Source organism: Acinonyx jubatus, chromosome B1 (genome assembly GCF_027475565.1).
Source record: "Acinonyx jubatus isolate Ajub_Pintada_27869175 chromosome B1, VMU_Ajub_asm_v1.0, whole genome shotgun sequence".
Lineage (NCBI taxonomy): Eukaryota > Metazoa > Chordata > Mammalia > Carnivora > Felidae > Acinonyx > Acinonyx jubatus.
Window position 1 is genome coordinate 103,466,905 of NC_069382.1, and position 72,089 is coordinate 103,538,993.

The window sequence follows — 72,089 nt, forward strand, 5'->3', positions numbered from 1 at the left end:
TTTCTACACTTCAGTGAGATTTGAGTTATCAGAGATGTTTGAGAAAAGAGGAATCTCTGAGGAAAAACACAATGGGAAAATTCAAAACAATAGTTTTGAATATTTTGCAATAGTATTTAGTTATGTAAACCAGGGCCAAAGAGAGAATAACTATATTCCTTTTAGAGAAGGTTTAAAAAGTTCTGATTTTTCATTCACATAAGGATAAGGTTTAAAACAAGCCACCCTGTGAGTTAATCCCAGAATGAAAGCTTTGAGAACACGTAACAATTTATAGTAAGTCAAGCGAACTTTAGGAAACCCTCAATTTCACATACCATTATTTACTAAAAGTTGTGAATGCTTTTGAAAATAAATGTTAGGCTTATAATTGGAAGAATATTTTATAATGAAAATTCCCAGTTTTTTAAATTGTGAATGGGAAGGGAAGTACTGTAAACTTTTCCAAAGACTGTGTGCGTGTGTCTCAGTGACAGCAAAAAATGGGTAGTTTGGACTGAATCAAGAAAGCAAAAACCGGGCAGTAGGAGTTTGACTTTTAGAATCTGTATTGCTGTTGTTAGTGTAGCCACTGTGTACCATCTGCTTTCCCTTCTATCTAGGCAGGCCTCTCACTGATTTGGCTAATTCCATGAAGCAGTCTTTTCTCTTCACTTCCTCTACCACGCCTGACATTTTCTCCCTTCTGCATAAGCCACTTGCCCAGCTCAGTCATATACACGTACACACTTGCTTGGGACACTGCTTGCTTTAATTTTGAGCCATTAAGCTTTACCATTTTCATTTATTTTCTAAATCTTTTGGATTCATTATATTTGTTTGCTTATAATACACAGTTCAATTTATTTAAAGCACATTCTTTATTATATCACAGTTAACATAACTAATGTGTTGTAGCTTGGACACAGTCCAGGCCTGGACCTCAAAGGGTGACTGTCAGATGGAAAGGATAAAGTCAGTGAGACAAAACGCTGCACTGAGTCCCAGGAGGCTCTTGTGTTTCAAACGTGTTAATGGAACTGTCCAGGTGGAAACCAGAGGCGTCATATCTGGGTCTCCTCCCTAGGGTTCCATAAATTCTCTTTTCTAGGATTCTGAATTGCTTTTTGAAGTTGTATTAAAAAATTGAGTGTATTTAAAGTGTCTTGCTGTAAGGTTCTCTTTATAGTAGTAAACTGTTTTTATTCTTCTGGACCACATCTAAAATTATTTTAAATAATCAATTACTTATGGTAATATTTTCCGTTACTCTACTTGGACGTTACATAAAAGTAATTTAATACAGAAGCAGTTATGTAGATCGTAAAACGTCCATTTTGTGTCAAATTTCTGATACAATATTTTTCCAGTAATCAAGGTAGTTACATCAGACAGAAAGACTATTTTTGTGGATTATAAAATGAACTATTTCTGAACCAAAGAGAACCCTTTGACTCTCCTTACATTTTAGTAAAAATTGAAGGCAGCATGTTTTGGGTAGGTTTTTGGTTATCTCTTCCTGGAGGGACTAAAAATGACACATTTAAGTCTGCAAATGAGTATAGGTTGTACAAAATCTCAAATGTTTTATTTGCATCTAGACAGCTGCAAGGCTGAAGAGAATTATTTTTATATCCACTAGTTAAGATCGCAGTAATATATAGTCATCTCACATAGTGGCAGAAGTGTCCTTAAATTGTAGATAATTGTCTTTAACTTACATTTATGCAAGTCAAATGGGTCAATAGTTTGGTTAAAAAAAATAAGTATAAACAAAGTGAACAGAGTCAGCAAGAGGAACTCTTTGTATTGTTAGGTGACATACATATATATATATATATATATATATAGACTATTTTTCCATTGTTGAACCTACAATATAATTGAAGCCATGGCTATCTATCACAATATTTTAAATTTGGTGACAGGAGTATGATCAGATATTTCAAACCAGAAATGCCTTTAGTGAAAGGTTTGTTGTTGTTGGTTTTTTAAAATATATTTTCTTTTTTTTTTTAATTTTTTAAATGTTTATTTATTTTTGAGACAGAGAGAGACAGAGCATGAATGGGGGAGGGTGAGAGAGAGAGGGAGACACAGAATCCGAAGCAGACTCCAGGCTCTGAGCTGTCAGCACAGAGCCCGACGCGGGGCTCGAACTCACGGACCGCGAAATCATGACCTGAGCCGACGTCGGATGCTCAACCGACTGAGCCACCCAGGTGCCCCTAAAATATATTTTCAAGATGCCACAGGCTCTCTCAAATTTTCAATAAGATACCCATTTATACCTTATTATTAATACCACTTTACAGCTCATACTCTTAAGGCATTAATAAGTTGCCCAGTTAGTAAATAATTAAGCATAGACAAATCTATGCTGTATAATGAATGAACTAGCATTCCTAATGGCCACACAACATTTCTTTAAGCTTCTCAACAATATAGACTATTTTAATTTATTTTCAGTGAGGAAACATGCTCAGAAAGATTGAGATTTGTACATCAAAAAGCTATGAAACCGAAATGGGGTTTGGATTAGTTCTACCTGAATCTAGAGTTTGCCCCCATAACTCCTATTAGTCGCTCTGTATCTTCATTCCATACCTCTCTATTTCTTATATAAGCAAGAAAATCGAGTATAGCAAAATAATAATTATAGTTGTCTCCGATCTGGCTAGATCAATTAAAAGAATATTTTCACCTTAAGCATTTAAAGCCTTTGTTACAAATATTTTTATTGAAACAAAAATACTAACTCTGAATGAATGTTCTATATTGACAGATTATTTGGATTGCTCTAGGAAAATAAATTATTGACCACTGTGCATATAATATCTATAACTCTTTTAGTGATAATTAATAATGATGATCAAATAGCACATTGTTATTTTATTTAATAGTGACAGGACATGGTTCCAGCCCAAATATATTTGATTCCAGCTGTGTAGCAATATAGCCAAATTATCAGAGTAAAACTGGTCATTCTTGCATTAGGATAAATGGGTTTTTAGAAGCATGAAATAAGTAAATGGGAAAATAATTAGTTATTAACAAAACAAGTAGTGGAGTAGAAAGTTTGAAAAACTAACAGGTATGCTAGATATTATAAGAAATATATTGAAAGAAGAAATTGTATGTCTTATTTGAATCCTGATTTGAACAAGCTAATTATTAAAACAATTATGAGACAATTGGGGAAATTTGAAACTTATTAGATATGTATTAGATGATAAGAAATTATTTTTATTTTTATTTTTATGTGTGATAATATTTTGGGGGTACTTAGAGTGGAATGTTATAGTGTCTGGGATTTACTTTAAAATAAATCAGTGGAGAGAGGGAAAGAGGTTGGTGATGGTTGCATATACATATCTCTCTGTTTTTATGTGCTTTGTTTGGTGATTCTAATAAAAAAGTTAAGAGAAAAAGGACAAAGACAAAGATAGTGACTTAACTGATAGTGAACTTGTATGATGGTGAAGACTTTACATTCATAGTAAGAACATAGATATACTAAAGATTTGTCCTGGATTGTTTGGGTGAATCTTTACTGCTAAGTAACTACTCCTTAGTACACAGTACATTTGAAAGTATTAAATGAGATAATTGCATTGAAGAACATAGAGCAATCCCTGCATATAAAACAAATTCCAGACTTAATAGCTATTCATTTTATTTTCATAAAGTTTGGGCTAAAATCAATACTGCCTATAACCGTGTCTGTATATTAAAGAAATTTTAGTAGTTTGGTGAAAATTCTTATTTTACCTATAAGTTTAGTTAGGTTGAAAGAATTTGAATTGAACTCTTACTACATTTTACTAAGCTACAGGAAAACTAAGGACAATAAGACACACTACCAGTGTCCCTATAATGATGAACTTATGCAAAGGCAGGGAGCTATGAAGAAAAACACATGACAAGCAAATAAGGAAACAAAGACACAAAGTTTAAGTGACTCTCCTAAATTATAACTGCTGAATAGTTTCAGGGATGAGTCCTAATTTCCTAAATCCAAGTTTCCCAGATTTTAAGCCTATGCCCTTCTCATAGATTACATCTTTGTTTCAGAAGAACAGGTTAGAATAGACAAAGAAAGTATAGACTACTTGCAGACACTTATGTATATTCAACAAGCTGACTCAGATCTGTGGCTCTAGTTGTATTTTCTCATTTACTTTTGGGGTCTTCAGGCTAGCACTGGACCTGACTTTAGCTAAATGTGCAACAAATATTTGTTAAATAGACATGCATCTGTATTTGATTACCTTTTATGTAGGTGATTTATTATTCTTAAAACAAGTCCTCTGTGCTTTTATAATTTTAGTTTGCAAGGCAAAAAGAACAAGCACTTAAAGGTAAACAGCAATAGAAAACAACAAAAAAAGAGTAGTAATTTCTTTTCTTCCTTCCTTCCTTCCTTCCTTCCTTCCTTCCTTCCTTCCTTCCTTCCATCTTTTCTTTCTTTCTTTCTTTCTTTCTTTCTTTCTTTCTTTCTTTTTCTTTCTTTCTTTCTTTCTCCTTCCTTCCTTCCTTCCTTCCTCCTTCCTTCCTTTCTTTCTTTCTTTCTTTCTTTCTTTCTTTCTTTCTTTCTTTCTTTCTCTTTCTTTTCTTTCTTTCTTTCTTTCTTTCTTTCTTTCTTTCTTTCTTTCTTTCTTTCTTGTAAGCTCTACACCCAGTGTGGGGCTTGAACTCACAACTCTGAGATCAAGAGTTGCATGCTCTACTGACTGAGCCAGTCGGGCATCCCAGTAACTGATAAGTTTCTAATATTTTTTCTGTGAACAACTGAACTAGTCAAGTCCAAGGAGAGGATCCGAAAACCACCTAGTTTGAAATCAAAATTACATGTAAGTTTTAAATCATGTGCACAAATGAGACTATTTTGTGTTTATATTATCAAATATTTGTATTCCTGTCTCAGAGAATGAGGGAAATAATTATAATAGTTGTTATTTAAGAATTCAATGCAATGATTTTTTTGTTTCTGTTAATTCCAAAGCTGGGGTGCCAATTCTTTATAATTATTGAAACCCTTACACAAATATTTTTTTTTAATTTTTGATTTTGATTTAAAATTAAATGTGATTAGTGTGTTTTCTTGCATTAGATGGGAGATTATGGGTGTATAGAGTTCTGAAATGGTGGTGTATTGACTTAGATCAGAAATTACAGTGTTAACAAGATCTATGCATGACTTTTGAAAGATTTTTAGATTTTACTACTGTATTATTCCTTTTAACTCACACAAATATTGAACCTTTCTTATACTCATGTATTTTTTATGTTTTTCTCTGAGTCTAGCTTCTAATTGAGCTCCCTGTGAAGGACTATGTCAAACCAATATGATTCTTGCTCACATATATGCACAGAGATTTCTTAGAAAACAAGACTGTAGAACGATAAAGCTTGACATGTGCTTACTGTGAGAAGTGAGAAAGTGACAGATGTGGGCAACATTTCTGAGGAGTCCAACTAGTCCACAAGTGAGCACAACCGTATCTGATTAGGCCGACGGCTCTGACTGTCCATTTGTACAAGAGCCTGCAGGTCTCATTGTTTTTCAGCTCACTTAGCAATTAATGGTGCCATTGTTTTGGGGGCAGCCCATTTGCAGATAGAATCTGGCAGAATCGAAGCTTAAGAGGATATAATGAGAGTAATCAAAGTGACTCATATAAAACCCACAGCAATGATTGTGAGCATCAAAATTCAGGAGACCACGATTCTTCCACAAATAAGTACCACTTATATTTTTTCAAAGGGCTGTCAAGAAAACGTGAACTGTACTTAGAATGACCTTTTTGAAAAGTTATTTTTCTTCCATTATAATTATTAAATGTTTGTCTTTTTGTATTCTACTTATTAAAAGTGTATTCTGAGAATTATTAGTTTTGAAACCTTTCGCTTATTCCTTTACCCATCAAAATAATAATATTTTAAAACTTTTCATTTAAACTTATTAAAGCCACATTTTTGCCACTTCATTTAATGTTATAATACTGAGCCACTGAGAATGCGGATAACTCCCCACCCTTAACCCCCTCCATAACTTTGCTCATTCATTGAAAATGTGCTTCAGGCTAGATTTTGATTTGAAACAACCAAGTCAGGTTCTAAATTAAGTAGAAAAATTCAATGTCCCTGGCCACTCTTAGGTTTTATTAATGCAAGACATGATTTTTTAAAAAAATCTATGGATGAGGGTAGAAGGCTTATAACCAGAAAAAATAATATTAAAACCAATGGTTTGTTAAAATATACAGGCCTTAGAAAACTTGAAATCCCAAAGAAAGGGAAAAAAGTACCTTATATACTAGTATTATTATGCCATAATAGTATTTAAGGTTATAATAATGATCAAGAAGAGGAATATTAAAAAATTACCTTGTTATGGAATAATAGTTAACTTGTTTCTGCCAGTTTTGGCAAATCCATCGTGTGATTTTTAGATAGATCTGGACTGAGTACATGGAAGTGATTCAGCTATGATTCTACCATAAAACAACACCCATAGCATCTTCGTCATCTGATGTAGACATCAGATTAATCCAGAGTTAAGCCAGTTAACTCTATTTCATAATTGATTGCAAAGCTAGATTATTAGTAGAGCTGTTGACAATCATCAATGCAGTTATCTTCTATCTTTCTGTTCTTTTTATACAGCTTATCTTCACTTCTGATATTCATGTTCTCCAAATAAGTTGGCCATTGATAGTTTGATACAGAAAAAGCAATAAGCTGTGGAGCCAGATGGACCAAGTCTTGAAAATTTTCCAATGTTATCATGCTATTTCTCTAAATACATAGTATATGTTGATGTGCATATTTTGCTGTAAATTTGGTTCAGAGATGTTTACTAAGCAGTAATGTGCTAGAATTTATTTTTAGCAGTTGTAATAAATAGCATTATTATGAAATAGATGTTTTTTAAACTGGTATTTAACCACTTTTAAACTTTGATGGTTAACTGAATTAGGGTAGTAGTATCTTAAAGTTACAATATATTCAGTAGAAGCACATTAGGTATCAGCGACTCTTATCTGAAAACACTATGTTGAAGTATGGCTCCTTTTCCTTTTTTAGTATTTCCATGAGAATTATCCTCAGTTTGCCATTTTATTTCTATTCTTTCCTTATAAATCACCAGTGGCTTCATCATCTATTAATTCATGGATGATTTTTAAATATACATCCCTATTTTCAACCTCTGTTTTGAGCCTTACCATGAACCCCCCCCCAATTTCCTATCGACATTTTCACTTAATATGTCCTCATACTTCATAATTGACATGCAACAACTTCCAGTATATTAATTGCCAGATTTGATTTGGGTGTTTTGCCTGACCAACCCAGTGTGCCATTTTCTGACCGATACATATGCATTCCTTCCTAGGTTACATGCAAAACCATATATAAGAATAAAATGTATTACAGCTGATTTAATTGGCAAAGGATAACAAGCTTGTTATGCTTCTCTGTTATTTCCTTCTAAAACACTAAACGTTTTTTCTTTTGTAACATCACTAAAATTTTTCAAACTTATTTCCCTGGTATACTTTTGTGTCCATGGTCACGGTCAGTGTCCATGTTCACGCTCAGTGTCTATGTGACTTGCTGTTGGGCACAGAACACAGCTGCTTGCAACTCACAGGTGCTTAATACAATGCTTGGTGATTAATAAAACAATCTGAAAATGCTGTTTAGTAACACTTAAAACAGAATGTTTCTTGGAAATTTTTACCTCCCTCTACCAGCATGAGTGACTAATGACCATTCTAAAAATGCAACATTAGCTATATAGCTAAAACTTAAGCTCCTTGTCTACTGTGCTAATTGATAATTCCAATGTTTTTGCTTTTGAATGAACCAATGATATTTATATAGCATCTTAAATTTTCTATTTTTTGCCAAGGCAGTTGTACACTTAAAAAATATTACCAATTAATTCCATACAGAATCATGTGATATCTTCCTTGTATTTGCTAGTATTTTGAGTTTGGGCCTTGTCATTGGCTGCTAGGTAATGACTGAGCTTTGGATCCCAGAAGTGAGGTACGTGTGTCCAGAACTAGATCATCAAGGAGCAAATGTCCTTCTGCCATATTTTTATTTTGGCCCAAGTTCTCAAACTCACAGTTCTCTTTGGAACTTACTTTCAACAAATACCAGTGGACGTTCAGAAAAAGCTGACCTTCTGAGAGAAATGTGACATGAAATATACAGCAGTGTGCCACATGTTCAATTTAAGGCAATGCAGGTTAGTAGCTAATAGGAAATCGTGTGACAGTAACAAGATGGTCCAATTTTTCACTTGGATGATTTCTCTACGAAAGTCTAAATAGCAAACACCACAGAATGTTTGCTTCACACGATAGATTTTTAAATTTTTCAACTTCAACATATCTAAATAGCATATAAAGTCTGGCATTTGTAAGAAAAGGTGACTGTAATTTATCAATTTTTATCCTTACTTGTCTGTTTGTTAACTTGGTGAATCTATTGAGACTGTCTGCATAAATTTCCTTGTTGATGTTGGCAAAGAGTAATCTGGCAAAATGCAGTGAAACATGTGGTTCCAACTCGCTAGAAGCCTTACCCTGTATGCCTCAGTGAGTTATAGAATAATAGGGGGATGAATATTAGTAACAGGCCACCAGGAAAACTCAGAAACTTTCAGGTTTCTAAAGACCATTTATAGCAAAATACAAAAGTACTTTATACTGGTTTCTGTCCTTTAAAGTGTTATATGAAATACTTAAAATTCTTAGAATTATGTGTGAATATTTTATTGAAATACTAAATACATAGGAACTTTGAAAAATATATATATTTAGATTATATTACCATTTCTGCCTTTTAGCAAAACTCAATCACTTTTATCATCAACTTAAGCCCTTGATTTGATGTTTAATAGTTTTGGGTTGAATTATGTAGCTATGGCATAATGGTTATAGAAGTATATGTAAGATTCCATTGTGTATATAAACCACAATTTCTTTATCCATTCATCAGTTGATGGACATTTAGGCTCTTTCCATAATTTGGCTATTGTTGAAAGTGCTGCTATAAACATTGGGGTACAAGTGCCCCTATGCATCAGCACTCCTGTATCCCTTGGGTAAATTCCTAGCTGTGCTATTGCTGGGTCATAGGGTAGATCTATTTTTAATTTTTTGAGGACCCTCCACACTGTTTTCCAGAGCAGCTGCACCAGTTTGCATTCCCACCAACAGTGCAAGAGGGTTCCCATTTCTCCACATCCTCAAATACTATGTGGCAATGAGAAAGAATGAAATATGGCCCTTTGTAGCAATGTGGATGGAACTGAAGAGTGTTATGCTAAGTGAAATAAGCCATACAGAGAAAGACAGATACCATATGTTTTCTCTCTTATGTGGATCCTGAGAAACTTACCAGAAGACCATGGGGGAGGGGAAGGAAAAAAAAAAGAAGTTAGAGAGGGAGGGAGCCAAAACATAAGAGATTCTTAAAAACTGAGAACAAACGGAGGGTTGATGGGAGGTGGGAGGGAGGGGGGGTGGGTGATGGGTATTGAGGAGGGCATCTGTTGGGATGAGCACTGGGTGTTGTATGGAAAACAATTTGACGATAAATTTCATATTAAAAAAAAAGAAGTATATGTAAGAACCTAAGTACACGGATACTGATAATGTCAACATTTTATTTGCCTATAGCTGAAAAAAAAACCCTGAAAAAACCTCAGGTTTTATAACTAATAAATTTATTAGAACCTCAAAAATTAGTCTTCACTGTGTGGAATTTGAATATTTTCTCAAGCATAATAGATACACCCAGAAAAAGCAAGATTTTGGTAGACCCAGATTAATGCATTATTATTTCTATTACCCTAAAGCTTTAAACACCTACATGCCTGAGGGGCATAACTTTGAACATTTTCAAATCAAATACTATAGAAAAATATTTATAAAATGGAGTTAGCTGCAAAAATTTCAAATAATGATCAAGAATATATCAAGTATAAAGTGTGTGCCGTGGAGGCTACAAAGATCCATATGATCTTTGTTAAATGTCTCACTCTGGTTAAGTGACAAACCTGAAGTATTCAGAGACAAAAACTACATGCCAGTGTGTATGAACTTTATTTTAAATACAATAGAAATGAAAATTCTATGTATTTTGTGCAAAATGGATTTTATGTATTATTTTATTAATTTTAATCTTGATAATAATCTTGTAGGATAAGAAGATAGTGAGTCTCAGAAGCCTTAAAAAGATTGCCTGTAGCCACAGAAGTAGTGATTGACAGTATTAAAATTTTACATGTGTCTACTCTTCTCTGAAGCTAACGCTATTTCCACTGTGTGTGTGTGTGTGTGTGTGTGTGTGTGTGTGTGTGTGGCAGGGGGTTGTGTGTAATTATTCATTTATTAGTAAGAGCTGAGAGAAGAAAAATAATGTGGGATATGATAAGTAGCTTAAATTTAATGGACTAAGTGAGCTTTAAGCCTCTTTCTAGAATTGGAATAATTTTGATAGGAGAAGGGCTCTCCAGATTGAGGTAATGGCATAAACTGCAAGATAGGCATGTAAGGCCTTTCTTCTAAATAATGGCTCTTTAGGTAACTTTTGTTCTAGTCCTACACTCGGCGCTCTATTGCACAGCCTCATCATTTTGTTTGGAATGATTGCCAGAGGCCTCAAACTAAATCAGAATCTCTCATAGTGTCTTCTTCATCTAATGTAGACATCACATTAATCCTTATAAAATGTGCATTCATTCATTCCTTCCTTTTCCATTTATTTCATGTCTACCTACTATGTGTCAGGCACTATGCTAAGTGTTAGAGATACTATGACAAGTCGAAATGTCATCTCTGCCTTTTTGGATGTCTTAGTAGCCATTGAGGAAGTAATTTGATAAATGATTTTAAAGCTTAGATAGGAAGTCTAGGTTACCAATAAAAATTTAAGGATCATCTTCAAAGTGATGATAATAGAAATTGTAGATTCTTAGGAGACAGAGGAAAAAATAAAAGAAATCTGGAGGAAGGGCAAAATTTTTTAAGGGTGATGAATTTAAGAGAGAGAGCAGGGGATAGAGGGGAAAGTATCCAGGAAGCTAAAGAGAACAGACTAGTCAATGGAGGGAATGTTATTCTGTTGTCAGCTGGATTTTGCCTTCCCAGCTACACCAAGCAGCATGATGTAATATCCATGATACATTCTGGGGTGGAGAGTTATCAGTCAGCCAACAAAACTGATACACCATGTCATGCTATACTTCTTTCTTTCCCTTAGGAAATTGACAAAGTGTTTTATTTGTGTTAACTTACAATGCATTTAAGACTAAACAAAGGGAAAACTGGAATTTAACATTGACATTTCATTCCTGTACCTTAAATAATTTGATTAGAATAATCAGTGACTCATTATAATTGATGCATTAGTAAACACATTTTGGTATTTAAGAAATGAAGTGATATACATATTACTAAATGCGATAATGCTAGTAATTTTCTCACTCAATTTGTGTTTAAGGATATGTCACCAACAGTGCTATTCAACTTCATCTGAAATTCAAAACATTGAAGTTAATTTTTAAATATTTTTATTGAGTTGAAGCTAGAGAGTTAAAGAACAGTTAAATTACTAGAAGATCGACTATATACACATGCAATGGATGCATTTTAACTAATGCAATCTTAGTGTTTAGCTCACTATAACCTAACCTGAAATTTTAAGTGTTGGTCTAGTTATTTTGAACTTATAACTTTAAAAATGCATGAACTCATTTAACATAAAATGTATAATTTCAAAATTAGATTAATTTCCCATTGCACTGGACTCTTTTCCGTCACCTCTTCCCTGATTACAGTTACTTGTATATTTCTTGACCTTTGACAAATTGAATAGATCATATATATGTATCAGTCTATGTATATATGTACACATGTACAATAATACTGAACATTTAAATTTCTAAAACATTATCAGATGTATTGCATAGTGAGATTCAAATTTCCATATCTTTATTTTATTTCTATTTTATTTTTATTTTACAGATGTAGAAATGGAGGCCCAAAGAAATTAACTAAGTTGTTGGTTATATAATTATTTAATGGGACTCTAGATCTTGATGTCAGGTCTTCTGATTGTTAAAGTCACTTTATTCCCAGGTAAGCCATGCTCACATGTTTACCTTCTTTTCCTTTTTTTCTCATATGCCGTAGAATAAGGATGTTGATTTACAATCTTTTACATTTTAATAAATATTTAAGATGTACATGTATTCATACTCTAGCTATGCAATACATCAAATATATAAAGTACCCATTTAAAATGGCATGTAAGACGACTTACATGCCATTAAACAAACTAAATATTTTGACTCCCAGGTAGAAGCTAGTCTAGTTAAACTATTAAGATTCTGTAAGAATATATCCACATGAAACTTTTGCAAATGTGTCTGTGTACAGTTATATACAATATATTTTAACATTCAACTCAAATAATTATATTGAAACATCTTATTTCCTAAAAGGATGAAACGATGTACAGAATGACCCAAAATGTCATAGCGAGGCATCATTTCCTGTACATTTTTAAGGATAGGAAAAGTAAATTAAAAGTAGAAGTGTAAAAAATAGATTATGTGGTGGCCTTCGGAAAGAAATGATTATAATGTAAACTAAAATGAAACTCCTATCTGGGAAAAAACGTAATCGAGCTTCATGAACAGCTGCACCTCAGAGGGTCAGGCATATGAGCAATTAAAATTAAACAAGTTGATTTTAATATGCCTTAGTAACTGTGATTGATCTTACCGAGCTGTTGTTGACTATACATCAAGAAACAATTTAGGATCCAGTTTAAAACAAAGTTTATAATCCTTGCTTAATGGATTTTGGTACCTCAGGCAATACCTTGCTGTAAAAATGATTACAATGTGCCCTGTCTCTGTGTAATCAATAAAACCTCTCTCTAAAATTAGTTAGGTTCCAGAGACTCCTCAGCAGGCTTGGCAGTGTCACGTCTGTAGAATTCCAAATAAGCCATCTATCATTATTTCCATACACGAGGTTCATTAGACACCTTATTCTTTATCTTATTAGCACTAAAGTCAGCTAAACAATCAAACCAAAAGGTCACCTTTAACAATACTTATTTAAACCAAAACATACATCAGAACATTATTAATACAATACATCAAAATGCAGTGGTAAGAATTCCTAGAAGGCGAACAAAGAGTTATTATTAAAGTAACTGAAAATATACACATTTGGAAGTTTAAGAAAAAACTTCTAAAGTGACATCTTAAAAAGAGAGATTTATTCTATTATTGAAATCCACAAACACAAAAACTCCTTTAGGTTGTACTATTTTGAAACATTTTTCTTTTGTATATCATGAAATTGAATTTGTAGATTTATGAAATGAAGGGACAAAATCAATAACTTTAGAGTTATTTTAAATTCTTTTTAAGATTATGCATTGCCCATAAGCACATGTTTCCTGATTGTATTTGGTTTTTTAAATTACATTTTTGTCACTAATATTTTATGACAGAGTTCTTTGTTTTAAAGAAGTTGGTGCATTTCAGTTCTACAACTTATATAGCTAAAGAAATTTGAAGTTTCACTTCCATATACATTAAAGGTCTATTCACCTAGTAGTGAATGTTCTGCCTTTAAGTGAACCTAATATCAGAAATACATATAAGTTCTGGAAATGCGCTCGATATGTCACCCGGTGTATCATGTGAATAAAATGATAAATTAACTTAATACCTCTTTATATATTCATTAATTATAATTTACTTAACTCTCATTTTGTTTTACTTTTATATACTCAGATAAACTTAGTGATCAATAGAATTAATTTCTACATCCATAGTTAGGATGTATGTGGGTAGGTTGCGTGCTTACCTTAATCTAACGTCCTTTAGTTCCTTTATCCAATTGCAAAATGAATGAATACATATTTGTGTTTCTGTTGGATCAGTTGGGCCCCTAAGAATATATTTTGATAATTATTAGTGAGGAATGAAGACAAATATCTCTTGTTGAATATTTGTAGTAACTCCACTGAATGCTTTGTCATTGCTATGTGTATGATGAGTGTGAAATACTTTTTAATGGCACTATGTGCCAGACTCTATTCTGTGAACGTTTCAACTCTTGTAATCCCTCCCAAGTCAGCACTGTAGTTTAATTGCCATCATTATGTTTATTTCAGCTTGGTACTTTCAGATCCAAATGTGTCTCCCTGCCCTCTCCAAATACCCTGTTCTCACTGCCACTGGGATATATCACTTAATTAAGAAACGTAAATCATAACAATGTTAAGAAAGCCTTTGTTTTTCATTCTCTTTTATCACTCTAAGACAACACAGTGGAAGATGAGGGAGGGGGAATGTGACTTGCTATGCTGGTATAAAGGAGGTTTTAAAAGAGCTTAGAGAATGGTCAGAAAAGATGCCGAAGGAGAGGAGAGGCAAAAGGAATTTAAAGAGAAGATATTGACTTGAAAAGTAATGAAGAGCTTAGGTGGAGGATGACAGGCTTAGCGTTTTTAAAATTGATTCAGAACATTTTAGAGAATCTTAGAAGAAAAGCATTATAGACGTCAATAAGCGTGATAGCCATATTAATTTAAATCAGCTAAAAATATGAAAAGACAGATGATATAGTTCTTTTGGCTTTTGTTGTTTTGTTTCTTTTTTAGGATTTAAGATTTGCTTTAAAGAACAGACTACTCCATGTTAAGATTATAATCATATGGTACCAGGACTAATAAACTACTGGAAGATACCAGATATTTCTAGTTAGGTATTTTAGTTGTTCAAGTGTGTTAAGTGAAAGAATTTTTGAACTTAGTGCTAACCTTAATGATCAATAAATAATTATAACTGATAACACAAAAGGTATTAATTAATAAATGGATGGTTGGGGCACCTGGGTGGCTTAGTCGGTTGAGCGTCCGACTTCAGTCAGGTCACGATCTCACGGTTCGTGAGTTCGAGCCCCGCGTCAGGCTCTGGGCTGATGGCTCGGAGCCTGGAGCCTGCTTCCGATTCTGTGTCTCCCTCTCTCTCTGCCCCTCCCCCATTCATGCTCTGTCTCTCTCTGTCTCAAAAACAAATAAACATTAAAAAAAATTAAAAAAAAATAAATGGATGGTATTATTGGCAATAAATCTGAGAGGTAACTGAATATTGTAGAGAACAGCATTGGACTTCCTTCAGTTGTTTGCATGGATTTTTTTTTTTCTTTTAAGGGACATAATCACAGTGCTGGGTTCCAAGGCCTATAGCGCCACCCAGCCCCAACTTTAGAACAACTCCAGTGGTGTAGAAATATTTAACTATAAATCCATGTCCCTCCATCAGTTTGAATGTCTTAGGATCAAAAGGATGCCACAGTGCTATGTTATTTGGTCAAAGCAGTGCCTCTTTTCCGTGATTACTTTTTGTGCCTCCAGCTGCATGTTTAAGTGAATGTATTTTGATGTCAGATAGACCTATTTTGAATGCTATGTGACTGCTTCCTCATCTGTAAAAGGTAATAATGCTTATCTCAAAAAACTGCTAGTGGGTTAAGTGTAAACTGCCTAGCAAAATATCTGGCACATATTAAGTGCTCAATAAATGTTAATTATTACTATTATGGCTAGCTCTCAAATTGCTCTCTCATGGAGTTTATAGCACTTCAGGATGTTTATTACCTTTTGAATGATGCCTCAAGTTCTGTTTGCTTCACAAACAGTTTTATTGATAGGCAGTAGTATTCAACTTCATTTCAAAGTAAACAACCTTCCTTTTCAAGTTAGGTGGAAAAAGAGTAGGAGGTAAGGAATGTCATGAAAGGAAACTGACAATGACAGAAGACCAGCCGCACCCAGCATAGACTAAAAGGGAGATTTCAGAAGCAAATGTGCCCCCCTTTCTGTTTCCACCTTTTTTATATGAGTCCTGCTGACACAGACCTGCCCTGAATGGCAAAATAAGAGAGGAACAGGGGTCAAGGATGGGTCCCAGGCATGCTGTGTTCTGTAGCTATCCAAGGGCCGTAGCAAACCCTCACCCTGTAGATGTTTCTATGAGTCATTTAATTAAGGTATCTACTTCAGCCATTCATTTACTTATGTATTTAAAATATTAAATACCTTGTGGATGGTGTAGATAATGAAAAAAAAAAAAGAGATTACTTGTCTTCATGCAATTCACAATCTAACACTACAGACAGCCAACTAAAAGAAGGCCAGAGAGTGATGAAATCATGTGAGGCCATGATGGAGACAGGGTGGGGAAGATAGACTTATGCTGGAAGGACTTAAGTTACTGACACTTTCCACTTGAGAAATGCATGCAAAGTCATAAAATATATGATGGTGTAAGCTACAAAGGAATTTTCTCTTCAATCCAGTAGAATCACAATTTGTGTCAGATGAAGCAAGACAGGTGAAAGCTTAAATATTGAAGAACATATTTAAGGATTGAGAGAAAATGAAGGAAATCTGAGGGTATTCATATAGCATGATGTCAGTACAGACAAAACATTTGAACATCCCTTTCTTGGGTCATGGAACTGAAAGGAAAATAAACTCCAATTCTGAAAATTTTAGAGGATTTTCTCTTTCAGATAGTAAATTTCAAGATATGTTTCCATTTTCTCAGTGTTTAAAGTCTTTATATTTACAAAATTAAACCAAAGCTACAGGTTTTGCTTAAATTGGGGGTGAAGGTCTATTTTTTTTTCCTTTTTGACAGATGACTTTGCCCAATGTTTGGTGTTGAGTTTCCATCAAGAGAATAAAACTCAGTAAGTCCATCTACCCGTGCTTTTAAAATCAGATGCCTTTTACAAAGAAGTAAGGTTAGTGAATTTTTTAAAAAGGGAACTGCACGACAATGTTTTTAATGCTTGGGCAATAGCAGGCTAATAGAAAGCACATTCTCAGGGTCAGCAAATGCTGTCATTCTTAAGGGTGGAAATGCTCAGTCTCATGTTCTTGAGGGAGTAATACCTGGTGGTCTCTAGAGATTCTCCTGAGTGAAAAAATGGTAAAACCTGCTTTCCAGTTGAGTGATTCTCTGTCACCCTACAATGAAAACAGTTAAAATCTGGTTAGGTATCAAAGTATGCATCTTCCAGTACTTTCTTTTCCAGTTGAAATGTTAAGGAAGAAACAATGGATAACCCATCATGATTCTTCTGCTTGAAACTGCAGATCTGATCTTACATAAATTCAAGGAAAATTCCAGAGTGAACAAAACTGTTGTATATGATTTTTTTAACTTCCACATTTTTAAAAATTTTGGCATGACTAATGTTAAAAATATTTAATGAAACAAGAATAGTATGGACATAGAGATTTTAAAATAATCCAGATTTTGCCACTCTTGCTTTATCTAGTTGCTATTGTTTCCTTATTTTTTTAAGGTATTTTATCTGATTCATTAATTTTTTAAAGTAAAGTTTATTTATTTATTTTGAGAGAGAGAGAGGGAGAGCATGAGCAGGGGAGGGGCAGAAAGAGAGGGGGAAAGAGAGAATCCCAAGCAGGCTCTGCACTAACAGTGTGGGGATCGAACTCACAAACCATGAAATCACAACCTGAGCTGGAAGTCAGATGCTTAACCAACTGAGCCACCCAGGCACCCCTGTTAAGGTATTTTAAAGGTCATTGATTTTGTTCAATTAAACTATCTAGGTGACAAATACATATCAGTTTATAGAAATATTTTTCATCCTTTTTCTGCTGCAGAGTACTCTTTCATATAGATATACTATAATTTATTCATCTTCTGTGGTTGGGCAGTTTGCTTGTTTATAAATTTTGCTATCAGTAATTAAATTTATACACTTGAAGTATTGTATTTTAGAAGACACATACACACTTTAGGGGAATTTTTAGGTTCCTAGAAAGTTCCTAGAAGGATTGTGGAATTTGGATATGTGGTTCAAATGCAAATGTCATTTATTGAGTATTGTCAAATTCCTCTGAGTGTTTGAGAAGACTGCCTTGCCAACATGAGTTGCCATTCTGATAGGCAATCAATGACGCTGCCAGCGATTTTCATTCACATTTCTCTTGTTATGAGTGAAGCATTGTGTATTTCATATGTTTAAGGATTTTGTACATATTTTTTCCCCTGAGGGTTGGCTACTCATGTGTTTTTGCTATTTTTATCTGAATTTTAAGAACAATTTGTCTTAGATATAAATTACAAATATTGTCTTCTAGTTTGTCATTTGTATTTTGACTTTACTTCTGATGTTTCTTGCTGTAACTTTTAAAAATATCATCACATTTATCTTGTTTCTTATCGCTTTTGGATTTGACACCACAAATTATTTATCTATGCTTTGTTGTTAATGTTTGTATAGATATTTCTTTTTCATCTCATCTCTGATTCATTTGGAATTTATTTTGGTCACAATATGAGTTATAAGTCCATTTTTTAAACAAATGTGACATATAGGTTTTGCTGATGCCTTTTATCAGATTGAGAAATTTCCCTTGTATTTTTAGTTTGCTGAGAGTTATCATGAAATGGGTGTGAATTTTATATAATGTTTTTCATCATTTAATATGATCATGGGATTGATCTTATTTATGTTGAGAATATAGTAGACTATATGAGTTGATTTTTTAGTATATCATCAGTCTTGACTTCCCAGGAGAAAACCCACTTTATTGGTAGATTTTTACCTGGTTTTATATTTTTGAATTAATGTCTACGTTCATGAGGAATATTGTTGTGTAGTGTTTTTTTTCTTTTTTTTGCTTTGCTTTTTTTCTTCTTTATGTACTGTCTTTTGTCTATTTGGGTACCAGGGAAATATTCCTCTCATAAAATAAATTGGAAAGTGTTCCTCTGTCTTTTCTTTTTAGGAAGAGATAGTTTAGAGTTGGTCATAGCTCCTCTTTCATGTTTGGTGAAATTTTCCATTGAAGTATCATAGCCTGAAGGTATCTTTTTGCCAAGGTCGGTCGGGGGGGGGGGGAGGTTTTTAATGATTCCTTACTAGTTTTAGTGCTGTTCAGGTTATGTATTTCATCTTGCTGAGACTGGACAGATGATGATTTTCAAGGAATTTCTTCAATACATTTAAGTTGTCAAATTTATGTGTGTAGAACTTCTTCAACCATTTTTGAAAACCAGGAAGCATTATATTTAATAGTTTCCTAACTTTGGTAGCTAAGCAATAACTACCCTCATGATTTTGATTGCACTAGTGTAGCTAGGCATTATAATAAGGCAAGAAAAAAAACCTAGTTGAAATGATGACATTGTTTAGCTCATCTCAGTGCTAGCATCAATATATAAAACAATCTAATTCTAAATTCTAGAGTAAGTGGAAATTGAAAGAAAAAAACTTACAATAGCATCAGAAGTGTGAAATAGTTTGGCAACAGATATGCCGGTCTTAGATATCTAAAACTGTAAAAAGATAAACTTAAGAGCTAAATAAGGAAGATAAACTAAATAAGGAAGATAAACTTAAGAGCTAAATAAAGGAAGAAATATACCATGTTTATGGACCAGAAGAAACAATAACATTAATTTGTTTTTGCAAATTTATCTGTAGAATTACAGCAACCCTAGTCAAAATCCCAGCAGACTTTTTGTTGGGAATGATCGTCTGATTTTATCTTTTATTTCATTTTATTATTTACTTAGAAGACTCCCCCCCCCCTTTTAACCTGCTGTGTTTCATGCCACCAGATTCTCAGCCCATATAACATCATTTAGGTGCACTTCTTTAGGAAAGGGAAGGACACTGAGAGAATCCAGGATGCTTTCAAACAAATTTTCTGTCATCTGTCATCTGGCTTGATGAGTAGCACTTCTAATGTGAGATGTCAGAGTGATGTTCTTCAACTTCAGCAGAAGATGATCTCTGGGCCATAGGTATGGAAATGATCATAGACCTAAAACTAAAATGTAGAACTCTAAATTTCCAGAAGAAAACAGAAGGAATTCCTTGAGTTAGACAAAGTTATCTTAGGACACAAAAAGAATGAATCATAAAACAATGAATTTTGCTGCATCAGGATTAAAAAGCTCTCTTCAAAAGACATTTAACAAATGAAACGACTACCTAGAGGCTGGAATAAAATAATTGTAAACATATTCCTGTTAAGGATTTTACTTTGGTATATAACAAGAACTCCCCAAATTCAAAAATTAGAAAGCAATCCATTACAGAGTGCTAAAGGACTTGTACAGACATTAAACCCATAGAAGAAAAATGACTGGCAAATAAGCACGGGAAAAGATGCTCAGTAAGGAAGTACACATTAAACTCCAATAAGATACTGCTCCCTACCCATTAGAATAGCTAAAACAAGCGAGCAATAACAGAAAACCCAAACAACAACAACTGAGAATACCAATTGCTGAAAAGTCACAGGACCATTGGATCTTTCATGCTGCCTGTGAAAATGCAGCATTATACAACCATATATATAAACCATACAATCCAAAGATCTCACTCCTAGACTAGAGAAATGAATAAAATGTCCACACAAAGACTATGTTTTATAGTGTTATTCATAATCTACAAAATTTAGTTAATTGTCTAGTGAATTACAGCATTATTCATAATCAGCAAAATTTAGTGAATTATCTATTATGAATTACCTTAAACATCTGATTTAGAACAAAAAATGTTAACCATCTCACTTTTTTGTTGATCAGGAATTCAGGAGTAGCTTGCCCAAGCCATTCTAGTTTAGGATCTTAAGTGTGGTTTCAACTAGGATATTAGTCAGGATGTAGTCACTTATTTGAGGAGGGTGGGCATACCTCCACTGTGGTTTTCTCACATAACTGTTTCACTGATATTGACTGTTGGCAAAAGGCCTCAGTCGTTTACCATGAGACATTCTTTTTTTTTTTTTTAATATATGAAGTTTATTGTCAATTTGGTTTCCATACAACACCCAGTGCTCATTCCAAAAGGTGCCTTCCTCAATACCCATCACCCACCCTCTCCTCCCTCCCACCCCCTCCTCCCTCCCACCCCCCATCAACTCTCAGTTTGTTCTCAGTTTTTAGGAGTCTCTTATGCTTTGGCTCTCTTCCACTCTAACCTCTTTTTTTTTTTTTCCTTCCCGTCCCCCATGGGTTTCTGTTAAGTTTCTCAGGATCCACATAAGAGTGAAACCATATGGTATCTGTCTTTCTCTGTATGGCTTATTTCACTTAGCATAACACTCACCATGAGACATTCTTTAGAGGGCTACTTGAACATCCTCATGGTGTGTCACCTGGGGAAGATGGACTACAGTGTGATTAGAAGAAAAAAAAAGAGAGAGAGAGAGAGAAACTATCTTCCCTGCATCTTAACTCCTCTATTACCATGTTAATCTTTGATTTAGAAACATGCATCTGGCACCTACCATGTATCACAATCTGCACTAGGTAGTAGAAAGGGCAAAATAAGTGAGGCAAAGCTCCTGCCTTTAAGCACTTTCTAGTGTGTTCATACAAATGGACAAAAGTAGAGTTCTTGAAATATAGCTTTGTAAATTATTAAATATGTCTGTTTCTGTAAAATTATTTTTCACTGAAATAAGCATATAATGTAGTTCTTTTCTTAAAAATATACATAAAAATATCATTAAAATACCATAAAAAGTTTTAGTTTTTCTATAGATATTTCAAACTCATTTCAAGTACATTTACATTTTTAGAGTAAAACTTTAGAATCCAATATGGAATAAAGATCCATGTTTTGGGGCTCCTGGGTGGCTCAGTTGGTTAAACATTTGACTTCAGCCCAGGTCATGGTCTCACAGTTTGTGAGTTCGAGCCCTGCATCGAGCTCTTTGCTGACAGCTCAGAGCCTTGAGTCTGCTTTGAATTCTGTGTCTCCCCTCTTTCTCTGCCCCTTCCCAGCTGTGCACTCTCTCTCTCTCTCAAAAATAAATAAACATTAAAAAAAATCCATGTTTTTAGTATTGGAAATTCCCAATACAATAAAGTTGTTTATCCATTTCTATGAAAAATAGGACTATCTTCAGTCACCATCTCTAAACATAAGGAAAGATAATCTGTGAAATTTTGATAGATCCTTTTTATATCTCTGTAATTAAAAAAAACTTTTATTTAACTATAATATGCACATTGGAAAGAGCATTTATTGTAAGGGTGCTGTCCAAGGAATGTTCTCAAACTGAATAACCTGTGTCACTAGCAACAGAATAAGAAATAGAATATTATAAATATCCAATAACCCCTTGATCCATTTTTGATTACTTCATCTCCCCAACAGTAACTGTTCTCCTGAAATCTGTTGACATAGTTTTGCTTGTTTTTGATCTTTATGGAAGTTGAGTTATACTGTGTGTACTCTCATTTCTAGTCACTGTCATTTAATGTTATGTCTGTGAAATTCATTCTGTGCTGCATATGATTTTGGATCATTGATTCTCACTGTTGTGTATTGCTGTGAATAACCATAATTTATCAGTTCTACTCTTACAGGCATTTTAAGTAGTTTCAAGTTTAGAGATCTAGCAAAGAGTATTGCTATAAACATTTGATTGTGTAGTTTCATATATATATATATATATATATATATATATATATATATTTCTGCTAGGCATATACCCAAGAGTGGAATAGCTGGGTTGAGGATAGGCATATGCTTAGATTTATAAAATCCTGCTAAAGAGTTTTGAAAGTGGGTATATATAGTTTGTCTTAAAATTTTCTCTTGCTTGCTTCTCATACCTTTCCAGTAAAATGCCAGTCATGGCATGGTAGAACAAATATAGGCATTGCCCAAAGTAATCCAGAAGAATAGAATTCCTTTGAAATCCTGAAAATTTACGTCAGCTTTATTTTTTATTTTCTCTCTTGTCTGAGTTTAACCAAGGTACAGTTATTGATCACTTAAATTATGTAATATCCACCTAAATTGTGAGTAAAATTGAAGCACCCAGAGCATCACTGTCAACTCTACATCATCTAGTGTACCACTTCCTACCCGTAGAGATAACCCAGTTTGAGAAGTAGACTAATACTAGGCTATAACAAGGGCAGAATGGACCTAATGTCTATTGAGTGTCTATTATATGACAGTCATTGTCTGGGACTAGCATGTGCATAATAATCTCATTATCCCTCATCATACAAATCCTCATGAGGGGGATATTGTTATCCTTATTTGTATAAATTAAAAAAAAAGAAGTAGAGGATATGTAGGATGTATCTGGTCTATTTCACTGAGTTTGTGTGGTTTGTGAAGTTTTAGAAAGGGAACTTTTTACTATATTTTGTCAGTTTGTATGGGAAAGATGGTGAGTGGGGTAGAGGACAGAAGATATGTTTGAAAATGCTGTGAACTAGATTTAAAAGACCAGGGTTTAGATCATGTTCTGCTCCTGGCTATGTTACATAAGGCGAGATTTTTAATTCTTCTGAGTTCAGTTATCACTACATGTAAATATGAGATAATATTCTCTTCCTACTTGCATGGGTTTCTGTAAGAACTACACATAGTAAAAAAAAAAAAAAGAAATAACAAAAGGTAATGTCAGAATGTTACACAAATTAAAGTACTTAGTCTACTCATCATTTCTGTGCACATTTTTTTCTGTAATATTTCCCCCCAGTTGTATGATTGCCCATAACACAGTGCTTATTTTTTTTGGAAGTCAAGTTTATTGAGGAATAATTTGCACACCGTAAAATTCTGCCTTTTTAAGAAGGCTTGCATTCTAGGGCAAAGCTATAAGACTTGGGGAAGTTGTCTTCTTTTGGTCTCAGTTTCCGGATCTTTATTTTTTTTTTAAGTTTATTTATTTATTTTGAAAGAGAGGGAGAGAGTGAGTGAGCATGCCAGGGCAGGGGAGGGGCAGAGAGAAGAGAAGGAGAGAGAGGGAGGAATCCCAAGCAAGTGGTCAGCACAGAGCCTGAGGCGAGGCTCAATCTCAAGGACCATGAGATCATTACCATGAGATCAAGAGCTGGATTCCTAACCAACTGAGCCACCCAGGCATCCCACCAGATCTTTAAAGAAAGGGAAGGTAGCTAGAAAATTACAAAGTTCTGTATTTTCCTTTTTTTAATGTTTATTTATTTTTGAGAGAGAGAGAGAGAGAGAGAGAGAGAGAGAGAGAGAGAATGAATCCCAAGCAGGCTCCAGGTTCTGAGCTGTCAGCACAGAGCCCCACATGGGGCTTAAACTCATGAACTGCGAGATCATGACCTGAACAGAAGTTGGATGCTCAACTGACTGAGTCACCCAGGCACCCCCTCTATTTTCCTTTGATGCAATTTAGATTTCTGGTCATCATGTTTAGGAAGGGGCAGGTGAAGTGGGAATGACTTTGGGAGTGCTAACTATTCTAATTTTAAAGATAAGTGCATACATTTACATGTCAGTTTACATTGCAGATGTAATAATTGAGAAACACAGGAAGAGGCAGAATTAGCAGTTTTTTTTAAAGAGGAATAATTGATTCGCTTATAAAAAGAAATACCTTAAATTGATAACTTACTTGTGTACATAGGTAAGAGTTTCCTCAAGCCTAGAAATCTCCAGAATATAAAATTCTTTCTAAAAATATTCAACGCAATTCCAGTTTCTTTCTATAATGTTCTAGCAATTTTGCAGAGCATGTAAGGCTCTTGGTCAGTTTTCCATCCATGGTTTCCAGAGTTCTCTTCTAAAGCTCACCCAAGTCCTTCTTCATGACATCTCTGAAACAGCTGTGAGATTTTGCCTCGGGAGTCATGTTTTGGTGCATCCTTTGCCTTGAAGCACTTACTTCTCAAAAGCTCACTTTAGACCATCTCTCCTCTGGGAAGGCATTCTTATTATTTCCAGCTATAGATTGTGAGCACTGAGGTTTGCTCCATTAACTTTGACTCACCGGTGCATCATATAGTGCTTGGGCACATAGTTGACATATGTAGTATATCCTTCATGAATAAATGAATATCTTCATTAAATAACATTTGCATATTTTAGGCAATTCTTTAAATAATTTCACATTACTTTGTGAATTTCCTAGAAGTGACATTGCTTCATCGCCAGTTATGTGCTATATCCATTTATATTTAAGTTTCACCTTGTTAAAGAATAATATGTAGTATAAATACTAAATTTCAGTAATTTTTACATTAGGTGAACATACTTTTACAAATACCAGTGTTAAAACAAAAGAAATACAATCCTTTATTATGTACCAAATGGTTGTGAATGAAGTTTTATTTTTGGTATGACTGAATGAAAACACTAGATTTGCTAAGATTTGCCAGTTATTATCAATTTCTTCCTCAGCTATTTGATTGTTTTACTTTAACAATTAACAGAAGCTAATGTGGATTTCTAAATTGAAGACATTCAGTTTGATCATGAACATCTGGAAGCATAATATACAATTTTTGTTATGTGCTTTAGGAAAGAGAAAAAAGGGAGTGATTATGAAAAAAATATTTTAAAGGGTAAAGGAATATTTAGAAAAACAGAAGCTGTCTTCAATCCTTTGGTCCTTGATTTAATATAAAGTTATCTTACTTAATTTACTCTTGTGCTTACTTAAATAGTTCAACTTATTCGTATATACTATTGAAAAAAATCAAATATTTAAGTATATTACTATTAATATCTGAGAGTATCTGAGAAAGATGTGTTCTCACTTACTAAGAAAGGTAGTATTTAAACATTATGCTACAGTTTGATGATGCCATCCCTTGACAGAGAACAAAAACAATAAACACATGCTCTATAGATTTTAGTATTTATGTCAACCTCACCCAGTATCTTCAATTCCTATGACAAATTTCTCCAAAGTACTATTTGCAAAAGATTTGCATAGGAAATAATACATGTGCAACTCATGTATTATATAGGAAATAATACAAAGGAACTTATCATGCTAAATGCTTTTGGAACTTATTATTGTATTTCCTATTCTTATTTTCCATGGGTGATTACAAACTGATATCCCCTAGAACTCTTTAAGAGACCTCTGTAAAATGCTGACACAGAGGAAAGAAAACATGCACTTGGATACATTCACAATATGTTCAGAAACTTGTCTTAAACTCTTAACCAGGCAGTATGCTTGAGAATTGAAGTTACCTTAAGTGTTTGTTCTGATGAGGACTGAGAATTTTAGACAGAAATTTACAAATTATTTCAGATTTTAGAAAATGAGGTTAAGTGAATTTGAAGAACAGAAAGCAGATGTAGGTGCTGAGCATATTCATGATTGAGAAGTTGCTCGTAGAGAAGACAGAACAGAAAGGAAAACATTTATATCCAACTTTGCAAATTTAATAGCAGGGCTTTTCAATTCTTACTTCGTATTTTACACAAGCATAGCCCTATCCCTACTGGGTATAAACCTGATAATTATAATGCAGAGGTATGGGAGTACTGACTGAAGTCTTAGAGTTAGATATAATTATTTTAACCTTTAGCAAAGTAATAAAGTATACGCACATGGTAAAGCATCAAATATTTCGGGAAGTCTTATTGTGAAACAAGAAACCTCTCATCCCTCCATTCCTTAGTAAAAACCTGACTCCCTGGAGGTATCTGCAAGCATTTTCCATAATTAATTATTTTAGTGCTTTTATAGCTCTAATTATTATGTTTAATTAGTGATTTGTTTATTTAACTATAGATTATTACAGGTATTGTTGTTTTTATGATTTTTTCCAGCATGCTCCTATCTTGTTTTTTTTAACTTGTTCATTTCTCTTGGAATTTTTCTCTAAAACATTCTGTGTTTACTTCACTTCACTCAGATCTCTTCATGTGTCACCTCCATTGAGCAGCTGTTTGTCTAAACTAGCTATTCTCCCCTCCCCCAATTTACTTTTCCTGATTCTATTTACCATTGCATGATATTATATATTTGTTGTGTAATTGATTTCCTGCTTCTCTCCCTTGTTAGTGAGTTATGTAACAGAGGGCATTTTTCTTTTGCTTTATTAGTGTATGTATTGTTTAGAACAATTTTAGGCAAATTGTAGGAATTTGTCAAATATTTGTTAAATACATCAGTGGATAAAGCGCTTAGAATAATGCCAGATATGTAGGGTTACTGGTTAATTATTATTATTATAAAATTTAAAAATCTCATAAACTCAAGAAATGTTTATCTTGTTTATAATATTAACATGGGCATACCAGTTTCAGTTAAATTTAAGATGGATTTTAGATAATCAAAACTATTCCTGTGCACAAATGTTATTTATTTTTACTATCCAGTAGATGTGATATGTGTGTAAGATAAAGGGTACTTAGAAATGTGTCACAAAGGTAGCCACTTAATGTGTAATTGGGTTATATGTATTTAACAAATTTTTATTTTGGAATAATTTCAGATCTACAGAAAGTTGCAAGGAGAGTAGAGTGTTCTCATATACCTTTCACCTAGCTTTCCTGAACGGTAGTATTTTATATAATCATTTGTCAAAACTAGAAAATTAACATTGGTACAGTGCTGTTAATTAAAGTATAGGCTTTATTTGTGCTTTTTCAGTTATGATATTTTTCTGTTCCAAGACCTAATCCAGGATATTACATTGCATTTAATCACAATGTCTCCTCCTTATCTCTTCCAATCTTTACAGTTTCTCAGCCTTTTTGTTTCTCATGACCTTGACAATTTTGAAGAGTACTGGTCAGGTATATTTTGAGAATTTGTATTTGATATTTTCTCATGGTTAATCTGGGGTTATGGATTTTTTTTAGAGATAAGGGAGAGAGAATAAGTGGGGTAGGGACAGAGAGAGAGAGGAAGAGAGGGAATCCCAAGCAGGCTCAATGCTCAGTGTGGAACCCAATGCGGGGCTTGATCCCACAACCCAGAGACCATGACCTGAGCCTAAAATCTAGAGTCATACGTTCAACTGACTGAGCTATCCAGATGCTGCTAGGGTTATGAGTTTCTGGTAGGTAAAATATTTGGTACAGAACATGTTAAAGAAGTTATTTAGATAAAAGTCCAAGTATAATTATAAGCTTACTAGAAGGCCAATTACATTTTTAAAAATTTTCATTTCTTAAGAGTCTATGGACTCTTTTCATGTCAATCAGTGGCACACCAAAATTGGGATTATATTTTTATTTAAAATATGGATCTGAATTTGAGAAACTTAACAGAAGACCATGGAGGAAAGGAAGGGGAAAAATAGTTTCAAAGAGAGAGGGAGGCAAACCCATTAGAGACTCTTGAATACAGAGAACAAAGAGAGGGTTGTGGAGGTGGTGGGGGGAGAGGGGAAAACAGGTGATGGACATTGAGGAGGGCACTTGTTGGGATGAGCACTGGGTGTTGTATGTAAGTGATGAATTATGGGAATCTACTCCCGAAGCTAAGAGCACACTATATACACTGTATGTTAGCTAACTTGACAATGAATATATCTAAAAAATAAAATAAAATATGGGCCTGTTTTATGTCAAGGTGTAAACAGTGGGTCAAGGTGTGTGTCAGGGCTTGTGTCAAGGTGTAAACAATGGGTAATATTTTTAAATTGGCATTGATACTTTCCAATGGTCCTTTGAAGGACAAAGTTGCTGCTCTTGCTGCTGATGCTGCCGTTCTTCTGCTTCTTTTCTTCCTCTTCCTGTTCTTTTCATCTTCCTCGCTTCCTCCTCCACCTTCTTTATATTAGGCAATTGCTGTAATTTTTATAAACTTTACACAGTCTTAAGATTTAGTGAAACATTTTCCTCTATAACCTCCCACATACTTTCTATTTTTGAACAAAGCCTTCACTGTAATAATAAGCATTGATAAAGATAATTCTCATGGCAATTTATTTGTTCATTTCCACTCTGGGTGGGTTTTTGAGATTCTATTTTTTAACATGTCATGTTCTTGAAAATGCATCTTCTTATTCAGGTTATATATTAGAGCTTCTCCTATTTCCAGGTTAAAGCAGACGACAGTAGCTATTTGACCTATGAAATATCTTCCAATGTGTGTATTGTCCTTAACTCCTGATGATACTGTTATGGCTACTAAGAGTACTTGTGTCTTCATTACAACAATTGCTTGTCAAATGGTCATTACTAATCTTGTGATAAATTATAATTCACAAGCAGAATGTGTTTTATATAGTAAGAGTATCAATCTGTCAACTGGATTTGTAAGAAAAATCAAAATAATTATAGTCAAAGAAAATTTCAGGTGATTTTTAAGAGATTAGGGATAGAAATTCATATTATAAAGACACAAACACTCAGTCAAAACAATGCAGAGGGTAAAAAATGGACAATTGTGAAAAGTTGGTCAGTAAATCTAAAATATAACTCATATATTATTATGTTTTGATTATTATATGTGAGTATATATGTTTTATATAGGTACATTTTATTATATGATGGGGTTTTGATATGGACCTTTTATTCAAGAGTATCTTCTTGGCTATGAGGAAAGACAATTCCTCTGAATTTGTCTTCATACAATATCAAATAATAATTTACCATTAACATAACATAAAAATGACAGTGAATACTTATATAGCACATACCACGTATGTCCTAAAGTTGAGGGGACAAGAAGAACAAATTTTCCAAAGAGATAATGCGAGTTTATAGTAAGAATGGAATGCCAATATCTATCCTATGGTTCCCTGTTTCATGTATTATACCTGCTGGGGACACAGCGACATATAAGTTGCTGATATAGTGTGATATAGGGATCATTGAGGATGGGCCCCAACCTCTCAGGGTATTGTTTGCAAACTGGTGCCTCAGATGTACCTTCAAAAGGCCTTTTGACTGTTCTATCAGGCTGGCAGTTTCTGAGTGGTGCAGCATGAGATAAGGGCAGTGAGTCTAATGGGAATGTGCCCACCGTTAGGACTCCTTTGCTCTAAAGTGAGTGCCTTGTTCCCATGCAATATTATGTAGAATTTTCCATCTAGGGTCAATAGTTACCGAATACTGAATGCATTTGGAGAGTGGTGCTGGCTGACTGTGCTGGCAGCTATGCACGTAATGTGATCACATGTTGCATCCAAAATTTCTGAAACAGTAGCTTTTCCAGCATCTGGTATACCCTGCGGCTAGAAAGGGGCAATGTCTGCATCTTTGAAAAAAGTAATGAAATTGATCATCAGTTAGCCTATCTTAAAAATTATATGAAATATAATCTATGTATATTTACATGTAAATTAAGAAAAGACTATGGAGAAATATCAAAGAAAATTAAAACTTCCTGTCATGATTACTCTCAGATCCGTTCCCTGGATTTCCTTGTTCTGCTCCATATCAGTGGGAACTATATTTTCCCACCTCCCTGGCTCTCTGTCTTCTGCGAATAGGTTAGGGAAAGCACCAGGGAAAATCCAGGGTATTTTTTGACTCCCACATTAGATAATGCCTTAGAAGCCATCCACATTTTATCTGGGATTCTAGCTTTCACTGGACAGTCCCTCCCTGTCATGGTCCCAGCTTCCCTCAGGCCTCTCCTGCTGGGTTCTTGTTCTCACTTGACAGCCTGGTTTCTGAGCTGTGGTTACATTACCTGTTTCCTCTGTCCATCTAGGGTAGCACCTTCTTGCTATTGCTTCCTTTAGGGTTCCTTACTGTTTTCTGTTTAGCCATTCAGCTTTTCCATCACTTACACAACCAATTCCCTGCATTAAATGTCCTCTATTTGAATACCTAGAGTGGCTTCTGTTTTCCTGACCAGGAACTACCATGAATAATTTACTCCTCTCTATTGAAACTTGAAAACTGGGTGAAAGAAATCATTTTCAAAGAAAATATAATTTAATCAAATTAATTTTAGGAGAGATGAACTCAATACAGCAATTTAGAAGAATCAGACTCATTAAAGATTTAGCATCACCTCCTCTTCCCAACCAAGCAAAAGCAAGAGTGAGGCTGCAAGTTCTATTTATGCCATAATGTGTAGATAATTCCAATGCTATTTAAGCTTTTCATCATGTTTCAAAAATAAAATTTGCAAGTTACTTTTATGGAAAATTTTATACACGGATACCAAACCTAACAATTAAAACATCAAAAAGAAAAATACAGGCAGTCTCATTTGTGTTGTCAGTAAGTATCAATGAAAACATTCTAAATAAAATAACTAAAAATTACAGGATGATATAACAAACTAAAACCTATGAATGAGAATGGGAAACACTCTTACATACATTTCATTAATATGAGAAATCCAGCAGAGCCATTTATATTCCCCTTTATTCACAAAAGGGAACTAGGCAAATGAAATTTTTAAGATTCACTGAGAAAAAAAAGCACTCAATATTTATGTCTTCATCAACCAGAGATTCCAATTTGAATATTATTACACAAAATAACCAGTTGACAACAAGGCCATTTGATATTAAAGATTATGTTCTATAAGCTCTAACAATCAGCATTAAAATGTCAGGGTCATGGGAAAATTTATTTATTTTGCAAATAAATTACAAATACATTTGTTATGATAACAGAAAATAGACAAGAATGGCTCAAGTTTAAAAATGTAAACATTTTTATTCTATGTTTAGTATCAGAAAGGAATACATTGATACTCTTGTCACTATTCTTAATTTGGTATCTTATCAATGCAGATTCTCTTGTCTCATGTTATAATCCCAACTGGCATTCTTTCTGCAACAGCAAGAAAGCATTTTTTTCCCTTCTGAATTATCTGAAGTTCTTTTTCTAAAAGTTGTTAGTAAAGGGTACTTGCATTTGTAAATTCAAATACAAAACAATCCATTTGTTAAATACTAGATGGCAAAATTGAGAGCCTAAGTAAAACTAAATACTAAAATATATAGTACAGTAAATAGAGATCATTAATGATGATATCCATAACTGTAATATGCGACTTCAACAGACATTGGAGAGAAAGTGGTGAATGAGCACCATCAATTCAAAGAATAGTTAATATTGGTCAATACACAAGACAAATTGAATACATACTACAATATTACAGTCCATATAGAAAAGAAATTTGGGAGCATCTGGGTGGCTCAGTTGGTTTAGCATCTGACTTGGGCTCAGGTTATGATCTCATGGTTTGTGAGTTTGAGCCCTGCAGTGGGCTCTTTGCAACAGCCTAGAGCCTGGAGCCTGCTTCAGATTCTGTGTCTCCCTCTCTCTCCACCCCTCCCCTGCTCATGCTCTGTCTCAAAAATAAATAAACATTAAAAATATTAAATAAGAAAAAGAAATTTGGTAGAAAATTCCCCAAATTGGGCAACTGTAGTAAATTCTTACATGGCATCATCAAGAACAATTTGTTAAATTGAAAGTAATTTTCGGGGCACCTGGGTGGCTCAGTCGGTTAAGCCTTTGACTCTTGATTTTAGCTCGGGTCATGATTTAACCGAACCCTGTATCAGATGCCTGCGCAGGGCTCCGTGCTGACAGCCTGTTTTCACAGGCATTCTCTTTCTCTCAAGTAAATAAACTTAAAAAAGCAAGAAAGTAACTTTTCTAAATTTTCAAAAATAAAAACCAAATTCTAATCCCTTGTGATAGGAGAGGGATTTGTTTTCCCTACAGAAAAGTTATTACACAACTGTTGTCATAAAGAAAGTAAAAAATTATATAGCTAAAATTATGATAAAAGTATAATAAAATTGTTTCAATTAATAAAAATATTTTTTCTGGACATTGCGGTGTTTGTGGAATTTTTCAGCTTTAAAAGTATGCACCGTTGATTGTGATTTCTTCTTTGCTCTCAAGTGAATATTAATATTAATTTTTATGCCTTATGTATTTGTACTTTTATACTATTTTTTCTTAGAAATTGCTTACAAAATTAAATAAACTTCAGGACTAAAACTTTTCCTTTCTTCAACCTGTCTCAAATCCTTCAGGGAGTTTGCAAAAATTCAGTAGTAGGCAAAATACTTTCAAAATCCAAAGAATGAGAGTTCAAATTTTATGGCAATGTCACCTAGGAATTGAAGGACAAGAAGATTCTAGCAGATGTATGAGTTAGCTTCTATATTGGAACAGCCACAGGCAGTAATGTCCCCCTGGAGATCCGTGTTGCTCATTAGCATATTAGTATGTCTGAGGATCCCTATGCCAAACACATGGGTTTAGTGTGTTTATTTCAGCATTTGTCACAGGTATTTAATCACAGAACCCTTAGTCTTGGTATATATGTAGGCATTTTGAAACATTTGGTAAATATTAGAATAAAATGGTTATCAATAACAAAAATTGAACACCAGGAAGAGATTTTCTGCAGCCAGATTGCATAAGACTTCCAAAATTCCATTTGAGAGCATTTCCATTAATCTATGTTTTACTGCAAGCATAGTCAATGTGATATTTCATGCTATTTTCCTTTAGGAGAACAAGGATCCAGCACATGCCAGCGCTTTTCCACAGGTGGCCTTTAGCTAAATAACTGCCTGAAAGACATTTCTTGTGGGAGTTTGGGGGGGATTAAAAAAATCAGCTTTCACTGTTGTTTTTTCAAACCAAAAACATTGCTACTGAACATTGCTAGTACCGTTCTTGGGCTATTGTGAAATCTTATCATTTATTGATAATAAATAATGTTAGATATAAAGAGGAGACAATTGAAAAATTAACCTTTCTTCGGTCAAATTATGCTTTTCTTGATTCCTTCCTACTTTGTTTCCTGAGTGTTTGGTCAATTCATTTTTATTTTCAAGAAAAAATAGCCTATTACAATTGGGAATGTTTTGATTGTCTTGTTCATATGACAATTTAGGAAAGTTTTGTTTTCACAGGCACGCTAAATTTCTACCTTTGGCCACAGTATTTCTAGTAATCATCTAATATGCTCTTACATCCAAAAGTATGTGGGAGGGCTTTTAAAGTTGAAGGCAAACATTTTGAAACCAAGCATTGTAAAGAAACTAAGATTTTGTGTGTGTGTGGATAGTTATTTTGATTTTCAAATTGCAAATGTTATTGAAAACTACTTAAAAATTTTTCCTTTCCTTTTCTTTACTGACTGTGTTGTTTGAAACTATTGGCTCATGTACTTGGCATGAATATAAACAACATAAGGACAACCAAAAGGAAATTAATCCATCACAGTTCTAATTTCAATTTGCCTATTTTTATCATTCACATTTTTACCATCTGGAAATTTTTCTATCACTAGCTAAAAATATAATATTTTTTCAAATACTTTGGGATTTTAAAGACATACATAATGAAATTTTATTCTCATCTTTTGTGACATTATTTACCATACTTAAAAAGATCTGTTATTTTAATGATGCTTTACATGAATACACAAAACATACTATAGACTTATATGTATATGTAAATATTGATATTTGTATTTATGTAAAGTCAAATAATCAGGAAAATGAATTATATCTAAATACCAAGATACTTGCTTGAGTTATGTTCATTTTTTCATCAATGTCTTTGCAAAATAAAAAAATCAATTTCATATAACAATGTTTTTAGTATTATGGCAAAAAATTATAGCTATGAACATGCATGTAGCTTTAAAATCTAAGGCAATCAAATAAGTAGATATTTACAAAATAGAAACATTTTAACACCATAATAAATTTTAACTAGGTTAGAATGTTGAAGTTTAATATTTTTTTGAAACAAATTTTAAGCTAATAACCATAGGAGACTTTGAGTTTTCTCTATCCTCTTATGAAAAATGTATACTGCTGTAAGTGAAAATTTGTGTTTTTGGCTTGTATGTATATACAAAGTATGTATTTTATAAATAATAACATAGATAGCAGATTTTATTGAGATATTAACTTGCATTGACTTTAGGACTGTTAAAGTCTTGGATTTGGGGGAAAGTCTCTCTTTTTTATCACAACAATTCTGATGTCGCTCTGCCATATCAAAGATTTTTTAGACAATGAGTTGCTTTTACACACTAGAAAATTAGTGTGGGATTTTATTAGCATATCTATGGAGAGGCACCCATGTCATTCATTAGTGAGGCTAAGAGTAATTTCTGAAGTTAGAGGGCGTTTCCCTCTTTCTTTCTCTGTCAGTCTGTCTCTCTCTCTCATATCATATACATGCCTTTAAGATACCTGTTTCTCAGCTTCAGTGTCCATGCTAAATGCTTTATGAAAACAAAAACTTATCGTTTCACAGGGTAGTTTTCCTCACTGCCTTCCTTTCTTCTTCTCATTCTTCTTGAATATATTTTCTTTGTTGATACTTCCCTAAATATCTTTGATATCATAGGATCAAACATTTTGTGTGTGTGCATAACATGTTCAATTCTAATCCCACAGATTTTATTTTTCCATTCATTTCCATTACTGCTTCTATCTTTTTAATATCCATTGTTTATTACTATTTTTCTCCTGTGTGTGTTCTAACCTTTTGGAAAAACTTATGTTTGTTATATATTTATATTTCTATAATATTAAGCTTTCTATAGATTGAATAAGGATAGTTATATAATTTCAATTAAAGTGAAAAAGTGACAGATTTTATTAAGGAACAACATATGCAAGTTATATTATATTTAATTAAAATGTAAGTAATGTTTATTTAATAAAAAATGACACATCATTATTATATGCAAACTTGTGGATAATGAATATCAAGTTCATGATGATAATAAATTAACTTTGAAAACCAAGACATTTTTTATCTGAAAAGTGTAACCCATATAGCCTTTGTACATATATGTGTACTGATGTATGTAGGTGGATACATACATGTATGGCATATGTTTGTGGATATAAATGTTTTAATTGTCCTGAATTATATTCCCTTAAAGAGTCAAATCAGCTTTTTTTTAGCAGACTACTTTTATAAATATTTCACATATTATTCTTGGTTTAATAATCAATATATCTCAAAATTGTAACGTATCTCATTAAAAAATCTATTGGTCCATAAATCTTTCATGTTAATTTTCTAATGCATTTTCTAATGCTTTTCTACATCAGAATTCTATAAGCAGGAGCAGGCTTACCATGTGCTTCTTTACCAGAATTTTTTAAAAGTACTACAATAGAGTGTCTGTTTCCATAAAGCTCATAATGGGAATGAAATGCCTGAGGCAAACATGTCTTCTTTGCCTTCAAAAATGAAACATCAAAGAAATACTATTTGTATATAAATATATGAAAATGTTCATAAATAAAATCTTTGTGCATTGAGATAAAATGAAAAAGCATTGTTAAAAGTTTCTTTCAGAAGTAGTTTCCTAAAATCACAATATAGGGACTATGGGTATTAAATAGTTGACAGTGAAGTCTTGTGATCCTTTTTCAAAGTCCATGAAGTTTATTTGGTGACTAGTAGATAAAGAAGAAACTTCTGGGAAATGAGATTTCATATTCTATGCTTTAGGTATCATCAAAGGTAGCACATTTTTGGTCAAAGGTTAAAATTAGAGGCATAATTTAGTGAATTATGAACATAGTATTTTTTTCTATAGAGTATGTATTAAAGAATAGATAAAAAAAATTACAGATGAAATAGATCCAAAGAATTTTACTAGACAATAGCAAATCAAAAGACTGAATGATGACATATCTAATGACTGCCCTAGTGGATGCAGGCATGTAGTATGAAATAGACTCATGGCACTGACTACATAATTGCAAGTGGATAACATTATTATTTGAAATCATTGAGTTTTGAGTTAGTTTTTGTGGCAACTGTTAGCTGAATCAGAGATTTGGGGATACAGGAATGGAAAAATGGGTAACACTCTACCCACATGTTTTAATAAACAAAACACCTATCTATAATAAATAGCTTGGTTAGATGGTATTAAGGACAAAAACAAGTAGAGGAGAGGAATGGAAAGTATTGGAGGTATAGCTTTAAATATAGTAGTCAGGAAAGCCTCACTGAGAAGGGGATTGTAGCAGGCCAGTTTCCCAGCAAAGCAAACTCTGAGAAAAAGACTTGAGTGAAGAATCAATTACCCCTCTTATGATGGGCAACCGGGTGGCAGTTCTAGTTTAAAATTGAATAATAGGGGCGCCTGGGTGGCACAGTCGGTTAAGCGTCTGACTTCAGCCAGGTCACGATCTCGCGGTCCGGGAGTTCGAGCCCCGCGTCAGGCTCTGGGCTGATAGCTCAGAGCCTGGAGCCTGCTTCCGATTCTGTGTCTCCCTCTCTCTCTGCCCCTCCCCCGTTCATGCTCTGTCTCTCTCTGTCCCAAAAATAAATAAACGTTGGAAAAAAAATAAAATTGAATAATATATTAACATATCATCTAGTAGAAGTATTCTCTCCTTTCTGTGATCCAAGACTTCTAAATCTTCAGAATCAAGAGTCACAACCAGAGGAAGTACAAATTCACAGAAATGGGTAATTTAGAGTGATATTAAATAAGACCACTCCTACTGTCTCCTCTTGGTTCCCAGACTCTTGCATTATACCAATTAGTGATATAGTGTTGGGTCAAACACGAACTCTGCTGGATGAGATGCTATGAATAAGAAAGGCAAAAATATATGTCAATTCCAGTGAATATGAATTGTTGCTCCTTCCAAGTTTGAAGGGGTCCAATGTAGTCAATTTTCCACAGAGCACCTCTCAGGAATTTGCAAGGTTTGGTGTGTCATATTGGAGCTTTTTGTTTTGTTTTGTTTTAAGTTTATTTATTTATTTTGAGAGAGAGAGAGAGAAAGAGAGAGAGAGAGAGAATGAGAGAGTGAGCAGAGGAGGGGCAGAGAGAGAAGGAGAAAGAATCCCAAGCAGACTCTGCACCATCAGTGTGGAGCTTGACATAGGGCTTAGACTCATGAACTGTGGGATCATGACCTGAGCCAAAATTAAGAGTGGAACACTTAACCAACTGAGCTACCCTGGCACCCCTGGAGGCTCAGCTTTAATATTTCTTGCTGGCACCTTGAACATTCGGTGTTAATAGTAGCTAGATCAGCCTTGGTGAATGAGACACCATAGTGACAGACCTATGTCTACTCATTTGATGTATCCATTTGCCAGTACTCTGAAGTCTGATGGTAGTGGCTGACTAAAGTCAATTAGCAAGCTATTCTCTCTACTTGATTGTTGAATCAGGCCTTTTCTGGGTGCAAACTTTCCTGGAGGATGTCAACATGTAATTCAAAGATCTCATTGATGTCCAGTCCCATATATTCATCCATAAGCCTTTTGCCCAGACTTTCTTAACCTCATTCTTCAAATGCTTCTAGGCCTTTGTCCAACCAGCCAAGCCATTTCCCATTACCCATATGCCTTTATATATCCTAACGTTGGCATTCTTCCCTTTTCACACAAAGTAGATGAGCAGATACAGCGCACACTGAAAAGATTTCTCTTAATATTTTTTGGGACATTGGTAGGCTTGAACTCATGTACACACATCCTAAGCTGACTTATTCACAAATCAAATTCAGATTTTTCTACATTTGTCAGCTGATCATAAAGAACCACAATTTGTGAGGCTATAAATGTGCCCTGAGGGAGCAGTGCTGGTAAAACAGTGATAGAATAAATGGACCATGAAACAATGTAGTCTATTTCTATTCTGTTGTCTTTCTTGTGCTCAGTAACAGATATACCATTTCCAATTTATAATGACTTATTCCTGGACATGCCCAAGTTTCTGAGTTGGTGGGCCTGTCAGATCCCAGCCCATACTGCACACTTCATATGCTGCGTTAGAGCTGCCCATGATTAAGTGTTCTGTCAGGTCCCAGTAGGATATCAGGAGCTGTTAATTATCAATAACAAATATATTGCAAAGAATATATGCAAATATACCAAGTTATTCTTTCCGTCTGAAAAAGATCTCTTTGATTCAGATGTAGCATTTAACAAATATTTCCCCCTCAGGAAGAAGAGTAGCAACGTATACATGGACAGAGACTGCAGCCAATAGTGCAATTTGATTGTGCCCTTCTGAGATGTAACAGTATCCTGAAGGACAATTTTCAGTGTTACCATCTTTTTATTATTTGTTTTCAGAGATGAACATCTTCTCCAGTGATTGTGCATCTCTGACAGCAAAATCAGTTTATAATCAAAAGAGTTCAAATAAATTCAATAATAGATAATACATAACCTTAAATAAAGAGGTTACCTTGATGGCTTTCTTTGTTGTTTACTTAAAAAGAATAATAATTGATTATTTCCCATTATTTTATCTCCTAATTTCATGTAATTTACCTCCACGTTTTCTAAAACAGATTGAGTTTTTCTATGTGGTTTACAAAGAAACACTCAGCTGAGTGGCCCGTATTAAAAGCTCAGTAAGCGGTTACTCTATGCTTGCATTTCCCTTTTCTTTTACTCAGCAGCAACTTTAGTGTGATTCCTTCTCTGTGGTTGAAATGGATTCAGAAATAGCTTTGCAGGAAATATTTGAAGGGAAAAAATTCTTAGTATAATGATCAGGCAGAGGACTGTAATAGATTTAAGTAGAGCCTGGGTTAACTATAAAAGAAGGAAACTAAAACATCATTTTTTTAAAAGCACATTTTTATCATAAGAAATCAAAATCCTTTACTTGGATTTTTTTTTTCTAAGACCATAGTTGAATTCTCCTTATCCATAGTTGAATTATGCTCAGCAGAGAATGTTGAACTCAATTGTCCAAAGTCGGTCTAGTTGATCTTGATAGTAGAAATAGAATAAGTTCTGAAGCAATAAACTGATACAGATTTTTACTCAAATTATGGTAGAGTTTATTTTTACAAAGGAAAAGATAGGAAGATAGTGCCCATAAGTTTCTGAAAGTATACTTAACCAACATTTTCTTGATGGAAATTAGAAATTTTGTTATCTGAAACATAAATCTCAAAATGGGAAGTAATGTTTACTATGGGATTTTAATTTCATTTTATTTTTCAATGAAAAAATGATTAAAAGATAAGTTAGTAGAAAGTCACCATGATGAGAAGTCAATAAAAAGTTATATTCGAATCTACCTGGAAGCAGGGCAAATAGGTTGACCTTGATATATATCTGCCATCCTAAGATATTCATGAAAAAATTTGACATAGTTTAAATTTATTAATAGTCACTTAAATGACAAATTGTTACCAAAGAAAAGTCAGTAGGCTAGTATATATCTTGGTTGGATTTTTTTTAACTGCTATTAAAATCATACAAAGTTCTTAAAGTTCCTAATTTGAAAATGCTGCTGATACTGTCAGTAATGATCAGTTTCCTGCTGTGTCTCTGTGTGCATTGCAATATTTTGGCTCTAGGAGAATGTTTCAAAACATGCAGATAAATTACTTCAGGATTCCTGTATCTTTCAAACTATTATTCTGGAATTTTCATAGCCATGCACCTGGTTCACTTTTTTTTTTTTTAATAGGAAAAGAAGGAAAGAAACACAACTGTAATTTTCTATATTCCCGAGAATGAGAGATATTTCACGGGTCCTTTTAATGACTTGACTACTGAAGCTTTTTTTTTTTTTTCCTGAAACTGCGTGTCAGGTATGACTGTGCTGCTAGCACCATGTTGGTCTGATGGTAGTAGGGAAGGTGCGCTGAGGTAGTGTGGATATGTGTGGAAAGCACAGAGGAGTCCTCTTGTGAAGCATTTTCTTGCCCATCTGCTCTTCTCGACAGACCCTCTGTCAGGTTCCTGCCAGACACTGCCTTCCAGAGACACGCAATGCTTAGCCCGTGGTCTTGCTGTCACTGAAGAAAAATCACTGTCCTGACATCTGACCAATCTGTGAGGATTTGCTTCTGGTGGATAGCTTGTTTCCAAGTGTTGCTTTTGCTCCTCAGTTTAAATGTTGCAAGTTTTCTTTAAAAAAACCTGAAAAATAGATGAAAATGTGCTTAAATAATTGATACATAAGAGATACTATAGGAGTATAGTAGGGTTACCTATTAGTAGATTTTTTTTTAATAAATTAAGTTTATTTATTTTCAAAGAGGGAAAAAGAGAGAGAGGCAGAGAGAAAGGGAGAGAGAAAATCTCAAGCAGACTCTGTGCTGTCAGTGCGGAGCCCGACATGGGGCTCAAACCCACAAACCATGTGATTATGACCTGAACCGAAGTCAAGAGTCATACACTCGGGGCGCCTGGGTGGCGCAGTTGGTTGGGCGTCCGACTTCAGCCAGGTCATGATCTCGCGGTCCGGGAGTTCGAGCCCCGCGTCGCGCTCTGGGCTGATGGCTCAGAGCCTGGAGCCTGTTTCCGATTCTGTGTCTCCCTCTCTCTCTGCCCCTCCCCCGCTCATGCTCTGTCTCTCTCTGTCCCAAAAATAAATAAACGTTGGAAAAAAAAATTAAAAAAAAAAAGAGTCATACACTCAACCAACTGAGCCACCCAGGGGCCCCTATTAGTAGATTCTTTCACATAGATGGGAAATTAAGGCTATAAAATGTCAAATGACAACTGAGGATCAAATGAGAAATTGGTTATAGGTGAACTAATTATGTTGAAGCTGGCTAGAATCTTATGCCACTGTGCCATATATTTTAATGTTATTATCTTAACATGTACTTCTCACAAGTTCACTGTGACTAACTCATTTCTATTTGTTTTTTTAATGCTTCCTTTCAGTGTCTGAACCTAAATATTTAACTTTTTACCTAATTATTGACATCCCATTTTACAGGTGAGGAAATTGAGGCATAGGGAGATAAAATTACTTGCCCAAGGTCATACACTTGGTAAATGGAGGGGCCAGGATTTTATTCCTAACTGCAGCTCCAGATACCATGCTCTTAACTACTGTGATACCCTGCCCTCCTTTAGCCCGATATTTTATAGAACACCATACTTGGATTCATTTCCTCATTTATTTATTCAGTAGCCAATAGTTAACTGTGCATTACTGTGTATAATAGTCTGTATCAGGTGATAAGGATAAGTTGCCAATAAAAAGAAACAGGTCCTTGAATGACCTTTTCCACATATGACTGCACAGTAAATGTCATCTCTTGGTGAGTAGATTCTCAATATTATCTAGAAGTCACAGTCAAAAGAAAGAAATAATTGAGATGAGGGATCCAGTTGTAACTCATAAAAAGAACCCTCTGCAAAGGCCAGCCCAATCCCTTCAATAGTTGCATTTCCAACTTAAAATGTTCGTGCTACATTTTGAGCCCACTTCATTTGGTCTTGTCCTCAGGTAGAGATGGGTGTGGTTGTCTAGTATTCCCTGTGTTTAGACAGTTTGTATATTTGAAAATTATTAAATTATATGTTTCAAATGTCTAATTTGCAGGTTGGCTAAACTCAGTTCCTTTGCCATTTCCCATACGTTTTATTTCCCAGTTCGAAAAACACATTTTAACAAAGGAATACTGGTTAATATTTATGCTGAAATAAAATATCATCCTGCCATACCATTCCTCTTGTAAAATAAACTGCTTATATTAGGAGAAATATGTAAAATACTTTTATTGTCCATTTTAATCTTGGGTTCTTTCTATATTAAAAAATTAGTATGTAGGGGGAGAAAAATATTGATATTATTTTATGAACAGAAAAATGAATGAATAATTAGATAGCTATTAGACCGCAATTTTAAAGAAGCAGAACAATGCTACATGGTACATTGAAGCATCTGTTTTATTCTTGTTCAATGTCAGGGAAAGACATTGGCAGTTGTAACTGTCAATGTCTCTGTTGTAGCTCCAATATCTTGCCAAGATGTTTCTTTTTTAAAAAAAATCACACTTATTTACACGCCCAACCCAAGGGCTTACTATTACCTTAAGGTAAAGATCATAGCAAAACAAAACAAAACAAAACAAAACCCAAATATCTTACAAAGAAAATTAACATTCTTTTTCAAATGTATCAGAATCATTTACATTAGGAACAGGACACATTTCCTTTTTTGACATGAATGTGCCAATTATATTACATCCTGTATATTAACAAATAGCCTATTTTAAAATAATGCAGAGCTAAGGTACAAAAAACCAAAGCTTTATCTTAAAATAAATACTATTTATTTTCTGAGGGCTCACTGGAAATAATGAAATAAAAAGAGATGCTCGGCTTCTAGCTTCCCAGCATCACAGCCCATATAGTGTTTAAAGTGCTCTAAAAGAGAAGAAGTGATTAGAGATTTGATGGATGAGCCCCTCAATTTATTTCTTAAAAGAGAAGGTCCCTATCTTACAGCTAAAGCCACATGAATTGCTCAAAGTCAGATGACTGGATGAATTCTTTATTGAAATGACAATGAAAATAATTACGTTGTTAGATTGTCAGCTTTTTAAAAAACTCTTTTGGCAATCCAGACACACTGACATTAGTAACAAAGACAGTGAATATTTTTTAAACCAATGTCCCTTAAACTTTCCAAATGCAACACCATTGAATTGCCATTTTGGTGTGATTACTCAAAATAAAGAATGGAGTTTTGGAGACATATCAGGTAGTGAAAGAAGAAACAGACCTTTGGTACTTACAAACTTAAAGTAAGGGAAAACATCTCAATTGTTTAGAGGGCTTTCCCCTTCAATTTCAGCATTCCCTATTTATTTGCAAAAAGACATAGTTAAATCTGGTTAGCTAATTTAATATGTATATACTAGAAAAGAACGAGGTTTATTATTATGGCCTGTTCTGACATACATGACAATAATGGAATTTTAATCAGAATATAAGTAGATTTTTGTGAAAAGAATAATTAACATATGCTAAGAAAGGTATTGAACAAAAGAATAATTATAAAGTCTTCCCTCTTTTCATTTTTATTTCAAATATTAAAAAGGAAATGAAAAAATGGTGTGAAATTTTAAATTATTCCTTTTGTTTAAATACATCTGTCACTCTTTCATGTTGATATACATTTTTGTTTAATGTAAGCCTATAGGATATGTTAACCCCATAGTTTAAGAAAAACATTTTCTGGTGAAGAAACTAAGGCAAAGGTACTCTTGTCTCATCTTTCTGGTAGAAATTCAGATTTCCCATTTGAAGTTTTGCCCTTTATTTCTACATCTTGACTTGGTACATATACCTAATACATAAGGTAATTGCTTACGACCAAATTCTGGACTCCATTTATTCCGATAAGTAATTTCTAAACTTGGAACATAGATAATTTTAATTTTATTTAAATAGAAAAATCTTATTTTCAGAGGAAAAAAATCTAAAGGAAATCCTGCTTTTATGGAAAGAAAGTATAAACTAGTAATCTCACATTGAAAACCTAAGTTTTGGGGCAAATTTTAGTGTTTTTTATTATTCGTTAAAAAAGACCTAAATATAAAATTGCCCTCTATGTAATCTTCACATTAAAGATCAAAAACTAGATATAATACTGTCTTTATTTCCATGTTATAGAAAGTTAGGGGACAGACTTAAATATCCTTTTATTAAGTATCACTTTTTGGAAGGCATCATCATGGGAGGGGCAGATTGAGAGGGAGACACAGAATACGAAGCAGGCTCCAGGATCTGAGCTGTCAGCACAGAGTCCAATGCGGGGCTTGAATTCACCAACAGTGAGATCATGATCTGAGCTGAAGTTGGAGGCTTAACCAACTGAGCCACCCAGGCATCCCAATACTTCTTGCTTCTTAATTTGATGTGAAATTATTTTTTTCTGAACTTTATTTATTTTTTAAAATGTTTGTTTGTTTGTGTATTTATTTATTTATTTATTTATTTAGAGAGACAGAGAATGTGAGCAGGTGAGGGGCAGAGAGAGAGGGAGAAAAAGAATCTCAAGCAGGCTTCATGCTGTTAGCACAGATCCTGACGCGGGCTCACTCTCATGAATTGTGAGATCATGACCTGAGCCCACATCAAGAGTCTGATGTTTAATTGACTGAGCTACCCTGGTGCCCCAATTTTTTCTGAACTTTTAGTAGGATGGTTGGTTCTGGAAGAGTTCCTAAACTTCTTTCAGTTCCTTCTTTTTTTATTTTCATCCAACACTAAAAGTATAGAAGCTTGTTTTCTAAGACTTCCTGGTTTTGTTTCCTGCTTCATCTTTCTCTGAAAGTTTTTATTTCTTTCATCTCTATTATAATTGTTCTGCTCAATTTTTATTTCACTCCAGGCAGTTTCTCCTTAGCTTAGGAGACCTAACTGGTCACTTTTAAGATTTCCCAGGGGCCAAACTGCTCTGGCCTTTTTAGATTATTTTACTGTGGACCCCTCAACTCATCTCATACAGGTTTTGGCAAGAACACAATCAGTTTCAGCTACTGCTTTCAAATGGCAGGGTGGTTTGGTTATGTTGCATATTTTGAGGTTCTTCTTTTCTTAGTTCCATCAGTCAAAGTATTGCTTTCTTCTGCTTCCTCATGTACAGATGCTGATGTAATACGGGTCTTACGGTCATTGAGTGTTGGTTCTCAATCAGTTATATTTTGAAATTTATAGGGATACCTTGCTGCCTTGCTTTGCTGTAGATATTGCTTATGAGGTTTTCCATTTGCATGCTCTCTTGCTCTTCCAAATAAGTAAATTAAACATGAAAAAATAAAAATTCAATTAATGTATCATTAAAAACAGAAAAATGGTCACTGCCATTCCTTTATTATCTTATTATCATACTCTGATTTCCCATTTGTTAGCCTATTAAAGAATAGGATAATTATTCCAGGATATGTTGGGAGAAAATAATAACAATGTTAATATAAAAAACCCCAGCAATATCAGGAGGCTATTACCATTAATATGATGATTATTTTTAATAATAATGATTATAGTGACATTCAAAGATTAAATGATTATGAAGAACTAGGAAGAAACATAAGGATTTTTTTCTATTTTCATAGAAGACTATCAAAGTGACATTTGGAAAAAATACAAAATACTTTTGAAAAGAGACTAGCTTTATAACCATGTGAATTTTAGAAGAAAGAGAGCAAGCCAGTTACTTTAACTCGAACCATAAATGCCTTGTTAGAGAAAAGCATGGCAAATCAATCAGAGTTAGTGTACTGGCTAATATGTTGTCTTTTGATTGGTTTCTCCATTATTGGCCTATCAAGGTTAATTTCGTGTGTGTTTCAACTTACCACAGGTTATTGGTCTGTCTTCTCATCCACAGCAGAGATCAAAATGAGCACAGCTTCCCCACAGAGCAGGTGCTATGAGCAGTGTAGCAGATCATCTGCCTCAAGATCTTCTTCCTACTACCAGGTGCGTTGCTCGACATGAAGCCAAGAGTGTGAACTATTTGCACTGAGAGAAAATAGCAGTGAAATCTAAAATATTAGCATGTGGTATGAATACAAGTCAGTTCTCACTGTGGTCACCTCCCGTTCTCTTCTGCATGATATGCCTTCTTCAAGCTCAGAAGAAAGGGGTCATTCTCTTTCTCTCCCCTTTAAATCCCTGTTGCTCATTATACTTTCCAAATTCCAAATTTTACAGTTATGGCCAAGATAAACCTGCTAACTTATGTGGCTTAGAATTGTAGAACATGTGCCCTGGCATGAATGTTTAAAGAATAATTAGCATATGTGGTGAAAATCGGCAAGTAATCTCAATTCACAAAAATTGTTAAAATGTTTTCAATTTTCCATGAAGTTCTGGGGAATGTGACACTCCAGCACTAGGCTACATCTGCAAATTCTAATTTTACATTTCAAAATCAACCTGCTATCAATATATTATGTGATTGTGTGTGTAGTTTTGACAGGTAATGTTGATGCAATTGTGGCATGGGCATTGCCGATGTGAATAATTCAGTGAATAATAAAAAATTAAATCAATTATTTGCCAAATTTCAAACATCAATATTTTGAAATATCCCTTGTTTTTTTAGATATGTTGAACACTTTATATTTCAACGTTTATGGTCATATGACATATGACTTATTTGAATAAGATGCAATGGACTCATAGGCATTTCCTATTGTCACTGCAAATCCAGTCTAATTAAATTTTATGTCCCTCATTGTTAATGTTTGTGACCACTTCTCAGTTTCTGGTTAGAAATTTAACTAAGAACATTTTGATACTAATATTATGATAAGTGATTTTTGTCTAGTTCTAGGAAATATAGCATACATATTATTTTTCTTGTTATTTAATGTCCATTATTTGAATTAAAAAGAACATTTGCATTTCCTTTTGAGCATCAGAAAGGGAATAATGCTTTTATTGTTTTGAACTGAAGGTAATTATTAAATTGCTTTGCTAGCCTTTTCTCTTTATAATAAATTATCAAAAGACAGACTGTTGTATCACTTTTTAAACATGCTTTAGCGGGGTGCCTGGGTGGCTCAGTCGGTTAAGCGTCTGACTTCAGCTCAGGTCACGATCTCACGGTTCGTGAGTTCCAGCCCCGCGTGGGGCTCTGGGCTGATGGCCCAGAGCCTGGGGCCTGGTTCCGATTCTGTGTCTCCCTCTCTCTCTGCTCCTCCCCCGTTCATGCTCTGTCTCTCTCTGTCTCAAAAATAAATAAACGTTAAAAAAAAAAAACATGCTTTAGCAAGGAATATATAACATAAAAGAAAATTACTTGCTTAGAGACTATCTATGTGAGTGTATGTATCTGCTTATATACTCTCATATACAATATACATATTCAGACACGATTTCAAAGGGCAAATAACTACATATTTGATAGAAAGTTATAATTCATATCATCATAAATAATAAAACAAATGGTACTTTAAATGTAAGCTATTAGATATTCAATTAAATTTCTTTTGTGCAGCAAAATAACGTTAGGAATATTTTGGTATAAAGCTGACATATGATTGATGGGGAGTTGGTACATAGGGAGTTGGTTCACATAATTCATTAGAGTTTTGAAATGGTAAGACACAAGTGCCATACTACTTCTAGGGAAAATTTTAAAGAAGGTAAAATTTTTGTAATTTCCCTATACCAGCATCCACTTATTACTGTCTGTACCCCTTTTTATATATGTTTTAAAAGTTATTATTTTTAATTTCTTTTTTTTTTTTTTTTGGCAATTGACCCAGGCCTCACTTTATCTGGAACTGCCCTTGCTGTTTCAGGGCAAAGATAAAGTCTTCTCAGTCTATGATCCAATAAATCAGAATTTAATAATTAGTTCACTCCCTTTTAGCTCACTTACCTAGACACTACGATGACCACTTACTCAACATTCAAAACTTATTACAATATTAGTGTCTTTCCCCATTGAAATTACATGTACTACAGGGACAGTGTAGGTCAGCATTCCTGGCAACTTAAACACTGTGGTAAACACAGTGCTATTAGCTTTACATAATCTATTTCTCAAGACTCTTTCAAATGCAAATTTAGGCAAAAATGAAGGGAACTTATTGGCCTTCTAAGCAGCAGAGTGCATCTATGGATTCAGGCACGGCTGGATTCAGGGGCTCAAACAATGATATTGGTACCACCTTTTAGTTTTTATTCTATCTTTGTTTTGGTTTCATTCTACAGGTCTTTTACATGGCTAGGAAAATGGATGTCTGCAGCCACAGATTCAGATTCTCCCGGTGACTACATGTAAATAAATATAATTATACATATAAAGGTAAATATAAATGTATAACATAACTTATGATATGTCTTAATTCATTTGATATTCATAATAACCCATGAAGGGTAGATACTATTTTTTTAATCTCAATTTTAGATGTGAGGAAAATGTAACAAAGAGAAGTTTATGTAACTTTCAGAAGGTCACATAACTCTGTGGTGGCAGGTCCAGGTTCCCAACCCAAAGGGATCTCAATCAGAATCCATTTTCTTTACTACTTCACTCTAGTAGACCCGTGTCTAACAAGATGCACAGAAGTCTGTGATTACCCAGCAGTATTTTTGTCCCTGCTCTCAAACTGATCTTTGTATGTCTTGAGATGGAGGAATACTTCACCAGGAAAAACAGATACTGAATGCACAAAAACAAGGGTGTTGTTTTGATATTGTTCATGGGCCTCTGGATCACATGCTTGTGCTCTGGGTTAGGGAGGGACTGGAGGGCTGGTTGGGGGGCTGACACTCCCACCGTATTTAGCTGATGAGTGAAAGATAATTTCTTAAAGGCAAAGTAGTTTTCTTTTGACAAAAGTGGATACCTTGAATTCTGTGTGATAAAAGTAATATTTATTATTTTCACTTGCTTAACATACCACATACCTATGGTCTTTAAACTTGTCCCCAAATTCTTTGACACTCCTCCTTTAAAACCTTCTCTTCATCTGGAGTGTGGACTTTGTGACTCACATCCAATGACTAGAATGTGCTAAAAGTGAAGGTATACATGACTTTTGGAGGTCATAAGAGGCATTACAGCTCCCTCTTCTCATTACCTCTTGGATCACTCACTCTGAGGGGAATGGGCTGTCATGTTGTGAGGACAGTCAAGCAATCTCCCAGACAGATCCATGTGGAAAGATACTAGGACCTCCTGCCAACTACTAAAATGACTTGATGGTCAGTTCTCTTTAAAGAGATTAAAAAAAAGAAAAACTTTGATTTATATTTACCAACATGTTTATCATTTTTTAAATTAAGTTTTTAATTTCAATTCCAGTATAATTAACGAATAGTGTTATATTACTTTCCGGTGTACAATATAGTGATTCAGCAATTCGATACATCATTACTCAGTGCTCCTGGTGATAAGTATATTCTTAATCCCCTTCACTTATTTCACCCATCCTCCCCACCTTCCCTCTGATATGTTTTATTTTAAATGGGTACCCTCAGGGCACCTGGATGGCTCAGACGGTTGAGTGTTCGATTTCGGCTCAGGTCATGTTCTTACTATTCTTGAGTTTGAGCCCCACATCAGGCTTGCTGCTGTCAGCTCAGAGCAGACTTTGAATCTGCTGCCCCACTCTCTCTCTGCCCCTCCCCCCACTCATGCTCCCTCACAAAAATAAATCAAAACAAAAAAATAAATGAGTACCCTCAGTTAAAGTTTTTTTTTTATTTTTTTAAAATGTTTTTATTCATTTTTGAGAGAGGGAGAGAAAGACAGAGTGTGAGCAGGGGAGGGGCAGAGAGAGGGAGACACAGAACCAGAAGAAGGCTCCAGGCTCTGAGGTGTCAGCACAGAGCCTGATGCAGGACTTGAACTCACAAACTGTGAGATCATGACCTGAGCTGAGGTCAGAGGTTTAACCTACTGAGCCACCCAGGTGCCCTTCAGTTAAATTTATTTTATTTTCAACAAGAACATTTTTTTTTACTTGAAGCACACTTCACAGTACATAGTTCTAAAAGATATATATAAAACATTCCATTTAAGAAAAATGGAATGCACTTTTTCTTCAAGAACACACAGAAGAATCCCCTTGGTTAACTGACATAATAAGGGGCATAACAAATATTACAAATTTAAGAAGACTGGTGCCAGGTCTCATTTCGTAAGCAGACCAGAGCACACTAATTAAAACTCTTGCCACGTTCAGGCCAGGGACCAAACACTGCCCACAGCAGTCAAGGAGGGCCTCGGTAAATGACTGCCTGAAGGACAAAGCAGCCAGAACACAATAGCATAGCACACATAGCACACACTGGAGACGCTCCCTGAAGTGCCAGGCCCTGGGCACTTCGTGACCTCTTCTTCATAAGGCCATTACTTTTAGCAATTGGAGACTTAAATGGCTTTTCTTAAACACAGAAGAAGGCAGAGAGTTAGACAAAATGCAAAGATGGAGTAATTTATCCCAAATGAAAGAGCAAGATAAGGTCATAACCAGAGATCTAAGTGAAACAGATATAAGTAATATGCCTGATGGAGAATTTAAAGCAACAGTCATAAGGATACTCACTGGGTTTGACAAAAGAATAGAGGACATCAGTGAGACCCTTACCACAGAGATAAAAGAGTTAAAAAAGGATCAGAGATGAAGAGTACAATAAATGAGATTAGAAATAGACTTGATATAAGGAGCAGGCTGGAAGAAGCAGAGGAACAAATTAGTGACTTAGAAGACAAAATAATGGAAAATAGTGAAGCTGAACAACGGAGAGAAAGAAGAAAATTTATTTAAAGAAATAATAGCTGAAAACTACCCTAATCCGGGGAAGGAAACAGACATCCAGATCGAAGAGACACAGAGAACTGCCATCAAAATCAACAAAAGCAAGCCAACACCTAGATATGTTGTAATTAAATTTGAAAAATATTGTGATAAAGAAAAAATATCTTAAAAGCAGAAAGACAAAAGAAATCATTAACTGGGGCACCTAGGTGGCTCAGTCAGTTAAGTGTCCAACTCTTGGTTTCAGTTCAGGTCTTGATCTTGCAGTTTGAATTTGAGCCCTGCATTGGGGTTTGTGCTAATAGTATGGAGCCTGCTTGGGATTCTCTCTCCCTCTCTCTCTGCCCTTCCCCTTCCCCTGCTCATGCTCTCTCTCTCTCAAAATAAATAAATTAATTTTAAAAAAGTCATTAACTTACAAGGGAAAGCCCATAAGGCTAGTTGAAGATTTCTCAACAGAAGCCTGGCAAAACAGAAGAGACTGGCATGATATAATCAAAGTGCTAAATGGCAAAAATCTGCAGCCAAGAATACTCTGTCCAGCAAGACTATCATTCAGAATAGAAGGAGAGATAAAACATTTCTTAGACAAATATAAACTAAAGGAGTTCATGACCACTAATCAAGCCCTGCAAGAAATATTAAAGGGAACTGTAAAGGAGAGACCAAAAGTGACAAAGACAAGAAAGGCTCAGAGAAAATTTCCAGAAACAAATGACAAAATAAGTAATAAAATGGCAATAAATACGTATCTATTAATAGTTACTTTGAATATAAATGGACTAAATACTCCAATCAAAAGACATAAGGTGTCAAGATGGACAAAACAATGTAACCCATCTATATGCTGCCTACAAGAGACTCATTTTACACCTAAATATACCTGCAGATTGAAAGTGAGGGGGTGGAGAAACATTTATCAAGCCAATGGATGTCAAAAGAATGTTGGAGTAACAATACTTATATTGGACTTTTTTGTCTTGTATTGTTTTTATCCTGCTTTGGTATCAGGGTAGTACTAGCCTCATTGAATAATTTTGAATGTGTTCCCACTATTCCATTATTTGTAAGATTTTGATAAAGATTGTTATTAATTATTATTATTTTTTTAATGTTTGGTAGAATTCACCAATGAAGCTGTGTGGTCTTGGGCTTTTCTCTGCTGGGATATTTTTAATTCCCAATTCAGCTATTCTTGTTATTGATTTAAGAAGATTTCTTACTTCTTGGATATAAGATTTTAGCATTAAATCTTGGTAACTTGCGTGTGTGTGTTTAGGAGTTATCTGTTGTTTTTTTTCTAGATTGTCTGACTTGTTATTATATAATTGTTTATAGTAATCTGCTATCACACTGTGTAGTTCTGTGGTTATCTGTTTTATTGTTTTCTCCTCCATTTCTCATTCCATTTTGAATCCTCTCTCTTTTTTTCCTAGTTAATATAGTTAGAGCATTGCCATTTTTTAAAAAAAACTGTTCATTACTTTCAATGTTATGTTATTGTTTATTCTGGTCTCTATTTTATTTCTGATTTTTCTTTGTTAGTTCTTTCTTCTACTAAATTTAAGCTAAGTTTCTTCTTTTTCTAGTCCCTTCTGTTATAATGTTGTTTATTTGAACTTTTGTTTCTTAATACAAGCATTTATAGCATGAATTTCATTCTGACGTCTGCTTTGCTGCATCTCATAGATTTTGGAATTTTGTATTTTCTTTTTCTTTTGTTTTGAGACATATTTTGATTTGCCATTTGATTTCTTATTTGGTCCATTGCTTATGTAGAAGTGTGTTGTTTAATATTTACATATTAAATATTTAATATTTACATTGTAGATTTTCCAGCTTTGTTTTATTATTGATCATTAGCTTTGCACCATTGTTGTTGGAAAATATACATATTTATCATTCCTGGTGCTCTTCATTCCTATGTGTAGCTCCCAGTTTCCATCTGGTATCAATTTCCTTCTGGTCACTTTTAGTATTTCTTGTATTTTAGTTCTGATAGAGATAAAATGTGTAAATTTTTTTACTTGAGAAATTCTTTTTCCTTCATTATTGAAATATATTTTCACTAAAGAAAGTTCTAGGTTGACAAATCTTTTTCTTCAATTGCTTTGAAGATGTCTCTACATTGTTGTCAGGCTTACATTGTTTCTGACAATAAGGCTGTTGTGTTTGTGTTCGTTCTTTTGCACTTAATGCATCCATTTTTATTTGTCTTTAACAATTTGATTATAATATGCCTTGGCATTTTTATTATTATCCTGATTGGTGTTTGTTGAGCTTATTAATTATATTTTTGATCAAATTAGAAAAATTTTCAGCTCTAAAGTCTTAGCATTTTTTTTCATCCTTCCCACTCCTCTCTTCTGAGACTATAATAAAATTATTCCAGTAGCTATTAGATCAGTAGTTATTTTCCAAATGCTCTGTTCATTAAAAAAAATGGTTTTTATTTTAGTGCTCCAATTTGGATATTTTTGATTATTATATCTTCAAGTTCAAACATTTTCTTCTGCACCATTTGATCTGCTGCTAATCCCATTTAACTTACTACATTGTATTTTTATCTCTAGAAGTACTATTTTTTGTATCATTTATCACTTCATCATGATCTTGTTTTCCTTACTTCCTTTATCAGAATGAGAGTATTTATATTACGTATTTAACATCCTTATCTTCAAATTTAATTATCTATGTATTTCTGGCTTTGTTTGTATTGATTAATTTTTCATATTTCCTTCATTTGCATGCCCAGTAATTTTTTATTGTTGATGGAGATTGTGAACCTTATGTTATTGCTTGCTAGATTTTGTTGGTATTGGCAGAAGAATATATATATATATACACACATATTAAATATACATGTTTCAAAATATATAATTTCTAAATATATAAATATTTCAAAATTTTAGAATGCAAATATTTATAAATAATATTTACAAGTATGAAAAAGTCCAGAATTAGATTAGACTCCTATTATATATATTGTCATTGATTTATAACAAATAAGACTGTTCAGTGAGAACACTACTCTTTGGGAAATAGTACTGGAACAATAGGATATCATTATGGAAATAATAAAGATCAATCTTACTTCACACTGCCATAAAATAATTAACTTAAAATGGATCACATGTTTAAATGTAAAAGGCAAAGATACAAAACTTCTAGAAGAAAACATGAGAGAATACCTGTGTGACCTTGGGATAGGCAAAGATTCCTTAGCTAGAATACGAAAAGATAATCTATGAAAGAAAAAAATATGTATAAACTGGACTTCATCCAAATTAAAACAATTTTTCTTTGAAAGAAATGATTAAAAAATAAAAAGTGAGCCACAGGCTGGATAAAGATATTCACAACACTTCTCTTAGAGAAAGAACTTTTATCCACAATATATAAAGAATGTTTACAACTCAACAGTAAGAAAATAATAAACCCAATTAAAAATGAGAAAGGATTTGAGAAAACACTTCAAGAAGATATATGAATGGCCATTGTACTCAAATCATTAATCATTGTGGAAATTCAAAATAAACCACAATTAGATACATACCCATTAGATGGCCAAAATTAAGAAGATTGATAATACTCAGAGATGGTAAGAATGTAGAAACCTGAAATTCTCATACATTGTTGATTGGGTTGTAAATGGTACAACTATTTTGAAGAACAGTTTAGTAGTGTCTAGTCAAATTCAACATATACCTACAATATAACTCACTTCATTCTACTTCAAAGCATTTATCAAAACAAAACAAAATATGTATCTGCATAAGCATTTATACACCAATATTTATAGCAGCTTTATTTATAATATTCCAAACTGGGAGCAACCCAAATATTTACAACGGGTACATATATAAAGATATGGTAAATCCTTATAACAAAGTACTACTCAGTCATAAAATGCAACCAACTGCTGATATACATAATAACATGAATGGATCTTAAAATCACGTAAATCAGAAGACATCAGGTAAAAAGAGGTTATATAGTATAAACTTCACATAAAGTTCTACAAAATGGAAATCAATCTAGATGTACATGTGTGTAAGAAATCAACAAATAAGCAGTAGAAAATTGAGAAGAATAATGTCAGGGAAAAAAAAAAACAGAAAAAGGAAAAAGGGATTAGCCATAGAGAACAGAACAAAGAAGGGAATCTGGGTGGCTCAGTCAGTTAAGCAGCCGACTCTGGCTCAGGTCACCATCTCCTGGCTTCTGAGTTTGAGCCCACTTCAGATCCTCTGTCTTCCTCTCTCTGCTCCTCTCTTCCTCGTGCACATGCTCCGTATCTCAAAAATAAATAAACATTTAAAAAAAGAACAAAGCAAACAAAACAACAATTTGGAAATGGAAAACATTTTCTTCATACATCATATAGATTTGTAAAACTTATACAGAGATCTTGCATTGTCAATAATTTATAGGCATCTTTTTCTTTTACATTAGCTTAAATATTAATTTCCTTTTTCTGACAAAATTATAAACCAATTTGAAAAATTTCTTACTTACCATTCAAGACACCAACATGATAATGAACTATTAGAATTATTTCATAATATATGGTTATACTCCCTTGGCCTAGTGTAATCATTTTCTAGTTAATATTGAAAAGAATAAATTTGTACCATAGATAAGACCATGAATCCAGCAGAGAACACAGTGTTTCTAGTTTATAAATTTGTACACACATAAGATAGTGTTATAGTTGTAAAATATGTATAGTGGATCCACCTTTTCTCAGATCATGACATATTTACAAATCGTAATTTCCTCTGGAGATGTACTGTGGCTAAATTACTGTCTGCTTTTGCTCCAGTGCCTAGAGGAAAAAAAATGCATCTAATTCACCTTGGTTTAGATTTTAGTAGTGAAATACGTAAACTTAGTTCTTCTGTGAATTTTATTCTCTGTGAGCATCAAAGCAAATATGGAGAATTTACTTTAACCAGTATAGAATGCATAATCTGCAAACTTAAAAATGATATTAAATAAAAAACTGAATAAGGAAAATCTTTTCAGTGAGGTTACATTGTCCATTCACAGCAATTAAGACTTTTGATAAAAATTCCTATAAATTGGTGGGTATTGAAATTGATACAGGAAATTATGCATATATATATATATATATATATATATATATATATATATATATATATATTTATTTACCAAAGCTTAGGACAGTTTGCAAATTTAGTCACTCAGTTACACCTTGGGCATAGATTAGATATATATGGAATATAACTTTATGGAAAAGAATGTATTTGATTTGGGAGAGAACTTCCATATGATTCCCTACATCACAGTGATTTACAGAAATTTACAAATGAACTCAGGAGATTGCTTATTAAAAATCCTACTCTCCCCCAATCCCTGCATTTCTAGAATGTCTTCTACAACATGACAAACATATTAATTCATCATCTGGATTAACACTCTGATATTGGAGAGCTAATGTAGTTAACATTTATTGAGTGCCTTTCATGTGTCAGACAATAATAAATTTTTATGGTCATTAACACTGATAAAGCTCTTACAGCAAATCACTTTACAACGTACTAACTTATCTATTCCTCCAAATACCCTGTAGGATGGGTGGTATTATTAACACATTTCACAAATGGTGAAACAGCTAGAAGTTGGTATGACAGTGATGTAAATTGAGGCAATTTGTGTCTAATGTCTCTGTTTCTATTTTAAAGTTTTTAAATTTATATTTGAGAGAGAGGGAAGGAGAGAGAGAGAGAGAGAGAGACTGACTGAGCAGGGGAGGCACAGAGAGAGGGGGAGAGAGGGAGAGAATCCCAAGCAGGCTTCATGCTGTTAGCACAGAGCCCAATGTGGTTCTTGAACCCACGAACCATGAGATCATGACCTGAGTTGAAATCAAGAGTCGGATGCTTAACCGATTGAGCCGCCCAGGTGCCCCAGTGTCTCTGTTTCAATCCACTATACTGTCTCATATCATGCTATGTGTCTATATATATATATATATATATATATATATATATATAGTATCATTTAATTCACACAATAATATCACACAAGAGACTACTGTGTCTCATGTATAGAATACAAGATTATAAAGAGAATGTCAATATTTGAGACACGGACTACCACTTACTGTGTGATTTTATACAAACTACTCAATCCCTCTTAGCTTGATTTCCTTATCTAGAATAGGGGAACAACTGCTGCTTTGTCTCTCTCTTAGGGAAGTTGTAGAAGTGAAAGAAAACAGTTGATGTTAAAACACATTGCAGCTTAAGAACTATACTAATATAAGATAGATTTTTAATTAATTAATTTGCGTATTTACAACATAACCCACTCAAATAACTAACTGTTCAAATGTTTTTCTGAACAGAAACTTTCCCTCAGGGGCCAAGATGAAACTTTATTACTTCTTTTGAAGGGTTAAGAACTCTGGAGCCATCAAAGGTTTACTATAAAGGTTTCATCCTCTTCTTTATACCTACTGATTTGAAAAGCTGTCCAGTACTAAGTACAATATTCCAGATATGGCATGACCAATACAGAGTATTATTGATTTCTTAAATTATTTATTTACATTTTACATTATTTATAATCCGCATCTATCATGTTTCTGTTAATAAATCAAGTCTACATTCTTAAAATTTTTGGCAGTATTATCTCAGAGATAATGGATTTTGAACATGTTGCTGGCTGAAAAATAAAGTTTTCTTTCATATGAACTACTTATTTAAAAGCTAGGAATAGTTTTTTCCTCACAGACAATGGTTTGAATGGTAGGAAAGTATAGTTGTGGGAAGGATCTGTGCAGATTCCCAATTTTATTCTGAATAAATTTTTCTCTTCCTTTTTTTTTTTTTTCTCCATGGGCCCAAGTTTGGTCTCAGCAATGTGAATTATAGAAATCTAAATTACCCCAAATATTCTTGCATAAACAATAAATAGAATCACTACTTCTTATCTAGTCTTCCTTCTCTCTAATAGAGGCAATGGTACATAGGCACAGGATCTTCTACTGCCTTCCAATCAGTGACCCATGGGAAGCAATAAAACATCCTAATTTTATAGGCTGTCCTTTGTGTATTCTTCCATGTATAATGCTTGAACTAGAGTCAAGGGAGGAAGAGAGTAGGTACATTCCATTCCTTACAAGGACAGCAATAAAATTCCCACTGTTTTTTAAATAGCTTGTCTACAAAGACTGTGCTTAGTGATAAACCACTTCATTTTCTTTCCCCTCCTTCAATAATAAACTGTTTTCTTTAATTTTTTTTTCTTTGCAGTTCTAGTGGGAAAATGTTCATTATGCTCTCATATATCTGTGTTGAAAAAACATCTCTAGATCCTACACTTAATTTTTTGGTGAAGTTTATAATAATCACTACCCAAGGTACAGAATTGCTGAATTTTTCATGAGGTCTTTATAATTAACAATAACACCTGACTTCTTTTATGCCATTAAAAACGTGCCTCACATGACAAGAAAGAGGTAACTGAAGTGGGGGCTAAGTGTGTGAATTGGCTTCAAAAGAGAAGGAAAAGTCTCAGTTGAACTATTAAGGCGTATTCTCTTGAGAAAGGTTATGATTCACAAAAAAATGTTACACACTTATAAAAACAATGAAAATGGTGCACACAAACAGTGAAGAACATTTTAAAAGTCATGTATCCGTTCAAAATAACTATTTCAATTGGATGATGATATTCACTTATATTAACTGGAATGACCAGAAGGAAATAGAACTGTTTGTGAAAAAAAAAAAAAAAAAAAAAAAAAACAAAAAAAAACCAGTATCAAAATAGGGCAGATATTAACCTAAAATACAACAGTATGTTCAATGCTATAATTAAAAGGGCTAAGCCTTTTTTAAAAAAACTTTGATGTGCTGGTAAAAATTGAAAGAAAACTCACTTTTGTTTATGTGGCAAGCAGAATAATGGCTCCATGACCCGGTCGGTAAAATTTGGGAATATGGTACTTTACAGGTAAAAGCACTTTGCAGATGTGATTAAGTGTTTTGAGATAAGGAATTATTTTGGATGATTTAAGTGGGCCCAATGTAATCACAAGAGTCCTTCCAAAGGAAAGAGGGAGGCAGGAAAGTGAGAGAAGTTTTGAAAACAGAGGCCAGATGATGAAATGGCTGGCTTTGAAGGTGAAAGAGGCCAGGAACCAAAGAAGCTGAAAGAATAAGGAATGGATTCTCCCCTAATGCCTCCAGAAGGAATCAGCCTGCTAACACCTTGATGGAAGCCCTAAAAGACTCATTTTGGACTTCTGACATCCAGAACTGTAAAGAGCGAGAATAACTTTGTGTTGTGTTAAGCCACTAAGTTTCTAATAATTTCTTATAGCAACAATGGGGCACTGATACAATGCAACACGTGAGTTTTATTTTAACTGTATAATATAAATTCATTGAATACTAACACAAATTAATTATTTCATAAGCTGTAAATATAATTTTAAGTATTGAAAGCAAATGCCTTTATATTTGGGTATGAGCTATGAGTTTTAGATCTCTTGGAATGTTAAGAACTGTTCTGTTAAAATACTTAATCACTCAGTTAGATGTTAGCTTTATATATGACAGCCTCTAACTCAACTTCTTTAGTAATAGTGATGTCAATTAGCCCTTCCAATGATAAACAACTGTATTAACAATTCTATAGTGAGGAATTTGTATTCATAATACAATGTCAGGGATTCTAAATCTGTAAATTGCTTCTGCCTTAAAAGTTTTTTGTTTGTTTGTTTGTTTTTCCTCATTAAATTACGGTCAGAAGCCAGAAGAAATCAGACATCATAGCAATGGGTTTAAATTATTAGGAATTTTGAATGAAGTGTCTAACTCTGTGAGATTTCACCATAATTACAAATATTTTACTTTATGTTATGTAGACCCACAGCTTTGAAATGTTTTAAAACTATATTACAGTATAGTACTGCCGAGAGGCTTATGAGATATTTAATAAACATCTTGAAACCCATTTACACTAGCACATTTCAATGAAACTGTTTCCAGTAAAATAGAATGTGATAGAATTGATTGTACTGCTGTTTGTAAATAGCATTTCAGATTGGAGTTAAACCTCCCATGAAAGATTAAAAACAAGCACCTTGTCAAACTTTATTATTAGGGATCATATTTAAAAATGTGTTGTGCATGATTTATTTTACAAGAAAGTAAATGTTAGCGTATTGTAGGGCAATAAATGGTATTTGTGTATACAGTAAAAAAAAATCCTTGACTATAAAGCCTCCTGAAATATTAGATATGCATCTAAAACATTTTCTTGTCAATAAATTTTGACATGCAAGATATTGGTATTAACTAGACATCTTGTTCATTAAGTTTTTACAAGATAAGAAACATGCTATAGAAAACTTCACAATTCTTAGTTGACCACGGCTATATTTTTAAATAAAATTAATTGCCTTAAATATAACTATGTATAGGTTTTTTAGAACTAAATTACATATATACTATATGTAAATTATATACTATAATTACATACATAGAATTTTTAGAAAAAAATTCCTGAACATCCCAATGGTCTTCAAAACAATTTTGTTATATATTTCGTTTACCTGCCATGCTTAGATCTAAAGAAATAAGTAAATGGATGGTACCTGACTTGTATTCCATATTTTTAAACTTATAAAACTAGACGATCAAAATTTTGAGATTTCGATATCAGATCAAAGTCTATTTAATTCAAAAGGTATTTAAAAATATGTTTTGATGAATTGAAGCAACATAAAATTTAATAGATATGCACAATGACAAAGCAGTCTTTTCTTGACGTACCTATGAATACTAATACCTCCACAATTAAAGCTTCATCATGAGTATGGAGGCTGACTTCCAAACCTTAGGAAAGATGCATATTGCTACATTCAACAATTTGTCAGATACTGACAATTGGCTTCCCAGCATATATGAAAGATCTGTAATGAGGAGGAATATTGGTTGTTATGCAACAGATATCTCCATACATACTGTTTCCATGATTTTTGTTTGTTATGTGCTGTTTAAAATTTCTAGAGAGCACAACACAAATGCTAGTCTATGACAAAATAAGGATAAATGCCAGAAGGAGCAATTTGGAATTCTTAATTTCACTGTGTAAAAAACATGGAGTCAGAAGGTAACTAGAAAGATTTTTCGGATCACATAAGAACTTCTCCTAGTTCTAGATATATATATCTAGATATATATCTAGATATATATCATCTCCTATGATCTAGATATATTTATAAAAAGTCTTCATATCACCTCAGACATTCTTTTAAATATTCCTTCAACAAATATTTATGAAGCAGGCACTGCTTTTTTTTTTAATATGAAATTTATTGTCAAACTGGTTTGCATACATTACCCAGTGCTCATCCCAACAGGTGCCCTCCTCAATGCCCACTTTCCCTTCCCTCCTACCCCCCATCAACCCTCAGTTTATTCTCAGTTTTTAGAGTCTCTTATGGTTTGGCTCCCTCCCTCTCTAACTTTTTGTTTTCCTTTTCCCTCCCTCATGGTCTTCTGTTAAGTTTCTCAGGATCCACATAAGAGTGAAAACATATGGTATCTGTCTTTCTCTGACTGACTTATTTCACTTAGCATAACACTCTCCAGTTCCATCCATGCTCCTACAAAAGGCCATATTTCATTTTTTCTCATTGCCAAGTAGTATTCCATTGTGTGTATAAATCACAATTTCTTTATCCATTCATCAGTTGATGGACATTTAGGCTCTTTCCATAATTTGGCTATTGTTGAAAGTGCTGCTATAAACTTTGGGGTAAAAGTGCCCCATGCATCAGCACTCCTGTATCCTGTGGATAAATTCCTAGCAGTGCTATTGCTGGGTCATAGGGTAGATCTATTTTTAATTTTTTGAGGAACCTCCACACTGTTTCCAGAGAGGCTGCACCAGTTTGCATTCCCACCAACAGTGCAAGAGGGTTCCCATTTCTCCGCATCCTCTGCAGCATCTATAGTCTCCTGATTTGTTCTTTTTAGCCACTCTGACCAGTGTGAGGTAGTATCTCAGTGTGGTTTTGATTTGTATTTCCCTGATGAGGAGTGACGTTCAACATCTTTTCATGTGCCTGTTGGCCATCTGGATGTCTTCTTTAAAACAACATCTATTCATGTCTTCTGCCCATTTCTTCACTGGATTATTTGTTTTCAGGTGTGGAGTTTGGTGAGTTCTTTATAGATTTTGGATACTAGCCCTTTATCCGATATGTCATTTGCAAATATCTTTTCCCATTCCATCAGTTGCCTCTTAGTTTTGTTGATTGTTTCCTTTGCTGTGCAGAAGATTTTTGTCTTCATGAGATCCCAATAGTTCATTTTTGCTTTTAATTCCCTTGCCTTTGGGGATGTGTCAAGTAAGAAATTGCTGCGGCTGAGGTCAGAGAAGTTTTTCCCTGCTTTCTCCTCTAGGGTTTTGATGGTTTCCTATCTCACATTCAGGTCCTTTATCCATTTTGAGTTTGTTTTTGTGAATGGTGTGAGAAAGTGGTCTAGTTTCATCCTTCTGCAGGTTGCTGTCCTGTTCTCCCAGCACCATTTGTTAAAGAGACTGTCTTTTTTCCATTGGATGTTCTTTCCTGCTTGGTCAAAGATTAGTTGGCCATACTTTTGTGGGTCGGATTCTGGGGTTTCTATTCTATTCCATGGTCTATGTGTCTGTTTTTGTGCCAATACCATGCTGTCTTCATGATTACAGCTTTGTAGTAGAGGCTAAAGCCTGGGATTGTGATGCCTCCTGCTTTGGTCTTCTTCTTCAATATTACTTTTGCTATTCATGGTCTTCTGTGGTTCCATACAAATTTTAGGATTGCTTGTTCTTGCTTTGAGAAGAATGATGGTGCAATTTTGATTGGGATTGCATTGAATGTGTAGATAGCTTTGGGTAGTATTGACATTTTAACAATATTTATTCTTCCAATCCATGAGCACAGAATGTTTTTCCATTTCTTTGTATCTTCTTCAATTTCCTTCATAAGCTTTCTATAGTTTTCAGCATACAGATCTTTTATATCTTTGGTTAGGTTTATTCCTAGGTATTTTATGATTTTTGGTACATTGTGAATGGGATCAGTTTCTTTCTTTGTCTTTATGTTGCTTCATTGTTAGTGTATAAAAATGCAACTGATTTCTGTACATTAATTTTGTATCTTGCAACTGCTGAATGCATGTATCAGTTCTAGCAGACTTTTGGTGGAGTCTATCGGGTTTTCCATGTATAATATCATGTCATCTGCAGAAAGTGAAAGCTTGACTTCATCTTTGCCAATTTTGATGCCTTTGATTTCCTTTTGTTGTCTGATTGCTGATGCTAGAACTTCCAACATTATGTTAAACAACAGCGGTGAGAGTGGGCATCCCTGTCGTGTTCCTGATCTCAGGGGGAAAGCTCTGTTTTTCCCCATTCAGGATGATATTAGCTGTGGGCTTTTCATAAATGGCTTTTATGATGTTTAAGTATGTTCCTTCTATCCCGACTTTCTCGAGGGTTTGTATTAAGAAAGGATGCTGGATTTTGTCAAAGGCCTTTTCTGCATCGATTGACAGGATCATATGGTTCTTCTCTTTTTTTTTGTTAATGTGATGTATCACGTTGATTGATTTGCGAATGTTGAACCAGCCCTGCATCCCAGGAATGAATCCCACTTGATCATGGTGAATAATTCTTTTTATATGCCATTGAATTCGATTTGCTAGTATCTTCTTGGGAATTTTTGCATCCATATTCATCAGGGATATTGGCCTATAGTTCTCTTTTTTTACTGGGTCTCTGTTTGGTTTAGGAATCAAAGTAATGCTGGCTTCATAGAATGAGTCTGGAAGTTTTCCTTCTCTTTCTATTTTTTGGAACAGCTTGAGAAGGATAGGTATTATTTCTGCTTTAAACGTCTGGTAGAACTCCCCTGGGAAGCCATCTGGTCCTGGACTCTTATTTTTGGGAGATTTTTGATAACTGATTCAATTTCTTCACTGGTTATGGGTCTGTTCAAGTTTTCTATTTCTTCCTGTGTGAGTTTTGGAAGTGTGTGGGTGCTTAGGAATTTGTCCATTTCTTCCAGGTTGTCCAGTTTGTTGGCATATAATTTTTCATAGTATTCCCTGATAATAGCTTGTATTTCTGAGGCATTGGTTATCATAATTCCATTTTCATTCATGATTTTATCTATTTGGGTCATCTCCCTTTTCTTTTTGAGAAGCCTGGGTAGAGGTTTATCAATTTTGTTTATTTTTTCAAAAAACCAACTCTTGTTTCATTGATCTGGTCTACAGGTTTTTTTTTTTTTACATTCTATATTGTTTATTTCTGCTCTGATCTTTATTATTTCTCTTCTTCTGCTGGGTTTGGGGTGTCTTTGCAGTTCTGCTTCTATTTCCTTTAGATGTGCTGTTAGAATTTGTATTTGGGATTTTTCTTGTTTCTTGAGATAGGCCTGGATTGCAATGTATTTTCCACTCAGGACTGCCTTCGCTGCATCCCAAAGCATTTGGATGGTTGTATTTTCATTTTCATTTGTTTCCATATGTTTTTAAATTTCTTCTGTAATTGCCTGGTTGACCCATTCATTCTTTAGTAGGGTGTTCTTTAACCTCCATGCTTTTGGAGGTTTTCCAGACTTTTTCCTGTGGTTGATTTCAAGTTTCATAGCATTGTGGTCTGAAGATGTGCATGGTATGATATCAATTCTTTTATACTTATTAAGGGATTTTTTGTGACCCAATATGTGATCTGTCTCAGAGAATGTTCCATGTGCACTTGAGAAGAAAGTATATTCTGTTCCTTTGGTATGCAGAGTTCTAAATATATCTGTCAAGTCCATCTGATCTAATGTATCATTCAAGGCCCTTGTTTCTTTATTGATCCTGTGTCTAGATCATCTTTCCATTGCTGTAAGTGGGGGCATTAAAGTCCCCTGCAGTTATCACATTCTTATCAATAAGGTTGCTTATGTTTGTGATTAATTGTTTTTTATTTGGGGGCTTCTGTATTTGGCGCATAGACATTTATAATTGTTAGTTCTTCTTGATGGGTAGACCTGTAATTATTATATAATGCCCTTCTTCATCTCTTGTTACAACCTTTAATTTAAAGTCTAGTTTGTGTGATATAAGTATGGCTACTCCAGCTTTGTTTTGACTTCCAGTAGCATAATGTATAGTTCTCCATCTCCTCACTTTCAATCTGAAGGTGTCCTCAGGTCTAAAATGAGTTTCTTGTAGACAGCAAATAGATGGATCTTGTTTTTTTTTTATCCATTCTGATACCCTCTGTCTTTTGGTTGGAGCATTCAGTCCATTTACATTCAGTGTTATTATAGAAAGATATGGGTTTAGAGTCATTGTGTTGTCTGTTGGTTTCATGCTTGTAGTGATGTCTCTGGTACTTTGTGGTCCTTGTAACATTTCACTCACAGAATCCCCCTTAGGATCTCTTGTAGGCCTGGTTTAGTGGTGATGAATTCCTTCAGTTTTTGTTTTTTTGGGAAGACCTTTATCTCTCTTTCTATTCTGAATGACAGACTTGCTGGATAAAGGATTCTTGGCTGCATATTTTTTCTGTTCATCACATTGAAGATTTCCTGCCATTCCTTTCTGGCCTGCTAATTTCAGTAGATGGGTCTGCTACTATTCATATGTGTCTCCCTTTGTAAGTCAGAGCCTGTTTATCCCTAGCTGCTGTCAGAATTTTCTCTTTATCATTGTGTTTTGCCAGTTTCACTATGATATGTTGTACAGAAGATCAATTCAAATTACGTCAGAAGGGAGTTCTCTGTGCCTCTTGGATTTCAATGCCTTTTTCCTTCCCAAGATCAGGGAAGTTCTTAGCTATGATTTGTTCAAGTACACCTTTGGCCTCTTCTCTCTTCTTCTTCTGGAATTCCTATGATATGGATATTGTTCCGTTTGATTGCATCACTTAGTTCCCTAATTCTCCCCTCATACTCCTCGACTTTTTTATCTCTTTTTCTCGGCTTCCTCTATTTCTATAATTTTATCTTCTAATTCACCTATCCTCTCCTCTGCCTCTTCATTCCATGCTATGGCAGACTCCATTTTATTTTGCACACCATTTATAGCACTTTTTAGCTCCTCATGACTATTTCTTAGTCCCTTGATCTCTGTAGCAATAGATTCTTTGCCATCCTCTATGCTTTTTTCAAGCCCAGTGATTAATTTTATGAGTATTATTCTAAATTCTTCTTCCATTATATTGCCTAAATCATTTTTGATCAATTCATTAGCTGTCTCTACTTCCTGGAGTTTCTTTTCAGGAGAATTCTTCCGTTTCATCCTTTTGGGTAGTCCCTGCAATAGCTCTAATCTGAAGGGCACTTCCCCTGTACTGTCCAGAGTAACTTGTGTTGGTGGGCGGGACACAGGCAGACCTGCTCTCTGACCCCAGCCCACCGCTGGGGCCACAGTCAGACTGGTGTGTACCTTATCTTCCCTTCTCCCATGGGCAGGACTCACTCTGGAGTGGTGTGGCCCCTGTCTGGGCTGCTTGCACACTGCCAGGCTTGTGGTGCTGCTTCGATGGGATCTGGTGTATTAGCTGGGGTGGATCTGCAAGGTGCACAGGGGTGGGAGGTGCAGGCTTAGCTTGCTTTGCCATGAGTGATCCCCTGCTGGAGGGACCCTGCAGCACTGGGAGGGAAGCAGGTCCATGGGAAGGATGGATCCACAGAAGCACAGCATTGCGCATTTGCGTGGTGCAAGCAAGTTTGGTGACTGGAACTGGTTCCCTTTGGAATTTTGGCTGGGGGATGGAAGAGGGAAATGGCTCTTGCCAGCACATTTGTTCCCCTGCTGAGCTGAGCTCTGTCTTGAGGGACTCAACAACTGTGCCTCCCAGTGTCCTCTCACCCTCCCTGCTCTCTGAGAGCAGAGCAGTTGACTTTTAACATTCCAGATGTTAAGTCCTGCTGGCTGTCAGAACTCATGGAGTCCTGCCCCTCCATTTTTGCAAGCCAGACTTTGAGGGCTCTGCCTTGTCAGGTGGACTGCCCCTCCACCGCCCTGGCTCCCTCCGGCCAGTCTGTGTAGCATGAACTGCCCCTCCGCCCTTCCTACCCTCCTCCGTCGGCCTCTTGTCTGCTGCTTGGCTCCGGAGAGTCCACTCTGCTAGTCTCCTGGCGTTTTTCTGGGTTATTTAGGCAGATGTCAGTGGTATCTAAGCAATCAGCAGGACAAGATGAGCCCAGCATCCTCCTACACTGCCATCTTCAATCTTTTACTTCTCCTCCCCCAAGCAGGCACTGCTTAAGGAGCTATGAATGCCACAATGAAGAATACAGATGTGAAAACTTGACCTTTAGGATTACCTTTTGAGAAGAGGCAATTAACAACATAAGTAGGTAGAGTATTATGAAATGTGATAGGTGCTGCAGAAAAAAAAAATGCAGGCTAATACCAGGGTCCTAATTTACCTGGCCTTGATTGCCCAAGCCAATATTTTAGATTTTTTATGACCTGACAATTGAGAAGCACCTGCATAGTAATCAACATCACCTATTTATTTGTGAAAATAATCTTACAATTATGTAAGGAGCATTTATTTTTACTTATCAGAGCAAAACTTTTCTAAAGGAAAAGAAACATCTTTATTAAACTGTATTTACACTTAAGATTAACTGTGTTTTGGTTTTCTAAAAATCTAGATAAAAAAACCTAGTCCTCTACCTGTAAGTACAATGGTCATGTCATATCCAAAGATAATGTACTTAGAAATTGGCAAATATGTATTTATTTATATATCATTTCATACCAAGCAATAAACATGCTGTGTTGTACAGAGGCCAAAGACAGGCCACCCCAAGATGGGTTACTTCAGCATGGAGATTATGAGGACCTTCCCTATCTTTGACCTCCCCCCCCACCAACCTATTGCCTAAAAAGAATTTAGATAGAGCACCAGATAACTACATTATAGACAAGGAGGAAGTTTCAAAGTCTGTTAAAATTCCTCTCTACGTCCCATTGATTGAGTGTCCCAGCAAACATTTACTAAACACTGACTTTTTTTTATCTTCCTGTGAATTTCATCCCTTCCCTTTGAAGTCCCAGAACTGTACTCACTTCTCCTTATTTAGAATGACATATATACTTCATTTTACATGACTGTCTTTGGGATTTCATGTCTGTGTAAACTTCCCATATGTCAGAAATTAAATCTGATTTTCTCTTATTAATCTGTCTCATGTCAATTTGATTCTTAGTCCAACTCTAAAAATCTTAGAGGAAAATTTCTTCTTCCTCAATGGTAGTTGTAATAACAACTTTCAGTTACCTCTCATTGCCCAGGTGCTCCCAGGTGCTATTGTCTCCGGATTAAGTTTGCTGCAAGCTGGAGTTCTACAGGAGCCATTCTCACAAGGTGAGCTCACTTAACTTTGCTGTTGAGGTTTCCCCATGGCAGGGGTTCAGATCAGTGTCTTCTAGCTGGCCTCCAGGCAAACAACAGATACCAATAGCCTCAAAATTGAGTTGGAAGACAGAAAGTGTTTTTTTTCCCTTATTAGTAATTATAATGCTTTTAATACAACCTACAGCAAGAATGAAACAAAATTCCCGAAACTCAAAACCCAAACTAAAACAACAAAAACACAATAAAATCTGAGATCAGGGAAATTCCCTCAGAAATAGGACTGTTAGGGGCACCTGTGTGGCTCAGTCATTTACTTATCTATGATTCGTGATTTTGGCTCAGGTCATGATCTCATGGTTTGTGGGATCGAGCCCCAAGTTGGGTGCCATGTTGACCATGTGGAGCTTGCTTGGGATTTTCTCGCTCTCCTCTCTATCTGCCCCTCCCCTGGCTCTCTCTCTCTCTCTCAAAATAAATAAATAAACATTAAAAAAAAAAGAAATAGGACTGTTATAGACCATCAAAGATTGGAACATCATTTATTTTGGAAGTTAACTGATTAAAAAAGTAAAATCTATAGTGGGTGAGTACAAACACATACTATTGTATTCTAACTAAGAGAAAAACAGTTCTAAGGTGACAGAATTTTAAAAATGCCCGGTGAAAAAGAAGCTAGAACAATTTCTACCTCCTGATAGAAAATTTCTATCTTCTGATCATCACTGACAGATCAGTTATCTCTCTAAAGTTATTAGAAATGTCATAGCTATTTGCAATGTGTCATTCTGGGTTCCTTTTTATCATTTGTTCTGGGATATATTATGGGTATACGGAGATCTCAATTTAAAGACATTTCTTTTATATACCATCCTTTTACTTGAAAGGCTCAATATTGATATAAATGTGTTACATTAAAGTATGTAAAATATTGTCCTCTAGATTATTTTTTAATATTTTTTTCATAATTTTCAAAATTTCTTTAGTAACATTTTACTGCCATAAACTTGATGTCCATGGGTTTTAATGTGCTAGAAGCAAATTATCTTGAGTATATGATTTTTGTATTGTGCATTTAAGCCTTTGAAATAATTATTTTATTATTCTTCTAATCTCTGTCCTAGTCCTTTCTTCCATTAGTTTTAAAACTAACTGTGTCCCTTTTCAAGGTCTGACAGTTATATATTTTAAATGAGTACCATATATTCAATTCTTAAAAGAGGAAGGCAAAAATGGGAAAATTAACGTAAGAATGAAAAATTATACGTTTTAAGTTTTAGAGGAAATACTTTTCATGATTTTAAAAAGTTTTAGGTACCAATTTGTATTGTCAGGGAACAAGAATGTCCTGTCACCTTCAAGGTGCTTCTCGCTGGACTAAGAATCAAATTGACATGAGCTAAATTAACAGGAAAAAAATCAAATTTAATTTCCTACATAGGGAGAATCCACACCAATAGGAAATTTCAAAGAATTTCAAAGACAGGCAAGATGAGGTATACATGTTATTCTAAACTAAGGAGAAGGGATAGGGATCTGGGACTTCAAAAGAAGGAATCTAATTTACAGAAAGATGAAAAAAGACTAAATGTTTGGTAAACAAATGTTTACTGGGGCACTCAGGAACCACAGGACAAGGAAGACTTTGATCAAACTTAGGCCTTGCTAGGTTCTTCCCTGTCTACCATATTCCCATACCTAGTTAGTATACATTTCCTAGTATAATGCTAGTGATAGTTCTCTTCCTGGAATAGATCCTCTAAATTCTTTTCAGGCACTGTGTGTGTGGAGGGGGGGAAGGGGGTAAAAGAACTTTTCCTAAATCTGCTGGGTTTTGATGGCCTTTAACTCAAAATAATCTTCATGCCAAAGTGTCCCACCTAGGGCAGCCTGTCCTTGGCTCCAACAGTATTAATACTTTAAAATTAATGTAAGACTTACTAGTGTTAAGAAAAACTAACATCTTAAAGAAAATGATTAGAATGGAATTAAGAAAAAAAATGGCATAAATAAGGAATAATGATTTCCAAATACAGGATGGCAATTTTGTCTTGTATGTATTGCAACATGCAGAGCTTTGGAATCTAAGAGGTGAGACAGGAAGATGTGTCTGCTTTTCCTTCTCACACTGGCACACACTCAGCTAAAGCCCGTGGCAAATAATTGGTGATCAGGGAGAATAAGCTCTGAGTTTGGATGTCCTCCAGGTCCCCGTCCACCCCATCAGACTAGGCGGCCAGTAAAGTCCCCGACTGGTTCTTCTTAACCTCTCAAGAATTCCTTTACTGGTGGCAGGCACAATTTCCCACCTCTACTTAGAAATAACTCTCAGAGCTAAAGAACTGCCAATTTTTGCTAATTTTCAAAGCACCAATTAGTTTAGATTGTTTTCCATACAAAGCTCTTAAATGCTGTAAATTTTTTTCTTTGATTTAATATATCTTTTTCTACTTCTTACAATGGGACTAATGGCATGCCATGATTTATATAACCAAACTAGAATCTGAAGTCCAAGTATATATTTTAAATTATTGTCTGAATTATTTAAATTTTTTCAACTTCTTTCTCACATTTGGTGTGCAAATTATATCTCCTCCTGATCTGGAAAAATATGCCTATTATCACAATTATTATAAGAAAACTAAGGACCAAAATATAATTAACGTGTTTTTGATTTTGAGGAAATCATTGAAGAGAAGAAAAAATCACTATAACTATAAAACTACAATGAGTTTTATAAAATTACAATGAGAATAAGTTGAATTTTAACTCCATTTGGGTTCAGTTTAACAACATTCCTTCCCCATTTGCTATTGTATCTCGTAGCACTACTAATAGTTAAAAATAATGTGGGAAAATAAATGTAATATCTGCTTTTTTTGGCCAAAGGGATCGTTTTTGTTCAGAAAGAATGCAGAAGCAACCTTAGCCTACAGCTCCGTGACTGTGTCCAAATCAGTCACAAGTGAAGCAATGGATTCGGTGTTTTCCCATACCACGGCACCCATAAGGCACGTACACTCACTGCTGAGAGGAATTCTGGGATTAGGTCCAAACTAATTTTTGTTGTGATTATATAGATCTTAATAATAAGAAAGGGCTATTCAGCTTTGGGGCAGATTTTCAGATTGTTAATCACCATGTTGTTTTTCTCTGCAGAAATGTTATATTTATCATTTGGCTAAGTCTCGTGCATTGATGAGTTTCTCATTTCTTGGGAGATGTGAATTGATTCAGAAAACTCCTAACCAGCATGCTACTGGCAGAAAAATATATTTCGGTTATTTAAAAGGCATTTATTGAGCTCCAACTTCCAGAAGCACAGCATGTTATGATGGGGCAGACACAACAGAATTTTAAATTACGTTTTTTGTTTTTTGTGACTATATTAACATGCATCCCTGAAATAATGTGCAAAATGCCATAAAGCAACAAATCTAGAACTTGTGGCAATTTATTACAAAGATCTGAGAATAAAGTGGTTGTCTTTGTGTTGGGTGATGAGTCCTTTAGGAAACTAGAGGTGGAGTGAAGTTCGGTTTTGAAGGGGCATTTGAGGGTAACGATGAGGTATAGTAGGAACTGACCATACACCAAAATATACAAGACAGAGTGATATTTTCATAAAGATCAGTTCCTTCTTAAGTAGTGACATTGTATTATAAATGTAGACACTAAATAGAGAGCCCAGTCATGTAAGTTCTTACACACTATTAAAATTATAAACACTACAGCCCAATCCATAACCCATTTATTTTTCCCTCTTAATCATCCAGGATTTTTGTAGAAAGAAATTATATGATGGTTAATAACTGTGTCCTCTACAATTAATTTCACAACTAATAGACCAGTTTTTAAGTTAGAAGATTATTTATAATCACATAATTAAAAAAATATTTGG

At 34.4% G+C, this 72,089-nt stretch overlaps 1 long non-coding RNA gene across 1 annotated transcript; it reads left to right on the forward strand.

Annotated features, from left to right (window-relative positions):
• The first annotated feature begins 11,987 nt into the window (after positions 1-11,987).
• On the forward strand, positions 11,988-45,989 carry LOC128314480 (uncharacterized). The gene is made up of 3 exons (XR_008296181.1): positions 11,988-12,143; positions 16,736-16,787; positions 45,871-45,989. It is a non-coding gene; the product is annotated as an uncharacterized LOC128314480 (long non-coding RNA).
• Positions 45,990-72,089: the final 26,100 nt, after the last annotated feature.